Source organism: Arachis hypogaea, chromosome 19 (assembly GCF_003086295.3).
Source record: "Arachis hypogaea cultivar Tifrunner chromosome 19, arahy.Tifrunner.gnm2.J5K5, whole genome shotgun sequence".
NCBI classification, from domain to species: domain Eukaryota; kingdom Viridiplantae; phylum Streptophyta; class Magnoliopsida; order Fabales; family Fabaceae; genus Arachis; species Arachis hypogaea.
This window is the reverse complement of record NC_092054.1, coordinates 33,893,013-33,965,101: the sequence shown is the minus strand read 5'-3', so window position 1 is coordinate 33,965,101 and position 72,089 is coordinate 33,893,013. Positions and strand designations below refer to the sequence as shown.

At 37.6% G+C, this 72,089-nt stretch overlaps 3 protein-coding genes and 2 non-coding genes across 5 annotated transcripts; 3 read left to right on the top strand and 2 right to left on the bottom strand.

The window, feature by feature from the left end:
• Positions 1-4,717: 4,717 nt before the first annotated feature.
• On the bottom strand, positions 4,718-4,825 carry LOC112780317 (small nucleolar RNA R71). Its single transcript, XR_003191162.1, has one exon. It is a non-coding gene; the product is annotated as a small nucleolar RNA R71 (small nucleolar RNA).
• Positions 4,826-12,187: 7,362 nt separating this feature from the next.
• Positions 12,188-12,295, top strand: LOC112780842 (small nucleolar RNA R71). The gene has a single exon (XR_003191653.1). It is a non-coding gene; the product is annotated as a small nucleolar RNA R71 (small nucleolar RNA).
• A 22,795-nt stretch (positions 12,296-35,090) lies between these two features.
• Positions 35,091-53,923, top strand: LOC112775157 (protein TIC236, chloroplastic). The gene is made up of 23 exons (XM_025818636.3): positions 35,091-37,287; positions 39,616-39,814; positions 39,918-39,977; positions 40,639-40,743; positions 41,042-41,182; positions 41,518-41,580; positions 41,977-42,204; positions 42,305-42,388; positions 43,720-43,877; positions 44,089-44,611; positions 45,193-45,363; positions 45,510-45,569; positions 46,726-46,848; positions 47,232-47,507; positions 48,291-48,356; positions 48,456-48,587; positions 48,672-49,493; positions 49,577-49,857; positions 49,988-50,256; positions 51,462-51,703; positions 51,813-52,004; positions 52,739-53,011; positions 53,437-53,923. The coding sequence occupies exons 1-23, from the start codon at positions 35,390-35,392 to the stop codon at positions 53,581-53,583; spliced, it is 6,513 nt and encodes a 2,170-aa protein (XP_025674421.1). The 5' UTR covers positions 35,091-35,389; the 3' UTR covers positions 53,584-53,923.
• Positions 53,924-58,870: 4,947 nt separating this feature from the next.
• Positions 58,871-61,906, bottom strand: LOC112776609 (probable receptor-like protein kinase At5g24010). The gene has a single exon (XM_025820816.3). It carries the CDS (start codon positions 61,605-61,607, stop codon positions 59,124-59,126), a length of 2,484 nt encoding a protein of 827 aa, XP_025676601.1. The 5' UTR covers positions 61,608-61,906; the 3' UTR covers positions 58,871-59,123.
• A 7,748-nt stretch (positions 61,907-69,654) lies between these two features.
• LOC140182237 (uncharacterized) lies at positions 69,655-71,405 on the top strand. Its single transcript, XM_072228378.1, has 2 exons — positions 69,655-69,937; positions 70,369-71,405. Exons 1-2 carry the CDS (start codon positions 69,655-69,657, stop codon positions 71,403-71,405), a joined length of 1,320 nt encoding a protein of 439 aa, XP_072084479.1.
• Positions 71,406-72,089: the final 684 nt, after the last annotated feature.

Sequence of the window (72,089 nt, the reverse complement as noted above, 5' to 3'; positions counted from 1 at the left end):
CCCACAAGCAAAGATATGAAAAGAAATAAAACATAGGTGGGCTAGTGCCAAATAGTAAGGTGCTCAACTATATGGTAGCTACAACATGTAAGTGAGAAAATAATAGAAGCACAGGGTATGTCAACTAAATAGAAAACAAGTCAAGAAGCACCCATTACAATGTAGGAAATATGCAGCAGATGAGTAAGAAAATTTAACACCAATGTGAAAACAAGAGACATAGAGAGAAAAGGAGAGGAAACAACAAAGTTAAAATGCCATGAATGCGAGTATGCAAATGGAATAAACAAAAGAGAGAGAAAGAGAATAAGGAGGAGAAGGGAGGAGAGAAATTTGAAAGCTAGCGGCGCAATCGACGTGCATGCGTACAGTACGTGTACGCGTGCATTAAGAGAAAAGAAAGGGCACAGAGGCGCACAGTGCGCGGACGCGTAGGTGGCCATGTGTGGAAAAGGACACGCACGCGTCATGGACGCGTACGCGTCGGTGAATTTGTGCCTTGAGCACAGTACCAGCCCCAGTCCAGTATAACTCTTGGGTAAAACGAGGTTTTATGCCGATTTTCCTAACCACGTGGATGCGTTAAGGGTGCGGACGCGTGGGTCGCCAAAAGGGGAAAAGGCGCGCACGCGTACAGTATGCTTGCGCGTGGGCGGGATTGTGCCTAAGGCACGTTTCTCGCCCAGCTCCCACGCCACTCTCTGTTTAATCTAACCCATTTCACATCCACAAAGGACGCGAACGCGCACTAGGTGCTGGCGCATTGATCCCCTCTTTCTTTTTTTTTTTATGCATTATGCAGAATTGATGAGCGGATAATTTATACGCTTTTTGGTATTGTTTTTAGTACGTTTTTAGTATATTTTAGTTAGTTTTTATTATATTTTTATTAGTTTTTAAATAAAAATCACATTTCTGGACGTTACTATGAGTTTTTGTGTTTTTCTGTGATTTCAGGTATTTTCTGGCTGAAATTGAGGGACCTGAGCAAAAATCTGATTCAGAGGCTGAAAAAGGACTGCAGATGCTGTTGGATTCTGACCTCCCTGCACTCGAAGTGGATTTTTTGGAGCCATAGAAGCCCAATTAGCGTGGTCTCAATTGCGTTGGAAAGTAGATATCCTGGGCTTTCTAGAAATATATAATAGTCCATACTTTGCCCAAGATTTGATGGCCCAAACCGGCATTCAAAGTCAGCATAAAAATTCTGGCATCAAAATGCCAGAACTGGCATAAAAGCTGGAGTTAAACGTCCAAACTGGCACAAAAGCTGGCGTTTAACTCCAAGAAAAGTCTCTACATGTGAAAGCTTCAATGCTCAGCCCAAGCACACACCAAGTGGGCCCGGAAGTGGATTTATGCATCATTTACTCATTTCTGTAAACCCTAGGTTACTAGTTTTCTATAAATAGGACATTTTGCTATTGTATTTTCATCTTTCAAAAAATCTTTTGATCATGTTTTGATGATTGAACCCCCTTTGGGAGGCTGGCCATTCGGCCATGCCTAGACCTTTTGTTCTTATGTATTTTCAATGGTGGAGTTTCTACACACCATAGATTAAGGTGTGGAGCTATGCTGTTCTTCATGAATTAATGCAAAGTACTACTGTTTTTCTATTCAATTCACGCCTACTTCTTCTCTAAGATATACACTCGTTCTTCAACTTGATGAATGTGATGATCCGTGACACTCATCATCATTCTCACCTATGAACGCGTGCCTGACAACCACTTCCGTTCTACATGCAATCAAGCTTGAATGTGTATCTCTTGGGTTTCTAATCTAAGATTAGAACCTTCGTGGTATAGGCTAGAATTATTGGCGGCCATTCCTGAGGTCCGAAAAGTCTAAACCTTGTCTGTGGTATTTCGAGTAGGATCTGGGAGGGGATGACTGTGACGAGCTTCAAACTCGCGAGTGTTGGGCGTGTGACAGATGCAAAAGGATCAATGGATCCTATTCCAACATGATCGAGAACCGACAGATGATTAGTCGTGCGGTGACAGCGCATTTGGAACATTTTCACTGAGAGGACGGGAAGTAGCCATTGACAACGGTGATGCCCAACATAAAGCTTGCCATGGAAAGGAGTATGAATGATTGGAAGAAGGCAATAGGAAAGCAGAGGTTCAGAAGGAACAAAGCATCTTCATACGCTTATCTGAAATTCCTACCAATGAATTACATAAGTATCTCTATCTTTATTTTATGTTTTATTCATCTTTTAATTATCAACCCTCCATAATCATTTGAATCTGCCTGACCGAGATTTACAAGATGACCATAGCTTGCTTCAAGCCGACAGTTTCCGTGGGATCGACCCTTACTCACGTAAGGTTTATTACTTGAACGACCCAGTGCACTTGCTGGTTAGTTGTGCAGAGTTGTGACAAATAGTTGAGATTACAATTGTGCATACCAAGTTGTTGGCGCCATTGATTATCACAATTTTGTGCACGACGTTTTTGGCGCCGTTGCCGGGGATTGTTCGAGTTTGGACAACTGACGGTTCATCTTGTTGCTTAGATTAGGTAATTTTATTTTATGTTTAAGCTTTTTACCTCTTATTTTTGAAAAAATTTTCAAAAATACAAAAAAAAATTATATTCTGTTCTTCAGAGTTTTTAAGAATGAATTCTAGATTTTCAAGATGATTTGTTGAAGTCTGGCTGGCTGTGAAGCCATGTCTAATCTTTTGGACCGAGGTTTCAACTTATCATCACAAGAGCTTGTTGATTTCTATCAACCTTGTTGTTGAAAGTAATGATCTACTAAAGCTTGGCTGGCCATTGGCCATGTCTAGTATTTTAGACCGAAGCTTTCACTAAAAGCTTGGCTGGCTAGTAAGCCATGTCTAATTCCTGGACCGGAGTTTTAGACTAACATTGCAATGATTCCTGGAATTCTCATTAAAAATTTTGAATCCCTTTATTTTCCTTTCCATATAATTTTCGAAAAATCACAAAAAAAATTTATAAAATCCTAAAATCAAAAATATTTTATGTTTCTTATTTGAGTCTAGTATCTAATTTTAAGTTTAGTGTTAATTGCATGTCTTCATTATTCTAATTTTCGAAAATTACATGCATTATGTTCTTCAGTGATCTTCAAGCTGTTCTTGATGATTCCATAGCTCTGATCTTTAATTTCTCTTATTTTGTGTCTTTTGTTGTTTCTCATATGCATTTTCAATTTGTTATGATCCTTAGTATACAAACTTCTAAGTTTGGTGTCTTGCTTGCATTGTTTATTTGATCTTAGTTACATTTTTTTATTGTTTCTCATCATTAAAAATTCAAAAAAAAATTTTAAAATTGTGTCTTTTCAAGTCAATAACACAGAGAATTGAAGATTCAGAACATTCAGCAGAGGAATCACACAGAAAAAGCTGGGCATTCAAAAACGCCCAGTGAAGAAGGAAAACTGGCGTTTAAACGCCAGCCAGGGTACTTGGCTGGGCGTTTAACGCCAGGAGGACACTAGAGGGAAGATTTTGTTTTTAATTCAAATCTTTTTCAAATATTCATCATTTTTCAAAATCAAATCTTTTTCAAATCATATCTCTTCAATCATATCTTTTCAAAATCAATTTCTTTCCATTTTTTTTAAATTATTATTATTTTCGAAAATCCTTGCTACAATTAATAATTTACTTCAAAATTTTCAAGTTGTTACTTGCCTATTAAGAAAGGATCAAATTTTAAATTCTAGAATCATATCTTCTAATTTCTTGTTAGTCAAGTAATCAACTTTAATTTAAAAAATTTCTCTTTTTAATTTGATTCTCAATCATATCTTTTCAATCACATCTTTTTCAAAATTAATTTTCAATCATATATTTTTTATTGCTAATTTCAAAATCTTTTCCAAAAATCACTTAATTTCTTTCCCAATCTTAGTTTTCGAAAATCATTTACCAAATTTTCAAAATTTCTTTTAATTATTTCAAAATCTTTTACTTTAATTTCGAAAATTCTTCCCCTCTTCCGACATCCTTCTATTTATGGACTAACACTCCTCCTCAATGTACAATTCGAACTCTATCACTCTTGATAAGTTCGAATTCTTTCTTCTCTACCTCCTCCTTCTATTCTTCTTTTCCTCTGACATCTCAAGGAATCTCTATACTGTGACATAGAGGATTCCATATTTTCTTCTCCTCTCTTTTCATATGAGCAGGAGGAAGGACAAGGGCATTCTTGTTGAAGCTGATCCTGAACCTGAAAAGGCCTTGAAGAGAAAGCTAAGAGAAGCTAAAGCACAACTCTCTATAGAGGACCTAACAGAACATTTCAAACAAGAAGAAGCCATGGCAGCTGAAAACAACAACAATGCCAACAATGCAAGGAAGGTGCTTGGTGACTTTACTACACCTACTCCTGACTTCTATGGGAGAATCATCTCAATCCCTACCATTGGAGCAAATAACTTTGAGCTTAAGCCTCAATTAGTTTCTCTAATGCAACAGAATTGCAAATTTCATGGACTTCCATTAGAAGATCCTCATCAGTTCTTAGCTGAATTCTTGCAAATCTGTGACACTGTCAAGACCAATGGGGTTGATCCCGAGGTCTACAAGCTTATGCTTTTTCCCTTTGCTGTAAGAGACAGAGCTAGAACATGGTTGGATTCACAACCTAAAGAGAGCCTGAACTCTTGGGAAAAGCTAGTCAATGCCTTCTTGGCAAAATTTTTTCCACCTCAGAAATTGAGCAAGCTTAGAGTGGAAGTCTAAACCTTCAGACAGAAGGAAGGTGAATCCCTCTATGAAGCTTGGGAAAGATACAAGCAATTGATCAGAAGGTGTCCTTCTGACATGCTTTCAGAATGGAGCATCATAGAAACCTATGATGGTCTATCTGAACTGTCCAAGATGTCATTGGACAGCTCTGCTGGAGGATCTCTTCATCTGAAGAAGACGCCTGCAGAAGCTTAGGAACTTATTGAAATGGTTGAAAATAACCAATTCATGTACACTTCTGAAAGGAATCCTGTGAATAATGGGACAAGTCAGAAGAAAGGAGTTCTTGAGATTGATACTCTGAATGCCATATTGGCTCAGAACAAAATATTCACTCAGGAAGTCAATATGATTTCTCAGAGTCTGTCTGGAATGCAAGCAGCAACAGGCAGTACCAAAGAAGCTTCATCTGAAGAAGAAGCTTATGATCCTGAGAATCCAGCAATGGAAGAGGTAAATTACATGGGAGAATCCTATGGAAACACCTATAATCCTTCATGGAGAAATCATCCAAACCTCTCATGGAAGGATCAACAGAGGCCCCAACAAGGCTTCAACAATAGTAATGGCGGAAGAAATAAGTTTAGCAATAGCAAGCGTTTTCCATCATCTTCTCAGCAACAGACAGAGAATTCTAAGCAGAGCTATTCTGACTTAGCAACCATAGTCTCTGATCTAATTAAAACCACTCAAAGTTTCATGACTGAAACAAGATCCTCCATTAGAAATTTGGAGGCACAAGTGGGTCAGCTGAGTAAGAAAGTTACTGAACTCCCTCCTAGTACTCTTTGGTGCACGAAATTGTGATCTCAGGCAACGGCGCTAGAAACTCTGTACGCACGTCTTAATAAATCGTTTTTTATTCACAACTTCGATAGAACTAACCAGCAAGTGCACTGGGTCATTCAAGTAATAAACCTTACGTGAGTAAGGGTCGATCCCACGGAGATTGTTGGTATGAAGCAAGCTATGGTCACCTTGTAAATCTCAGTCAGGCGGATATAAAATAGTTATGGAGTTTTCGAACATAAATAATAAATAGATAGAAAATACGGATAGAAGCACTTATGTAATTCATTGGTGAGAATTTCAGATAAGCGTATAGAGATGCTTTCGTTCCTCTGAATCTCTGCTTTCCCACTGTCTTCATCCAATCAGTCTTACTCCTTTCCATGGCTGGCTTTATGTAAGGACATCACCGTTGTCAATGGCTACTTTTAATCCTCTCTGGAAAATGGTCCGATGCGCTGTCACTGCATGGCTAATCATCTGGAGGCATCACCTTGTCAATGGCTGCATCCTATCCTCTTGTGAAAATGGTCCAAATGCTCTGTCACAGCACGACTAATCATCTGACGTTCTCGATCATGCTGGAATAGGATTCACCCTCCTTTTGCGTCTGTCACTACGCCCAGCAATCGTGAGTTTGAAGTTCGTTACAGTCATTCAATCCCAGAGTCCTACTCGGAATACCACAGACAAGGTTTAGACTTTCTGGACTCTCATGAATGCCGCCATCAATCTAGCTTATACCACGAAGACTCTGATTAAGAGATCCAAGAGATACTCATTCAATCTAAAGTAGAACGGAAGTGGTTGTCAGGCACGCGTTCATAAGGAATGATGATGATTGTCACGTTCATCGCATTCAGGTTGAAGTGCGAATGAACATCTTAGAAGCGGAACAAGTTGAATTGAATAGAAAAACAGTAGTACTTTGCATTAATCTTTGAGGAACAGCAGAGCTCCACACCTTAATCTATGGAGTGTAGAAACTCTACCGTTGAAAATACATAAGTGAAAGGTCCAGGCATGGCCGAATGACCAGCCCCCATGATCTAAGAACAAAATGTCCTAGGATGTCTAATACAATAGTAAACAGTCCTATTTATACTAAACTAGTTACTAGGGTTTACAGAAGTAAGTAATTGATGCATAAATCCACTTCCGGGGCCCACTTGGTGTGTGCTTGGGCTGAGCTTGAATGTTACACGTACAGAGGCTCTTTCTGGAGTTGAACGCCAGGTTGTAACGTATTTCTGGCGTTCAACTCTGGTTTGTGACGTGTTTCTGGTGTTTAACTCCAGACAGCAGCGTAGAACTAGCGTTCAACGCCCTTTTACGTCGTTTAAACTCGGCCAAAGTATGAACTATTATACATTGCTGGAAAGCCTTGGATGTCTACTTTCCAACGCAATTGGAAGCGCGCCATTTTGAGTTCTGTAGCTCCAGAAAATCCACTTTGAGTGCAGGGAGGTCAGAATCCAACAGCATCAGCAATCCTTCTTCAACCTCTGAATCTGATTTTTGCTCAAGTCCCTCAATTTCAGCCAGAAAATACCTGAAATCATAGAAAAATACACAAACTCATAGTAAAGTCCAGAAATGTGAATTTAACATAAAAACTAATGAAAACATCCCTAAAAGTAACCAGATTCTACTAAAAACATACTAAAAACAGTGCCAAAAAGCGTATAAATTATCCGCTCATCACAACACCAAACTTAAATTGTTGCTTGTCCCCAAGCAACTGAAAATCAAATAGGATAAAAAGAAGAGAATATACTATAAATTCCAAACTATCAATGAAACATAGCTCCAATCAGATGAGCGGGACTTGTAGCTTTTTGCCTCTTGAATAGTTTTGGCATCTCACTTTATCCATTGAGGTTCAGAATGATTGGCATCTATAGGAACTCAGAGTTCAGATAGTGTTATTGATTCTCCTAGTTCAGTATGATGATTCTTAAACACAGCTACTTTATGAGTCTTGGCCGTGGCCTTAAGCACTTTGTTTTCCAGTATTACCACCGGATACATAAATGCCACAGACACATAATTGGGTGAACCTTTTCAGATTGTGACTCAGCTTTGCTAATGTCCCCAATTAGAGGTGTCCAGGGTTCTTAAGCACACTCTTTTTTTGCTTTGGACCTTGACTTTAACCGCTCAGTCTCAAGTTTTCACTTGACACCTTCACGCCACAAGCACATGGTTAGGGATAGCTTGGTTTAGCCGCTTAGGCCAGGATTTTATTCCTTTAGGCCCTCCTATCCACTGATGCTCAAAGCCTTGGGATCCTTTTTATTTTCCCTTGCCTTTTGGTTTTAAGGGTTATTGGCTTTTTGCTCTTGCCTCTTGGTTTTAAGAGCTTTTGGCTTTTTCTGCTTGCTTTTTCTCTTTTTTTTTTCGCCTATATTTTTTTTCTGCAAGCTTTGTTCTTTGCTGCTTTTTCTTGCTTCAAGGATCATTTTTATGATTTTTCAGATTATCAAATAACATGTCTCCTTATCATCATTCTTTCAAGAGCCAACATATTTAACATTCTTAAACAACAACTTCAAAAGACATATGCACTGTTCAAGCATTCATTCAGAAAACAAGAAGCATTGTCACCACATCAATATAATTAAACTAAGTTCAAGGATAAATTCGAAACTCATGTACTTCTTGTTCTTTTGAATTAAAACAGTTTTCATTTAAGAGAGGTGATAGATTCATAGGACATTCATAACTTTAAGACAAAGTTACTAAATACTAATGATCATGTAATGAAGACACAAACATAGATAAGCACTTAACATAGAGAAAATGAAAAACAGAGAATGTAAGAACAAGGAATGAGTCCACCTTAGTGATGGTGGCATTTCCTTCTTGAGGAACCAATGATGTCCTTGAGCTCTTCTATGTCTCTTCCTTGTCTTTGTTGCTCCTCCCTCATTGCTTTTTGATCTTCTCTAATTTCATGAAGGATGATGGAGTGCTCTTGATATTCCACCCTTAATTGTCCCATATTGGAACTTAATTCTCCTAGGGAGGTGTTGATTTGCTCCCAATAGTTTTGTGGAGGAAAATGCATTTGAGGCATCTCCGGGATCTCATGGTGATGAGCTTCATGCGTCTCTTGAGATCCATGAATGGGCTCTCTTGCTTGCTCCATCCTTTTCTTAGTGATGGGCTTCTCTTCCTCAATGGGAATGTCTCCTTCTATGGAAGCTCCAGCTGAGTAGCATAGATGGCAGATAAGATGAGGAAAAGCTAGCCTTGCCCAAGGAGAGGGCTTTTTGGCTATTTTGTAGAGTTCAAGGGAGATGACTTCATGAACTTCTACTTCCTCTCTAATCATGATGCTGTGGATCATGATGGCCCGATCCACAGTAACTTCAGATCGGTTGCTAGTGGGGATGATGGAGCGTTGGATGAACTCCAACCATCCTCTAGCCACGGGCTTGAGGTCCAGTCTTCTTAATTGAACCGGCTTGCCTTTGGCGTCAATCTTCCATTGAGCTCCTTCCACACATATGTCCATGAGGACTTGGTCCAACCTTTGATTAAAGTTGACCCTTCTAGTGTAGGGGCGTGCATCTCCTTGCATCATAGGCAAGTTAAACGCCAACCTCACATTTTCCGGACTAAAATCTAAGTATTTCCCCCGAACCATTGTAATATAATTCTTTGGGTTTGGGTTCTTACTTTGATCATGGTTCCTAGTGATCCATGCATTGGCATAGAACTCTTGAACCATTAGGATGCCGACTTGTTGGATGGGGTTTGTTAGAACTTCCCAACCTCTTCTTTGGATTTCATGTCGGATCTCCGAATACTCATTCTTCTTGAGCTTGAAAGGGACCTCGGGGATCACCTTCTTCTTGGCCACAACATCATAGAAGTGGTCTTGATGAGCTTTGGAGATGAATCTTTCCATCTCCCATGACTCGGAGGTGGAAGCTTTTGTCTTCCCTTTCCCTTTTCTAGAGGATTCTCCGGTCTTAGGTGCCATCAATGGTAATGGAAAAACAAAAAGCTTATGTTTTTACCACACCAAACTTAAAATATTGCTCGCCCTCGAGCAAGAGAAGAAAGAAGAGATGAAGAAGAAGAAGAAATGGAGGAGAGGGAGAGAGAGATGTGTTTCGGCCAAGAAGGGGAAGAGAGGGTTGTGTTGTGTGAAAATGAGGAGGAATGGAGGGCTATATATAGGGAAGGGATGGGGGGTAAGGTTTCGGCCATATAGGGTGGGTTTGGGTGGGAAATTGATTTTGAATTTTGAAGGTAGGTGGTGTTTATGAGGTAGGTTTATGGGGAAGAGTGGATGGATGTGAGTGGTGAAGTGGTGATAGGGAAGAGAGATTGAGGTAATTAGTGAAGAGTTTTGGGGAAGAGTGTTTATGGGATTGTGTGAAAGAGGGGTGAGAAGAAGTGAGTGGAGGTAGGTGGGGATCCTGTGGGGTCCACAGATCCTGAGGTGATCAAGGATTTACAACTTTGCACGAAATTAGGCATGCAAAATGCCCTTGCACACAACTCTGGGCGTTTAGCGCCAGATTGGTGCTTGTTCTGGGCGTTGAACGCCCATTTGTTGCCCATTTCTGGCGTTGAACGCCAGAACCATGCTTGTTCTGGGCGTTCAGCGCCAGCTCTTCTCCAGGGTGCAATTCTGGCGTTCAAACGCCCAGATGCTGCCCATTTTGGGCGTTCAGCGCCAGAACCATGCTCTGTTCTGGTGTTGAACGCCAGCCAGATGCTTCTTACTGGCGTTTAAACGCCAGCAAGGTCTTCCTCCAGGGTGTGATTTTTCTTCTGCTGTTTTTGATTCTGTTTTCAATTTTTATATTTATTTCGTGACTCCACATGATCATGAACCTAATAAAACATGAAAGAACAAGAAAAATAGAATTAGATAAATAAAAGTTGGGTTGCCACCCAACAAGCGCTTTTTTAATGTCAATATCTTGACAGTGGGCTCTCATGGAGCCTCACAGATGTTTAGAGCATTGTTGAGACTTCCCAACACCAAACTTAGAGTTTGGATATGGGAGTTCAACACCAAACTTAGAGTTTGGTTGTGGCCTCCCAACACCAAACTTAGAGTTTGACTGTGGGGGCTCTGGTTGACTCTGTTTTGAGAGAAGCTTTTTATGCTTCCTCTCCGTGTTTATAGAAGGATAACCTTGAGTTGTAAACACAAGGGAGTCCCCATTCAATTGAAGGACTAATTCACTTCTGTCAACATCAATCACAGCTCTTACTGTGGCTAGGAAGGGTCTTCCAAGGATGATGAATTCATCCTCATTCTTCCCAGTATCCAAGACTATGAAATCAGCAGGGATGTAAAGGCCTTCAACCTTTACTAACACATCCTCTACTTGTCCATAAGCCTGTTTTCTTGAATTGTCTGCCATCTCTAATGAGATTTTAGCAGCTTGCACCCCATAGATTCCCAGTTTCTCTATTACAGAGAGGGGCATGAGGTTTATCTCTGAACCAAGGTCACACAGAGCCTTTTCAAAGATCATGTTGCCTATGGTACAAGGTATTACGAACTTTCCAGGATCCTGTTTCTTCTGAGGCAATGTCAGTTGATCCAGATCACTTAGTTCATTGGTGAACAAGGGAGGTTCATCTTCCCAAGTCTCAATACCAAATAATTTGGCATTCAGCTTCATGATTGCACCAAGGAACTTGGCATCTTGCTCTTCAGTGACATCCTCATTCTCTTCAGAAGAGGAATACTCATCAGAGCTCATGAATGGCATAAGGAGGTTCAATGGAATCTCTATGGTCTCTAGATGAGTCTCAGATTCCTTTGGTTCCTCAGAGGGAAACTCCTTATTGATCACTGGACGTCCCAGGAGGTCTTCCTCACTGGGATTTACGTCCTCCCTTCCTCTCCAGGTTCGGCCGTGTTGACTATGTCAACGGCCTTGCACTCTCCTTTTGGATTTTCTTCTGTATTGCTTGGGAGAGTACTAGGAGGGATTTCAGTGATCCTTTTACTCAGCTAGCCCACTTGTGCCTCCAAATTTCTAATGGAGGACCTTGTTTCATTCATGAAACTTACAGTGGCCTTAGATAGATCAGAGACTAAGTTTGCTAAGCTAGATGGATTCTGCTTAGAATTCTCTGTCTGTTGCTGAGTGGATGATGGAAAAGGTTTACTATTGTTAAACCTATTTCTTCCACCATTATTAAAGCCTTGTTGAGGCTTTTGTTGATTCTTCCATGAGAAATTTGGATGATTTCTCCATGATGGATTATATGTGTTTCCATAAGGTTCACCCATATAATTTACCTCTGCTATTGCAGGGTTCTCAGGATCATAGGCCTCTTCTTCAGAAGGCGCCTCTTGAGTACTGTTGGATGCAGCTTGCATTCCATTCAGACTCTGAGAAATCATATTGACTTGCTGAGTCAATATTTTATTCTGAGCCAATATGGCATTCAGAGTATCAATCTCAAAAACTCCCTTCTTCATAGGCGTCCCATTACTCACAGGATTCCTCTCAGAAGTGTACATGAACTGGTTATTAGCAACCATGTCAATGAGTTCTTAAGCTTCTGCAGGCGTTTTCTTTAAGTGAATGGATCCACCTGCAGAAGTATCCAATGACATCTTAGCTAATTCAGACAGACCATCATAGTATCCAGGATGGTCCATTCTGAAAGCATGTCAGAAGGACACTTTTTGGTCAGTCCTTTGTATCTCTCCCAAGCTTCATAGAGGGATTCACCTTCTTTCTGTCTGAAGGTTTGAATATCCACTCTAAGCTTACTCAGCTTTTGAGGAGGAAAGAACTTGGCTAAGAAAGCCTTAACCAGCTTATCCCAAGAGTTCAGGCTATCCTTAGGTTGAGAGTCCAACCATATTCTAGCTCTGTCTCTCACAGCAAAAGGGAAAAGCATGAGCCTGTAGACTTCAGGATCTACTCCATTAGTCTTAACAGTATCACAGATCTGCAAGAATTCAGTTAAGAACTGAAAAGGATCTTCAGATGGAAGTCCATGAAACTTGCAGTTCTACTGCATCAGAGAAACTAATTAAGGTTTCAGCTCAAAATTGTTTGCTCCAATGGCAGGAAAGGAGATGCTTCTTCCATGTAAATTGGAATTAGGTGCAGTAAAGTCACCAAGCATCCTCCTTGCATTATTATTATTTTCGGCTACCATCTCCTCTTCTTGTTCGAAAATTTCTGAAAGGTGCTTGCTAGATTGTTGTAATTTAACTTCTCTTAGTTTCCTCTTCAAAGTCCTTTCAGGTTCTGGATCTGCTTCAACAAGAATATTCTTGTCCTTGCTCCTTCTCATATGAAAAAGAGGGACAGGAAGATAATAATAATAGGGGTCCTTGTGTGAGTAGAAGAAAAGAAGAAGAGAAAATTCGAACACAGATGGAAGAGGGGGTTCGAATTTGGGTGAGATGAAGTGTTAGTAGATGAATAATTAAATAGAAGGAGATGAGAGAGAAGGAGAATTTTCGAAAATTATTTTTGAAAAAGAGTTAGTGATTTTCGAAAATAGTTTTTGAAAAAGGTTAGTAATTTTTCGAAAATTAAAATCAAAAATTAAAATAATTAGTTAATTAAAAAGAAATTTTGAAAAAGAGGGAAGATATTTTCGAAAATTAGAGAGAGAGTTAGTTAGGTAGTTTTGAAAAAGTTAAGAAACAAACAAAAAGTTAGTTAGTTAGTTGAAACAAATTTGAAAATCAATTTTGAAGAGATAAGAGGATAAGAAGTTAGAAAGGATATTTTAAAATCAAATTTTGAAAAAGATAAGATGAAGAGATATTTTTGAAAAGATATGATTGAAATTAGTTTTGAAAAAGATTTGATTTTTAAAATCACAATTAATGACTTGATTCACAAGAAATCACAAGATATGATTCTAGAACTTAAAGTTTGAATCTTTCTTAACAAGTAAGTAACAAACTTGAAATTTTTGAATCAAAACATTAATTGATGGTGTTATTTTCGAAAATTAGGAGATAAAGATAAGAAAAAGATTTTTGAAAAATATTTTTAAAATTTTCGAAAATAACTAAGAAAAAAATGAAAAAGATTTTGAAAAAGATAAGATTTTTAAATTGAAAATTTGATTTGACTCATAAAAACAACTAGATTTTAAAAAGTTTTGAAAAAGTCAACTCAAATTTTCGAAATTTATGAGTGAAAAAGGGAAAGATATTTTTTTGATTTTTGAATTTTTAATGATGAGGGGGAAAAACATGAAAAAGACTCAATGCATGAAAATTTTGGATCAAAACAATGAATGCATGCAAGAATGCTATGAATGTCAAGATGAACACCAAGAACACTTTGAAGATTATGATGAATATCAAGAACATATTTTTGAAAAATTTTTAATGCAAAGAAAATATGCAAGACACCAAACTTAGAAATCTTTCATGTTTAGACTCTATGGATGCAAGAATGCACATGTAAAACAAGAAAAGATGCAAAACAAGAAAATATCAAGATCAAACAAGAAAACTTATCAAGAACAACTTGAAGATCATGAAGAACACCATGAATGCATGAATTTTTCGAAAAATGCAAAGAATTTTTAGAAAAAATGCAATTGACACCAAACTTGAAATTTGACTCAAGACTCAAACAAGAAACACAAAATAATTTTTTATTTTTATGATTTTCTAATTTTTTTTGTATTTTCTTTTATTTTTTTTTTTGAAAATCATTTTGAAAAAGAAAAATAAGGATTCCAAAATTTTTAATATGAATTCCAGGAATCTTATGCTCTTTAGTCTAAAGCTCCAATCAAAGGGTCAGGCATGGCTTAATAGCCAGCCAAGCTTTAGTATGTAACTCAGACATGACACGCCTGACATTCCCTATCCAGAAGAATTGGACATGGCTTTACAGCCAGCCAGGCTTCAACATGCTTCATGAAACACTAGAATTTATTCTTAAAAATTCTGAAGAAAAATATATTTTTGAAAACATTTTTATTTTAAAATTTTTTTCGAAAACAAAGGAGAAATTTTTGAAAATTTTTTTGAAAATAATTTTTTTGTGTGAAAAGAAAACGAAAAGAAAGTTACCTAATCTGAGCAACAAGATGAACCGTCAGTTGTCCAAACTCGAACAATCCCCGGCAATGGTGCCAAAAACTTGGTGCACGAAATTGTGATCTCAGGCAACGGCGCTAGAAACTCTGTACGCACGTCTTAATAAATCGTTTTTCATTCACAACTTCGATACAACTAACCAGCAAGTGCACTGGGTCGTCCAAGTAATAAACCTTACGTGAGTAAGGGTCGATCCCACGGAGATTGTTGGTATGAAGCAAGCTATGGTCACCTTGTAAATCTCAGTCAGGCGGATATAAAATAGTTATGGAGTTTTTGAACATAAATAATAAATAGATAGAAAATAAGGATAGAAGCACTTATGTAATTCATTGGTGAGAATTTCAGATAAGCGTATAGAGATGCTTTCGTTCCTCTGAATCTCTGTTTTCCCGCTGTCTTCATCCAATCAGTCTTACTCCTTTCCATGGCTGGCTTTATGTAAGGACATCACCGTTGTCAATGGCTACTTTTAATCCTCTCTGAAAAATGGTCCGATGCGCTGTCACTGCATGGCTAATCGTCTGGAGGCATTACCCTTGTCAATGGCTGCATCCTATCCTCTTGTGAAAATGGTCCAAATGCTCTGTCACAACACGGCTAATCATCTGAGGTTCTCGATCATGCTGGAATAGGATTCACCCTCCTTTTGCGTCTGTCACTACGCCCAGCAATCGCGAGTTTGAAGTTCGTTACAGTCATTCAATCCCAGAGTCCTACTCGGAATACCACAGACAAGGTTTAGACTTTCCGGACTCTCATGAATGCCGCCATCAATCTAGCTTATACCACGAAGACTCTGATTAAGAGATCCAAGAGATACTCATTCAATCTAAAGTAGAACGGAAGTGGTTGTCAGGCACGCGTTCATAAGGAATGATGATGATTGTCACGTTCATCGCATTCAGGTTGAAGTGCGAATGAACATCTTAGAAGCGGAACAAGTTGAATTGAATAGAAAAACAGTAGTACTTTGCATTAATCTTTGAGGAACAGCAGAGCTCCACACCTTAATCTATGGAGTGTAGAAACTCTACCGTTGAAAATACATAGGTGAAAGGTCCAGGCATGGCCGAATGACCAGCCCCCATGATCTAAGAACAAAACGTCCTAGGATGTCTAATACAATAGTAAACAGTCCTATTTATACTAAACTAGTTACTAGGGTTTACAGAAGTAAGTAATTGATGCATAAATCCACTTCCGGGGCCCACTTGGTGTGTGCTTGGGCTGAGCTTAAATGTTACACGTACAGAGGCTCTTTCTGGAGTTGAACGCCAGGTTGTAACGTATTTCTGGCGTTCAACTCTGGTTTGTGACGTGTTTCTGGTGTTTAACTCCAGACAGCAGTGTAGAACTAGCATTCAACGCCCTTTTACGTCGTTTAAACTCGGCCAAAGTATGAACTATTATACATTTCTGGAAAGCCCTGGATGTCTACTTTCCAACGCAATTGGAAGCGCGCCATTTTGAGTTCTGTAGCTCCAGAAAATCCACTTTGAGTGCAGGGAGGTCAGAATCCAACAGCATCAGCAGTCCTTCTTCAACCTCTGAATCTGATTTTTGCTCAAGTCCCTCAATTTCAGCCAGAAAATACCTGAAATCACAGAAAAACACACAAAATCATAGTAAAGTCCAGAAATGTGAATTTAACATAAAAACTAATGAAAACATCCCTAAAAGTAACTAGATTCTACTAAAAACATACTAAAAACAATGCCAAAAAGCGTATAAATTATCCGCTCATCACTCTTCCAAGCAATACAGAAGAAAATCCAAAAGGAGAGTGCAAGGCTATTAACATGACCCACACGGCCAAACTTGGAGGGGAGGAAGAGGCAGTGATCTCCACTGAGGAAGACCTCAATGGACGTCCACTGGTCTCCCAGGAGTTCCCTAATGAGGAACCATGGGAATTTGAGGCTTACACTGAGACCATAGAGATTCCATTGAATTTACTTTTGCCATTCATGAGCTCTGATGAGTATTCTTCCTCTGAAAAGGATGAAGATGTTACTGAAGAACAAGTTGCTAAGTACCTTGGAGCAATCATAAAGCTAAATGCCAAGCTATTTGGTAATGAGACTTGGGAGAATGAACCCCCCTTGCTCACCAAAGAACTGGATAACTTGACTAGGCAAAAATTACCTCTAAAGAGACAAGATCCTGGAAAGTTCTCAATACCTTGTACCATAGGCACCATGACCTTTGAGAAGGCTCTGTATGACCTAGGGTCAAGCATAAACCTCATGTATCTCTCTGTAATGGAGAAGCTAGGGATCATTGAGGTACAAGCTGCAAGAATCTCACTAGAGATGGCAGACAATTCAAGGAAATAGGCTTATGGACTTGTAGAGGATGTCTTGGTAAAGGTTGAAGACCACTACGTCCCTACTGATTTCATAGTCCTAGACACTAGGAAGTGTATGGATGAATCCATCATCCTTGGCAGACCCTTCCTAGCCACAGTAAAAGCTGTGATTGATGTTGACAGAGGAGAATTGGTCCTTCAAGTGAATGAGGACTCCCTTGTGTTTAAAGCTCAAGGATCTCCCTCTATAACCATGGAGAGGAAGCATGAAAAGCTTCTCTCAATACAGAGTCAAACAAAATCCCCACATTCAAACTCTAAGTTTGGTGTTGGGAGGCCACAACCAAGCTCTAAGTTTGGTGTTGAGAGGCCATCATCATGCTCTGAGTATCTGTGAGGCTCCATGAGAGCCCACTGTCAAGCTACTGACATTAAAGAAGCGCTTGTTGGGAGGCAACCCAATTTTACTTATCTATGTTAAATTTCTATTTTTCATTGTTATTTCATATTTTCTGTAGGTTGATGATCATGTGAAGTCACAAAAACAATTGAAAAAGCAAAAACAAACTGAAAAATAGAATGGAAAACAGCACACCCTGGAGGAGAAGGCTACTGGCGTTTAAACGCCAGTAAGGGCAGCAGAATGGGCGTTAAACGCCCAGTCTGGCACCATTCTGGGCGTTTAACGCCAGAAATGGGCACCAAACTGGCGTTTAACGCCAGAAAAGGGCAAGAAGCTGGCGTTAAACGCTAGAAATGGGCAGCAACCTGGCGTTTAACGCCAAGATTGGCAGCAGAGGACGTTTTGCACGCCTAATTGGTGCAGGGATGAGAAATCCTTGACACCTCAGGATCTATGGACCCCACAGGATCCCCACCAACCTCAACTCACTCTCTCTCTTCTTCACACCTTTTCATAATACTCGTCCCCAAAAATCCCTCACCTATCAAATCTTACCCTCTTCTCCATAAACCCTTCACCAATCCACATTCACCCATCATAAACCCCACCTACTTCACTATTCAAATTCAAAATACTTTCCCTCCCAAACCCACCCATACATGGCCGAACCCAAACCCTCCCTCCACTCCTATATAAACCCATCTTCACTCCTTCATTTTCACACATCTTCAACACTACTTCACCCCCTTGGCCGAAACACTACCCCCTTCATCTCCTCTATTTCTTCTTCCTCTACTCTCTTCTTTCTTCTTTTGCTCGAGGACGAGCAAACCTTCTAAGTTTGGTGTGGTAAAAGCATTGTTTTTTGTTTTTCCATAACCATTTATGGCACCTAAGGCCGGAGAAACCTCTAGAAAGAGGAAAGAGAAGGCAAAAGCTTCCACCTCCGAGTCATGAGAGATGGAGAGATTCATCTCAAAGGTGCATCAAGACCACTTCTATGAAGTCGTGGCCAAGAAGAAAGTGATCCCCGAGGTCCCTTTCAAGCTCAGAAAGGGTGAATATCCGGAGATCCAACATGAGATTTGAAGAAGAGGTTGGGAAATTCTCACCAACCCCATTCAACAAGTCAGAATCTTAATGGTTCAAGAGTTCTATGCCAATGCATGGATCACCAAGAACCATGATCAAAGTGTGAACCCGGACCCTAAAAATTGGCTTACAATGGTTCGGGGGAAATACTTAGATTTCAGTCTGAAAAATGTAAGGTTGGCATTCAACTTGCCCATGATGCAAGGAGATGCACACCCCTACACTAGAAGGGTCAACTTTGATCAAAGGTTGGACCAAGTCCTCATAGACATTTGTGAAGAGGGTGCTCAATAGAAGAGAGATTCAAGAGGAAAGCTGGTTCAACTAAGAAGGCATGACCTCAAGCCCGTGGCTAGGGGATGGTTGGAGTTCATCCAACGCTCAATCATTCCCACGAGCAACCGGTTTGAAGTTACTATAGACCGGGCTATCATGATCCATAGCATCATGATTGGAGAGGAATTAGAAGTTCATGAGGTTATATCTCTAGAACTCTACAAGGTGGCAGACAAGTCCTCTATTTTATCAAGGTTAGCCTTCCCTCATCTCATTTGTCACCTCTGCAATTCAGCTGGAATTGACATAGAGGAAGACAACCTCATTGATGAGGACAAGCCCATCACTAAGAAAAGGATGGAGCAAACAAGAGATCCCACTCATGGACAAGAGCATGAGGAATTTTCTCATCATGAAATCCCTGAGATACCTCAAGAGATGCATTTTCCTCCACAAAACTATTGGGAGCAAATCAACACCTCCCTAGGAGAATTAAGTTCCAACATGGGACAACTAAGGGTGGAGCACCAAGAACATTCTATCCTCCTCCATGAAATTAGAGAAGACCAAAGAGTTATGAGAGAGGAGCAACAAAGGGAAGGAAGAGATATTGAGGAGCTCAAGCACTCCATAAGATCTTCAAGAGGAAGAACAAGCCGCCATCATTAAGGTGGACCTGTTCTTTAATTTTCTTGTTCTTTATTTTCTGTTTTTCAAATTTTTAAGCTTTATGTTTATTTATGTTTGTGTTTTTATTACATAATCACTAGTGTCTAAGTGTCTATGCCTTAAAGCTATGAAAATGAGTCCATCACCTTTCTTAAATGAAAAATGTTTTTAATTGAAAAAGAAAAAAAAGTGCATGAATTTCGAATCTTAAAACAGTTTAATTATTTTGATGTGGTGGCAATGCTTTTTGTCTTTCTAAATGAATGCTTGAACAGTGCATATTTTTTGAATTTGTTGTTCATGAATGTTAAAATTGTTGGCTCTTGAAAGAATGATGGAAAAGGAGAAATGTTATTTGATAATCTGAAAAATTATAAAAATGATTCTTGAAGCAAGAAAAAGCAGTGAAAAGCTTGCAAAGAAAAGAGAGAGAGAAAGAAAGAAAAAGAAAAAGCAAGCAGAAAAAGCCAATAGCCCTTTAAACCAAAAGGCAAGGGTAAAATAAAAAAGGGATCCAAGGCTTTGAGCATCAGTGGATAGGAGGCCCACAGAAATAAAATCCTGGCCTAAGCGGCTGAACCAAGCTATCCCTAACCATGTGCTTATGGCGTGAAGGTGTCAAGTGAAAACTTGAGACTGAGCGGTTAAAGTCGTGGTCCAAAGCAAAAAGAGTGTGCTTAAGAGCTCTAGACACCTCTAGTTGGGGACTCTAGCAAAGCTTAGTCACAATCTGAAAAGGTTCACCCAGTTATGTGTCTGTGGCATTTATGTATCCGGTGGTAATACTGGAAAACAAAATGCTTAGGGTTACGGCCAAGACTAATAAAGTAGCTGTGTTCAAGAATCAACATACTTAACAAGGAGAATCAATAACACTATCTGAATTCTGAGTTCTTATAGATGCCAATCATTCTGAATTTCAAAAGGATAAAGTGAGATGCCAAAATTGTTCAGAAGCAGAAAGCTAATAGCCCCGCTCATCTAATTAAAACTAATCTTCATAGATGTTTTTGGAATTCATTGTATATTCTATTCTTTTTATCCTATTTGATTTTCAGTTGCTTGGGGACAAGCAACAATTTAAGTTTGGTGTTGTGATGAGCGGATAATTTATACGCTTTTTGGCATTGTTTTTAGGTAGTTTTTAATATGTTTTAGTCACTTTTTATTATATTTTTATTAGTTTTTAAATAAAAATCACATTTTTGGACTTTACTATGAGCTTGTGTGTTTTTTTGTGATTTCATATACTTTCTGGCTGAAATTGAGGGACCTGAGCAAAAATCTGATTCAGAGGCTAAAGAAGGACTGCAGATGCTATTGGATTCTGACCTTCCTGCACTCAAAGTGAATTTTCTGGAGTTACAGAAATCCAAATGGTGCTCTCTCAATTGCGTTGGAAAGTAGACATCTAGGACTTTCCATCAATATATAGTAGTCTATACTTTGCCCAAGACTTGATGGCCCAAACCGGCATTCAAAGTCAGCATAAAAATTCTGAAGTCAAAACGCCAGAACTGGCATAAAAGCTGGAGTTAAACGCCCAAACTGGCACAAAAGCTGGCGTTTAACTCCAAGAAAAGTCTCTACACATGAAAGCTTCAATGCTCAGCCCAAGCACACACCAAGTGGGCCCGGAAGTGGATTTATGCATCATTTACTCATTTCTGTAAACCCTATGTTACTAGTTTTCTATAAATAGGACATTTTGCTATTGTATTTTCATCTTTCAAAAAATCTTTTGATCATGTTTTGATGATTGAACCCTCTTTGGGAGGCTGACCATTCGGCCATACCTAGACTTTTTGTTCTTATGTATTTTCAACGGTGAAGTTTCTACACACCATAGATTAAGGTGTGGAGCTCTGCTGTTCTTCATGAATTAATGCAAAGTACTACTGTTTTTCTATTCAATTCACGCTTACTTCTTCTCTAAGATATACACTCGTTCTTCAACTTGATGAATGTGATGATCCGTGACACTCATCATCATTCTCACCTATGAACGCGTGCCTGACAACCACTTCCGTTCTACATGCAATCAAGCTTGAATGTGTATCTCTTGGGTTTCTAATCTAAGATTAGAACCTTCGTGGTATAGGCTAGAATTATTGGCGGCCATTCCTGAGGTCCGGAAAGTCTAAACCTTGTCTGTGGTATTCCGAGTAGGATCTGGGAGGGGATGACTGTGACGAGCTTCAAACTCGCGAGTGTTGGGCGTGTGACAGACGCAAAAGGATCAATGGATCCTATTCCAACATGATCGAGAACCGACAGATGATTAGCCGTGCGGTGACAGCGCATTTGGAACATTTTCACTGAGAGGACGGGAAGTAGCCATTGACAACGGTGATGCCCAACATAAAGCTTGTCATGGAAAGGAGTATGAATGATTGGAAGAAGGCAATAGGAAAGCAGAGGTTCAGAAGGAACAAAGCATCTTCATACGCTTATCTGAAATTCCTACCAATGAATTACATAAGTATCTCTATCTTTATTTTATGTTTTATTCATCTTTTAATTATCAACCCTCCATAACCATTTGAATCTGCCTGACTGAGATTTACAAGATGACCATAGCTTGCTTCAAGCCGACAGTCTCCGTGGGATCGACCCTTACTCACGTAAGGTTTATTACTTGGACGACCCAGTGCACTTGCTGGTTAGTTGTGCGGAGTTGTGACAAATAGTTGAGATTACAATTGTGCGTACCAAGTTGTTGGCGCCATTGATGATCACAATTTCGTGCACCAAGAATGTAGATGCTGATGCAAACATTATGAATGAGCACGAATAAAAAATAGGATAAAATAAAACTAAGAAGAAAACAAAATAAAATAAAACTAAGACTGAAAAAGAACGATCATACCATGGTGGGTTGTCTCTCACCTAGCACTTTTAGTTGAAGTCCTTAAGTTGGACATTTGGGGAGCTCCTTGTCATGGAGGCTTGTGCTTGAACTCATCCAGGAATCCCCACCAGTGTTTGTAATTCTAATATCCTTCGAGATCCCAAACTAGTTACATAAATCCTTCAAGCAATTTAAAGCAAGTGATAAGGCCCCAAGAGTGTTGATTGCTACCATGAATTCCGGGATCCCAAACCTTGCTTTTGTACCCGTCTTCTTATTGATCATCATTGTTCCAACCGGGTGGCAAGCAATCTGAATTCTCATTGAGACATCCAAACAACTTCCTAAACCTATTCAATTGAGAATTATACCAACCTTTATACTTCAATTTGGAGCATGCAACCATATTGAACCTTGCATGTCAATTCCTACCACTAACCATCTCCCGCTTGCTCTTATAGCCACAAAGAGCTCTAAGTTGCCCATCCGTCTCAAGCAAAGCATATTCAAGTGGGCTAATTAAGCTTAGAGATGAAATATTTACCCACTTGAATGAAGGAATGGATGGTGATGGCTTTGGGGGAGAGGTCTCCAACAACTTTGGCAAGGTGATTTCCAGCTCCATTCCCTTGAGCTCTTCCTTGACAACTTCCACCTCTTTGCAAGCTTCTGTAACATTAACCTCTTCCTCTGGTTCAATGGGAGAGAGTTCAATTATAGGTAGAAACTCATTAATTATTGAACCTATCTCATGATCAACCGCTTCCAAGTCTTCAACCATGATATGCCTTGAAGGTTGTACACCCTCCTCAACATCGAATTCAACCATCTTGGAAGGAGGCTTTATGACTTGAGGTTCAAATAGAGGTTCCGCATCTCCTAAATCTTCAACCACTTCCTCTTCTTCAGTAATTTCGGCTTTCTCCAATTGTCCCAATATAAAGTCACGTTTCTCATTGTCCACTGGAGTTTCTAGTGTCTCCTTCATGCTACGTTCTTCATTAGATTCTCCACATGAAGCCATGGGAGTTCCTTGAGTGTCCAACCATTGGGAGGCTAATCGATTTACTACCTCGGTCAAGGCAGTCGTGAATTCCAGTACCTTCTTAGTCATCCTTTCTTGCCCTTGAAGAAGTATACCAAGGATTTCATTCATTGGAGATTGGGGTGGTTGGAAAGGTTCATCGCATGAGAAGAATGGTTCATGATAAGAAGGTGGTTCTTCTTGATAAGGATAAGGAGATGGTGTATATTGAGGTGGTGGTTCTTGGGAGTAATTGTCTTGGAATGGGGGTGTTTGGTGGTAAGGTGCTTGTGAGTATGGTGGTTCAAAGCTATGTTGAGGAGGGGGTTCATAGGTATATTGTGGTGGGTGTTGATTGTCACGGAGAGGTCCACCATAACCATTGTCTTGGTATGCATCATAGAATGGTTGTTGATAATACCTTAGAGGTGGTTGTTGCCAAGAGGGTTGATCAAATCCTTGTGGCTCCTCCCATCTTTAATTGTCCCATCCTTGATCCAAGCTTTCATTGTAATCTCCTCTTCCTACAACATGATTGTAACCAAACTCATAGCGAAAGGGGTGAGAATTCATAGTAGTCAGAGAAATAAAAATTAATAAAAATTAATGAAAATAAACTCCTAAAACTAGAAACACGAACAAAGAGCGAAAAAGCAAAATTATTTACAATAACCAATAATAAGGCACACGTTTGGATTCCTGGCAACGGTGCCATTTTGACAAATGGGTTTCTGTTCGTAAAGAATTTCACAATTAAAACCTTGTTGCTAGTATAGTTTCTAAACCAACATAGAATCCTTTCGTACAAAAACTCGTTTGTCACTAAAGCAAACCCAATAAAATTAATAACCGAAGTATTCAAACCTCGGGTCGTCTCTCAAGGAATTGCAGGGAGGTGTATTTATTATTGGTTATGAAAGATTATCTTTTTATGATTTTTGAATAAGGAACAAGAAAAATAAATTGCAAGAAAGTAAATTAATAATTAATAAAGCTCTTAGCAAGGTATGAGAACTGGACATCCTATCCTAGTTATCCTTATCAATTATGATGAGAATTGTTCATTGCTCCCACTTAGTTAACTCTTACTAAATAAAGGAAAGTCAAGTGAACTAATTAATTTGATTCCTCAAGTCCTAGTCAACTCCTAAGGAAAGACTAGCTTTAGAGGGATCCAAACCAACCAGCAAATTCTAATTATCAATCAACAAAGGAGTTTGATAACTCAAGTGTCTCCAATTAATCAATTCAAGCTAAGAATGTAAAAAGCTAAATTAAAATCATAAATATGAAATACCTCAAATTGCATTAAATAGAAAATCAAATTTAACATGGAGTTCATAAACCAAATTGTCAACATAAAGTAATCAATAAGGAAAAGAAATAAACTAGAAAGCTAGAACAAATAAAAGTAGAAGAGAAATTAAATTAAAGAAATATTAAACCTAGAATTGAGAAGAAATAAACCTAAACTAAGAGAAATCCTAAATCCTAAAATCTAGAGAGAGGAGAGAGCCTCTCTCTCTCTAGAAACTATATCTAAAACCTAAAATTTATGAATTGATGAATGAATGATGTGTCTCCCACTCTGTAGCCTCTAATCTGTATTTTCTGGACTAAAAACTGGGTCAAAATAGCCCAGAAATCGCCCCAGTAATTTCTGCAGTGGTAGTACGTCGCGCATGTCACGCATACGCGGCAGGTGCGCGTGCGCACCGATGGACTTTTTGCCAATGTGCGCGTGCGCGTCAAGCGCGTGTGCGCATCACCTAGCTGCATGGCCACTATGGCAAATTATATATCATTTCGAAGCCCCAGATGTTAGTTTTCCAACACAACTAGAACTGCCTCATTTGGACCTCTGTAGCTCAAGTTATGATCGATTTAATGCGAAGAGGTCAGGGCTGACAGCTTTGCAGTTCCTTCAATTTCTTGTATTCCTTCCACTTTTGCATGCTTCCTTTCCATCCTCTAAGCCATTCCTGCCCTGTAATCTCTGAAAACACTTAACACACATATCATGGCATCAAATGGTAATAAGAGAGGATTAAAATTAGCTAAATTAAGACCAAAGAAACATGTTTTTAATGATAGCACAAAATCAGAAAGGAAAATGTAAAACATGCAATTTACATGAACAAGTGTGAGAATAGTGGATAAAATCCACTCAATTAAGCACAAGATGTACCACGGAATAGTGGTACATCAGTCGCCAGCAACCAGCATTTATACTCATCTGGTGAGACTTCAATGAAAGGAGAGGTCAAGACAATGACCACTGCATCTAGCCCTCCGGAACAAAGTGAATCATTAACCCAGCAGCTGTACTTTCTCACACAACAAGTGCTAAGCTTGCAAGAAAAATTACAGAAGACCTGAGCCTCTAGCAAGAATATGAAAGCACGGTTAAACCAGGCTAAACAGCACTTGTCTGAACAGATAAGAGAAGAGTGCCAAGCTCTTCAATTAAAGAGTACCCTGAACATCCAGCCTCAGAACAGTAAGAGGCAGGGAGAAGAGCTGGCAGAAGATGAACAAGCTGTAGTTCAAGGCACTCATAAGAGTGTTGAACACCCAGAAGGGGGCAGCCAGGGCGTCCAACGCCCAAAAGGGGGGCAGCCAGGGCGTCAAATGCCCAGAAGGGGACAGCCAGGGCATCTAGCGCCCAATAGGGGGCAGCCCAGTCGTCCAACGCCTAAAAGGGGGCAGCCCAGGCATTGAACGCCAATCTAAGGGAAGCCAGACACATGTAAGTGTGGAGAACACCTCTCCTAAGCAAGTTGATAGGCCTTCTATAGGCACTATGGACACTCACCCTGCACCACTCATGGCCCTTGAATACAAGGCCAAATTACCATATCTTCAAGGACTCCAAAAAGCAGCAAAGGATAAGCAATTTGCCAAATCTTAGAAGTTTTCAAGAAGTTGGAGATCAAAATCCCCTTTGCAGAGGCTCTTGAACAAATGATTTCATATGCTAAGTTCATGAAGGAAATACTGAATAACAAGAGGCATTGGAAGGAAATAGAGACAATGGTGCTTACTAAGGAGTGCTGGGCAGTCATTCAGAGGAACCTTCCTTAGAAACTTCAGAGACACCCTAACACTCTTCCCAAAGACACAGAAGTGAATCCAGGAGAAGAGTATAAGGCCCTCATTATGACCAAGGAGGCTAAGCCTAAGGTTGTAGACATTTTTGAGGAACTAAATGAAGAAGAAGCTCAAGAAGAGGCTAGAAGCACACTGTTACACGCCCCTTTTATGGGAAGAAAGCCTGAAGTACCACACCTTCAGATGCCCCAAAAGGAGACCAAGGACGAGCACTGCTCACAATGCTTGGAAGGCTCTAAAAAGATGCAAATCAATATTCCTTTGTAAAGGTTTTGGAGCAATGGTCTCTCTCTACTGGAAGAAACCTATCTGATGCTGAGAGAGGCGAAGTAGTGCTGAGGTTACAGAAGGATTACAAGATTATCAAGGCCCTTAAACCTCCACTACTCCCTGAAAAAGAAGGTACTTCCATACGGAGTACAATACTGAAGCCTCCTCCCTTGGTAAAAACTCATACAGTTTTCCCAGACATCAAACCTAAGTTAGATGTTGGGTAGTCACAACCCACCAAGGAGGAAGGTCCCAAGAGGAAGATGCATACGGGATGGAGACACAATACAACTCCTACCCTAACAAGCAAAATGAATCAAGCTGATAACAATAAAAGAAAGCTTGTTAGGAGAAATTCAAATCTGAGGGCACTAATCTCCTCTTTTTCCCCCTTGGGTCATTTATGCTAACCAACTGGAAGAAGAGGAAGAAAGTCAACAATCGAATATCAAGTTAATGACATTAAAGAAGCGCTTGTTGGGAGGCAACCCAACCATGATACTTAGAACATAGACATTTGGAGATGAAAATATAACACCCTGGGAGAGAGCCCCTTGCTGGCATTGAACGTCGGACAAGGATGAAGATGGGCGTTTAACGCCCATGAAGGAGCATGCACTGGCGTTGAATGCCAGTAATGGAGGGAACTGGGCATTCAACTCCCACCAAGGAGTACTTTTTGGCATTGAACGCCAGAATAGGGAAGAGCTGGGCGTCCAACGCCCAAGCAGGAGCAGCCAGGTCCCTACCTGGCGTTCAACGCCCAAAACTGGCATTGAGCGCCCAGGCAAGGGAAAGGAACTTCGAGTTTCAAAGCCTCTCAGCCCATGGGTCCTACCTAAAACCCCACTCACTTCAAATCCAAATCTCTCCCACCCATTCTTCCCTTCCATATTTTCTTTGCTTAGGGACAAGCAAACTTTTAAGTTTAGTATTGCAGAGCAAGCTCTGGGTTTATGTTATCATCAATAGCACCAAAGGAAGGTGAATCATCTTTATGAAAGATAAGCAGTAGCCGCCGACACTAAGGTGGTCACGTTCTATTACTCCCTTGCTTATGTTAATTTCTGTTTTCCATTTGTATTTTATCTCATTCTCTGTCTTTTTATTTCTAGTGCATGATCATCTTTAGTATTTTGTCCTTTACTTGTTCTGTCTTAAGCTATAAAATATCCTATGTATCTCTCACCATACTTAAAAGAAAAATTTATTTGAAAAAGAAAAGTGAGATACATAAACTCGAGTTATATAATAAGAGTAGTTCAATTAGTTTGATGTGGTGGCCTTGCTTTTACTATCTAAATGCATGAATTAATAGTGCATATTTGATGTTGGAGTTAAGAATGTTAGCTCTTGAAAGAATGATGAAAAAAGAGAAGTATTATTAGTGATTTGAAAAATCCAAAAAATTGATTCTTGAAGTAAGAAAAAGCAGTGAAAAAAAAAGAAAAGAAAACGAAAAAAAAGCCAATAACTCAAAAAGAAAAGGAAAAGGCAAGAGCAAGGATCCAAGGCTTTGAGCATCAATGGTTAGGAGGTCTAAAGAAACAAAATCTTGGCCTAAAAAGTTCAAATGAGCTGGTTCTCCTAATTAAATGCTTGTGGTGTGAAGGTGTCAAGTGAAAAGTTTGAGACTGAGCAGTTAAAGTCATGATCCCAAAAGCAAAAGAGTGTTCCTAAGAACTCTGGACACCACTGTCTGGGACTTTAAGCAAAGCTAAAGTCGAATCCAAGGGTTCCCCCAATTAAGTGTCTGTGGCGTTTATGTATCCGGTGGTAATACGGGAAAACAAAATGCTTAGGGTCACGGCCAGACTAAAAAAGAAGCTGTGTTCAAAAATCAAGAAGAACTAAACTAAGAGAGTTAATAATATCATTCGGATTCTGAGTTCTTAAAGATGTCAATACTTTTAAGCTTCAAAGAAAAGTGAGATGCCAAAACTGTTCAGAAGTAAGTGGCAACTAGCCCCGCTCATCAATTGGAACTGAGCTTCATTGAAAACTCTGAGATTTATTGTCTCCTTCTCTTCTTTTTAATCCTACTCTATTTTTGGTTGCTTGGGAACAAGCAATAGTTTAAGTTTGTTATTCTGATGAGCGGATATTTTATACGCTTTTGGGCATTACTTTCATAGAGTTTTAGTTATGTTTTGTTAAGTTTTATCAAATTTTAGTAGGTTTTAGTGCAAAATTCACATTTTTTGATGCTACTTTGAGTTTTTGTATTTTTCCTATGATTTTAGGTGATTTTTGGGTGATTCTGGCTAGTTCTGGAAAAGTCTGATTTAGAGACAGAGAAAGGACTGCAGATGCTGTCAGATTATGACCTCTGTGTATTCGAACAAGCATTTCTAGAGCTACGGAGGTCCAAATGACAAACTCGTAATGGCGTTGGAAAGCTAACTTCCAGAGCTTTTCATTAATATATAATAGTCTATGCTTATCTTTGGAAACAATGTCCCAAAACGGGCGTTGAACGCTCCAGAAGGATCAAGCTGGCGTTTGGACGCCCAAAAGGGAGCAAGCCTAGCGTCCAACACCCCAAGAGGAGTCCTAGGACGTGGATTCACCCCAAGCTCAGCCCAAACACTCACCAAGTGGGCCCAAGAAGTGGATTTTTGCACTAAGAGTCTAGTCTATCTTATTTCTGTAATCTCTAGTTATTAGATTAGTATTTAAAGGAGAATATCACCCATGTTTAGGATCATCTTCTACCACCTATTTCTGAATTATACACTACTTTTCTGTATAGTATGAGCAGTTAAACTTCCTAAGTTAGGGTTAGGAGCTCTATTGATTCTCATGGATTAATCATATTACTGTTTCTATTTCAATATGTCTGATTCTATTCTCTTATGCGTTCTCGTTCTTCAATCTTAATGAATCGGAGGCAAACCGTGACATTCATCCTTATTCTACATGGGTTCCGTGCGAGTCCTGACCTGGATAGCATTGAACTAAAGCTAGAGAATGTATTGCAGATTCCAAGAGAGTACCTTGGCAACTTTGGATACGTGACATGAAATCCCGTTGACCGTGGGTTACTGAGGTCTCTGTGGCGCTAAGGCTAGAGTCAGAAAAGCAGTATTCTCTTATCCAGAAGATCCGACCTTGTCTGTGGCATTTTGGGTAGGATCGCGAAGGGGAGTGGATTGCTTAGAGCTTCACCTTCTGCTATAGTGAGAAGCCATGAGTTAACTTGATGAGAGAACACGAGTTACTCGAATATGGTAGATTGCTATGGTTTAGAAGAGATTAACTTGATGAGAGGACATGAGTTAATCACTTACGGCTACCATTGAATGAATCATTTGTTATTGAAGTAGACAGTAAGAAAAGTTAATCTGAAAAGATAAAGCATCTCCAAAGCCTTAACTGAATCCTTATCACTGTTTTCACATCAATCTGGTATTTTGTTCTTTACTACTTCATTTATGATTTCAACAAACAACCATATTTTCTAATCACCTGACTAAGATTTACAAGATAACCATTGCTTGTTCAATCCGACAATTTTCGTGGGATTCGACCCTCACTCACCCGAGGTATTACTTGGATGACCTGGTGCACTTGCCGGTTCAGTTGTGCGGAGTTCAATTTTGCGCACCACCCGTGACCGAGGTTAGAGTGTTAATGGTGTGAGAGTTCTACGCCAATGCTTGGTTAACGAGCAAACATGATAGAAGCGTGAACCCGGAGCCGAAGAATTGGCACACCATGGTCAGAGGACGCATCATGGATTTCAGCCCAGAGAGTGTGAGGGTGGCACTACAGTTGCCAGAGCCATGAGAGGACCCTCATTCATACACTCACAGGGTCAATACTGACCAAAGGTTGGATCAAGTCCTTGCTGACATCTGCGTACCTGGAGCTCAATGGAGGAGGGATGCTCAAGGTCGGCCCTACTAGCTGGGTAGGCATGACCTTAAGCCAGTAGCTAGAGGATGGTTGGAGTTCATCCAACGTTCTATCATCCCTACGAGTAACCGCTCTAAGGTTACAGTCGAGCGAGCAGTGATGATTCACTGTATTATGCTCGGCAACGAGGTTGAAGTGCATAAGGTGATCCCTCAGGAGTTTTACAGAGTAGCTGACAAATCCTCCACCACTGCGAGGCTGACATTCCCTCACCTCATCTACCGCTTATGTGCAGCAGCTGGAGCTCACATTGAGGGAGAAGCCCCGATCGATGATGAAAGACCGATCATAAAGAAGGGTATGGAGCACGCTAGGGAACCCGTACAGGGACCGCAGCAGGAGCTATTTCTACTGCCTCCACAGGATATTCCGAAGATGCCTCACGGAGTGTACTTCTCTCCCCGTGACTACTGGGATCAGTTGACCACATCTTTAGGGGAGCTGACATCATCAGTTGATCAGCTGAGACTAGAGCATCAGAATTAGTTTGCTCTCCTCCATCAGATGATGGAGGAGCAGAGGAGGCAATGGCGTGACATTGAGGAGCATAAACGCTCCAGAGTATTCTTCGGAGGGAGCAGCAGCCACCATCCTTGAGGTAGTTGAGTTTCATTCTCCCTTTCTTTTATCTTATGTCTGTTTTGAGTATTTTGTTCTATTTTCTGTTTTCTTGTCTGAGTTTGCATTATCACTCTTAGGATTTCTTTGCTTTCTAGTTTAGTAGTTTATTTTTGAAAATTTTTCAAGATGTTTTATGTATTACGCATCAAGCTTAAAAAAAATCTATTGAAAAAGAAGTAGTAAAGTGCATGAGATCTTGAGTTATATTATGAGTTATTATAGTTGCTCTAATGTGGTGGCCTTATCTCTATTTCTGAATATATGAAATAACTGTGCATATTTGATATTGGAGTTGAGTATATTAGTTCTTGAGGAATAGGAATTTAGAGAAATATTATTGATTCTCTGAAATAAGAAAAGATTGATTCTTGAGGCAAAATAAACAGCAAAAAGAATTAAAAAGAAAGGAAAAAAAACAAGAAAAGGTCCAAGGCTTTGAGCATCAATGGTTAGGAGGATCAAAAATGATCTAAGGCTCAAAAGAGTGGTTTTTCTTAACCATATGCTTGTGGTGTGATAGTGTCAAAGAACTCTTGAGACTGAACACTTAAAGTCGTGACCAATTATTGTTATAGAGTATGCCTAAGGCTCTGAGCACCACTATCTGGGAGAAAAAGAGAGAAAAATTTGAACCCAAGAAATTCTCCAGTTAAGTGCTTGTGGTGTTCTTGTTTCAAGTTAAACTTGAAGACAAAACACTTAGAGTCACGGTTAGGCTCAAAGGTGCAAAGCACCAAGGAAAAACAAAAGTGTTCAAGAATAAATTAGAACCTAAAGAAGAGAATCTATAATATCATCCGAGTTCTAGTTCTTGAGGACATCAACACTTTTGAGCTTCAAAGGACAATGAGGTGCCAAAACTATTCAGAATAGAGTGTCATAAGCCCCATTCAGTAACTAGACCTGAGCTTCATTGGCAACTCAAGGTCTTAAGTCTTCTTTAGTCCTGTATTATTTTGGTTGCTTGAGGACAAGCAACAGTTTAAGTTTGGTATTGTGATGCGTAAGCATCTTATACCATTTTTTGCATCATTTCTAGTTATTTTTAGTTAGATTTTATTTATTTTTACTTGATTTTAGTGCAAAAATTACATTTGGATGCTACTTTGAGTTTTTCTTGTATTTTTATGATTTTAGGTGAAGTTCGGAGCAGTTTGGCGGAGTATGGAGCTGAATAGGAAAATGCTATCAGCATCCCCCCTGGGCGCTAAACGCCCACCCAACGTTTCACGCCAGCAGGGGGCACAGGCCAGCAACGTTGCACTCCTCCTCCCCTGGCGTTTAACGTCCATCTCTAGAGTTAAACGCCAGCAGTAGCCCGTTTCACACCTCTTTGGGCCTCCAAGTGGATTTAGCACTTCTTAGTTTTTTTTTGTAATTTTTATTTACAAAATAATATCTTTTGGGTCTAGCATTTATTATTAGATTAGTATTTAAAGGAAAAGATCACTTAGGTTTAGGTTCTTCTTCCTTCTGACTTTTCAAAACCATGTTTTCTCTATAAGTTATGAGCAACTAAACCTCTTGAATAAGGTTAGGAGCTCTGTTTATTTCTATGGATTAAGATTATTATTCTTCTATTTTAATTTATGTTTGATTCAATTCTAAGGATTGTTTTCATTCGTAATCTTATGAACTGGGTGGAACGAGAGTATGACCCTTTTCTACACGAGTTCTTGTGATTCTCGAGAGAGTTATCTCGCTTGAACTATAGCTTGAAAACATTCCTCTTAAATGGCTAATTACACAAATCGATGGGGGTAAGCGACATCTATTCAGCCGGTTTGGGGTAATTAGGGCCTTCGTGGTATAAACTAGTTTTTCTGAAGTTCACCCTCTAATCTGAATTGAGTGACCATGGGAGTGGCGGTTGATGAAGGTTAGAGGAGGCTAAATCGCTAAGAGATTAGGGTTTAAACACTTATGGTTTGCTATAGAATGAATCATTCATTGTTAAAATAGTTGGTAAGACATTTTAATCCGGAAAAGTAAACATCTCCGAGACCTTAACTGTTTTCTTATATTGTCTCTACACCAAACCTTTAATTGCTTTCTTTATTTTCTTGTTATTTATTTTATGCGTTACAACAACAACAACTCTCTTTTACTGTTTGCCTGACTAAGTCCAACAGGATAACCATTGCTTGCTCAATCCAACAATCCTCATGGAATCGACCCTCACTCACCTGAGGTATTACTTGGATGATCCGGTACACTTGTCGGTTAAGTTGCGAATATTCCAAAAATCCGCACCAATTGGGTTGGTCGAGTATGATTGTGGGTTGTTTTGAATATGGAGTTGGTTGTTTGTTTTTGTTCATAGATTTTGGCTAAAAAATCTGCACGAACATATGAAGTTGGTTTGGCTAATAGTAGTTCACATTTTAGGTAGTCTTGAAGACCTGCAGTGAATTGAGAAATTACCCAATCCTCACCAAGTCCAATCACTTGGTTCGTGAGTTTCTCAAATTGGGTTTGTATTTAGTCACCAGATTGTTTAAGCTCCTTAAGAGCTGTTCTCAGGTCAAAATACTGATTCTGGCTGAAACGGACCTACAATGCATCCAGAAAAGTTTCCCATGTAAAGGTAATATTATTGTTCACTCACCAATAGTACGAGGAGTAGACAGATCCAGCTAGGTGAAAATGAAATCATTCTAATTCTCATTTCAACAGGTATAGAAAATCACTTAAAAAATTCTTTGACTTTGAAAACCCATTCATCAATATTACTTCCATCGTCAAACAAACTCACAACATTATAATGATCTAAAAATTGAAAACACACAAAAAATACAACAAAAAAGAAAAGCAAAACAAGAAAATGAAAACACCTCAAAACGAGAGAAGAAAAAACAAAAATAGAGAAAGAAGACAAAAAAGAAGAAAAAAAAAAGGCTCTCACAACGAATTAGACTCATAAACTCTATATAGGAAAGAAATACACAAAATCGTTACTAACGTTTCTAATTAAAAAAATTAGAAATTGTACAAAAAAAAATTAGTAGTACCGATTTATGTGTGTCAGGTATTTCCACTACAAATCGAAAATACTGATTTTTTCATGGACAAAGTTTTATCAGTTCTAAAATAATTAGTTATGCTTTCAATATATATTTGTCACTTTTTCAAATTGTTAGTGACAATTTTATCAGTTAGTAAGCTAATTTTCATATCAATATATTATACTAAATTTACATAACAATGTCCTATTACACAATTAACTTTACAATATTAAAAAATTGAGCCGTTGGCTTGCTAAGTATTTTGGTTTGTTCTTTATTTTCCATGCACCACTTTATTCAATTAAACTCATTTTTTTTAAAATTCTGAGTTTAACCATATTATGTTATGGCTAATGAAAAAACCTTATATTTAATGAGAAGCTATGAAGTACGGACATTTTGCTGAGTTGTTGTATTCGCATGTCGGACATATTTTGGACACAATACTCACCGACACTCGTCCGACACGCGTATTTACCGTGTCTAACCGTGTCTTAATAAAAAATAAATTTTTTTTTCTGGATACGCCTGGATATATCTAAATACTAACATATATTCTTAAAATAAATTTAGATATAGTACATATTATTAATTATTAAAATAAAAAATATTTTAAATACTTGATATAATTAAAATAAGATATTAAAAATAATTAAAAAATTTAATTTATATTTTAATATCAATAAAATATTAAATTATCATTATAATTTATCAAAAAAATATTTTATATTTTATATGTATACGTGTTTCTGTATCATGTAGGATTTTGAAATTCGCGTATCGGTGTGTCTATCGTGTCCCGTGTCCGAGTCGGTGTCCATGATAAATGAGAAGGTAAGCCAAGTCTTACCGACAATCATACAGTTAAAAGTTTAAAAAAGATTTTTTTTTTCTCTTTTTATTAATCCAACTGCCACAAGCAACTAAATATTCCTGTAAACTTTATTAAAAGTAAAAAAATACAAAAGGAGTCCCACAGACTCCTTCACATGCTTATACACTTATTATCCCTTTACACAAATTGAAACCCCAATTTCCTAAATTTTCCATTTCGTGCCAAAAAAAGAAAATTGGTTTCATTCATTGAAATTCACGCAACAGAGAACAATCTGCTCTTGCATAATTCCGAATTGGAATGCCTTGCAAATTCTGAATCGAATCAAGGGACTAAGAAGACGAACTTCTTGGTCCCTCTCAGTAGGGTTTTTTATGAGAACAGAAAAACGATAATGAGCGTGAGGAATCACACCCCATTCTTCGGGACTGAAATTCATGCTTCTTTTGAAGGTAACAACAGCAGCTTCAGAAAAAGCCAAAGGAACCTCTTTCATTTGGACAGAAGGAACTTCCCAAAAAAGGGTTTCCTTCGTAGGAGTGTATTCCCGGTAAGCCAAGCATTTAGGTTTCCTCAATTTTGTCGCCAAAATGTGAACTTGTTGAGTAGGAACCTCGGTTCCACAAGTGGGTCGAGGTTGAATTGCACCAGGGAACCCTTTTTTAGGAGCAAGGTTTTGGTGAATTTTGATTTGAGCAATTTATGGAGTGAGGGGTTAATGTTGTTTAGGGCTTCTGTTTACACTGCAGTTGTATCTGGTGTGTGCATTTTGGCTTGGTATGGTAGGAATAAGGCCAAGGCTTATGTTGAAGCAAACCTCTTGCCTTCGGTTTGTTTGGCGGTTAGTGAGTACATTGAACGTGACCTTCAGTTTGGCAAGGTTAGAAGGATCTCGCCGTTGAGCATTACGTTGGAGTCGTGCTCGTTTGGGCCGCATAAGGAGGAGTTTTCATGTGGTGAGGCCCCCACGGTGAAGCTTCGGCTTCATCCCTTTGCGAGCTTGAGGAGTGGGAAGTTTGTGGTTGATGCGGTCCTGTCGCAGCCGAGTGTCTTGGTGGTGCAGAAGAAGGACTATACTTGGCTGGGGATCCCTCCACCATCTGAAGATGGCTTGCAGAGACACCTTTCTACTGAAGAAGGGATTGATTATAGAACTAGGACCAGGAGGATTGCACGAGAAGGAGCGGTTGCTCGGTGGACACAAGAGAGGGATGATGCGGCTAGGGAAGCTGCACAGATAGGTTATTTTGTTTCGGAGCCAAATTGTGATGATGTGAAGGAGATTCCTAATAATTTGTTGGAGGCAACAGACTCTAAGTCCTTTTTCTGTACGAATGAGGGGAAGCATGACCATCATTGCATGGACACAGGTGTTGATTATAATACAAAACATGCAGCATTGGAAAAATCATTTGGGGTGAGATCATTTGGATTTTTTTCCAGAATCATAAAGGGGCATCGGAAACAGAAATTTAAGAGGAAGCCTAACAAGAAGGATATCTGTGCATCCGGTGTTGCTGTCAAAAGAAGAATTCTTGAACGCAGTGGGTTAGCAGCGCACAAATTCTTCCAAGATCAATCACCTGGGAAGTTTGGGGAGCCTCCATCATCTTCTGGGTGTTTACCTTATACAAACCATGATATGCAGTTAGTTAAAACCGTGGTTGGAAAAAATGAAGAATCTGTTGTTGGTGGAACTGATAACCAAAATGGAACACAGTTCAGAGATTTGGGAATCTGGTCTCCTTCGGCAAATGAAAACATAAATGGTGATTCAGATTATTTAAAATTTGTCCGCGCTCTGAATTTACAGACAAGAGAGAGTAAACATGAAAATTTGCAATCTAGTGAAGACATTGTGGCACCTGTTGATACTGATAATATTACAGAGAAACATGAAGAGTTCCGACCCCATGCTGCAGACAGTCAAATCAATGATAATGTCACTGGGGTAAAAAAAAGCTTGGTACCTGAGGATTTGGATTCTCTGATGCCCAGGCCTGAATTGGCAACACATTTTCAAGTTCCATTTGAGGCATTGATTGGGAAACTTGGATTGCACTCATTCTTAAGAAATACACAGGAGTCGATGTTTGGTTTCCTTTCTGGTCCCATCGAAAAGTTGAAGTCTGATGTAGGAGTAAAAGTTGAAGATATCGTTGCAGAGCATGTAGATGACATTGATGCTTTGCAATCTGAGGGCCTCAGTAAGATGCTTCCTGTTACCTTGGATTCTGTTCATTTTAGAGGTGCTACTGTGATGCTGCTTGCATATGGCGATAGGGAAGCTAGGTGAGGCCTGTTCTTATCCATTAGTTATTACTTCACACTTCTTGATCACGCATGATTTTAATATTATGTAATGCTTAATGGAATAAGGCTTTGCTGCCATAATAGTAGTGTTGTCTGTTAGATCATTGTATAAATGGTATGACTTTTAACGATCTAAGTGTAAATAATAGCTCTGTTCATTTGGTAGTGAGATAAGTAATTGGTCTTTAAAAATTGTGATCATGCAGTTGAAAACTTTGGAGCACTCGTTATTGGAGTTTAATTCAGGTGTTAGAAGAGGGCTAGAAATATGAAGAATTGATGTTTCATTTTATCCAATTTTAAACCCTTTGAATTTCTGCTTAAGATGCCCAATTTCCCTCTATCTATCTGTTTTAGATCTTCACTTCTGCTTGCTCCTAAGTGACTCTATAAGATCCTGGTACCAATGTTATTTTTTTCCCCTAACCCAATTATGGTTACATAGAAGACTCCTTCAAGCTTTATTAATTCATCTATATGGAATTTCCTTTCCTTTCCCTACATCTGATGTTCACTTTGTATTTGTCTTTTCTCTGATAAAACTCCTTGTATACATATTTGTACATGGGTTATGCTTCTGCCAAATCTGGAGATGCACATGAATATAATTACACATGTAATGTAGTTTATATATATAAACAAGATTTTCATTAATATTATTATAATTTAGCAGCTTAAATATTATTGAATGAATATCTTAACTCTCATTTTTAATATTGAAATGGGGAGTGTAGCTGATGTTTCTGCTTGTTTACTGCAGAATATTGTACTTGTCTCGGTTATAACTTTCGCAACTGTTTGAATATTAAACACTGACTTCTATGTTATAATATATAGCCAACTATAATCATGCTGATTAACTATATATTAGGCTAAAAGTTAACTACTTACTAATAGTCAGTAAGTGCTTCTAATCTAACTCCTAATATCACCCTGATTACTCCATTGTTGACTGCAAGTTAGCAGCTACTATTTTTTTATTGCTTGATAAAACAATAAGTATTAGGATAATAAGCCTGGTCCTAAGAGGGTTATAAGTATATCAGACAAGGAAGTATGATGAGAGTAAGGAGAGGAGAGCACAGGTGGGCCCGTTACTGCTGATGGCATAACTAGCTAACTATGGGTGTGAGGTGAGGTGAGGTTGTTATATGAGAATGGGATGTGATACACTTCTATATTTAGATGAATTACTGCTCATTGCTACTACTGCTCATCCTTTCTGTCATTTAATCCATATTTCCTTCCCTTGATTTAATTCAAGCGGTTTAATTAAAGTATTTCCCTGTTTTATTGGTCAGCTGTTACATGTGTATACCAATTCTAATTCTAATATCAACTATATATCAACTATATATAATGAGAATTGAGGAAGGAGTTTGGTGCACAAGGTTTTTTCCTCAAAAATTCCCTTTATCATATATCATATATGTATTGCTATTTCTACGACTTGAACCAAAAATCTTTTAGTTAAAAACTTAGAATATAAGGTACTTATCATTTTAACCAATTGCACATTTGTTAGTATTACACATAATAAATAAAATGACGAATTAATAAGCATGTTAATACCTATTAATATACTAGTATCGTTAACAATGACAAAGAGATCCTTACCAAAAATACTGAATTTCTAGCTGTTTTATCAAGCTATGCTACTTGTAAAGACACCAAAAAAAAAGTTATGTTACTTGTATGTTGATCTGGATTCTGGGAACTGGTGTGGAAATTTAAAATTGCTTTTGAATGGTAATTAATCGTTGTGCTATAAGATATTAGCACGGAGATATAAATCTTATCTGTGTATATTCTTTTTAATAATAAGTTAATATAAACTTGAGGCTAGGAGATGAAGTCTGATAAGACGGGTTCTAATAAGAAAGTATTTGTTAGGAAGAAGGCAAAGGCTGAGGGACAAGAAGGGTAAATCGTAAATTTGGAAGGGACTTAGGCTCGCAAAAGTTGGTTAATTGGGATGGGGAAAAGGGAATAAGTATCTCTTTGTAAGATCAGCTAGCCAGCTAGGGTTGTCAATATTGTTGAGCCAGTTAGTACTTGGATGAATTTGAGAATCCACTCTCAATTTAGCGTTCTTACCAATTCTACACACATTTTCTGTATTGAACCCCTTGGCCAAGTTTCTTTATTACAATCATACACTATTACTACTTTATCTTTTCTTTCATCTCTGCTTGTTTCATCAAAGTTTTGGTGATTGTAAATAATAAAAAGATGCCTTTTTATTGCGAATTGCAGTCTTATTTCAAAAAAGTGATGGTGTGCATGAATATACACTTCTACTTTCAGGGAGATGGAGAATGTCAATGGCCATGTGAAGCTTAATAACCACTACAGCCGTGTAAATGTACAGCTTAGTGGAAATTGTAAGACTTGGAGGTCTGATGTCATATCTGAAGATGGTGGCTGGTTGTCTGCTGATGTTTATGTTGACATTATTGAGCAGAAATGGCATGCTAATTTGAAAATTGACAATTTCTTTGTCCCGGTAAGGTATATAGTGACTTGAAGTTCCAGTATCTTCACGTCATCCTTCTTTATCATTCAAGTTTTGTGGGTTTCTTATTCAAGCCTGGATTGAGTTCATGCAGCTGTTTGAAAGGATCCTAGAAATTCCAGTTGGATGGTCTGAAGGGAGGGCCAGTGGGGAGGTGCTTCTCTAACCTAAATCCAGTTACCTTTGAATTATATTTGGTGTTGTTACATTGTTTTCAGTTTGAGTTTGATTAGGGGAAAGATTAGTAATGGAATTTGGATTAAAATTGTGTTTCTGCATTATAGTATTATAATCTTAATGGAAGGCACATTTACTGATTTTTTTCTGGTTAAAGAAAATAGTACTTGTGACTGGTTTTTAGCAGTGCTATTAACCTAATACATGCCTCCTGTAGACATGTACTGAATGCTGTGGCTAAGTGGCTGTCATTTTTCATCCATTCTTTGCAAAGAACAAATCAAGTAAAACTTATTGGTAGCAATGGTGTATAGACCATATTCAACTGTAGAATATATGTTGCATCACTCTAGTCTCTAGATTGGAGTTCTGAATCAGCATGGATCATATGGGAGTTTGAGTGTGCATGATTGTTACTCTGTTTCTTTTGGTAATTAAATCTAATGTTTGTTGTCTTTCATATTTATTAACTGTTTTTGTTTGTAGTGCGATATGTCAGTCAAAGCTCTCGATGCTTATCTTTTTTCATGGATTCATCTACATAGTAGATTATTCAAAATTGTACATTACTACATTGCCTATTGTTCATCAGATTTGACATAACTTCACCTGTTTGATGTATTATTTGCTATGTTTAGGTTCACTTGTGTATGTCAAAGGGTGAGAATTTTCCAAATCTTCATGGACAGCTTGATGTGACGGGGTTGAACTTCCAACTATTGGATGCTCCATCGTGTTTTTCTGTATGTCTTTCTTTCACCTGCATTAATATGCAAAGCTACTATTTTTCTAACACTGCAGGCTCTGCTTGCAACATATTTGCTACTCTTTTGAATGGGAACTGACCACTGCACTCGCAAAAGTACTCTATATTCAACAACATAGAAATAATATTTGACTGTATATCTTTAAGCACATAAAAACTGTTCTTGGGCATTGATCTGCATCCACCCATTTTAAATATTGCTGGTGTTCATGAATTTGAAATTAAATTATTGAATTTTTCGTTTCCCTTTTTATTTGTATTTTGTGTTGTTGCAGAACATATCAGCAAGTTTGTGTTTTCGTGGTCAAAGAATATTTTTGCACAATGCAAATGGCTGGTTTGGTAGTGTTCCTCTAGAAGCATCAGGAGATTTTGGCATCCATCCCGAAGAAGGAGAATTTCATCTTATGTGTCAGGTATTGAGTGTATTAACTTTCTTTTTTTATAAATAAATTCTGTGTGTTTGGTCAAATATCCTTGAAATGTTTAGTACTGAAGGACACAGTTGAAGTGTACTTAACTGAGCCATAATTTGGAAAATAAAGTAAACATGTTCAACCTGTATCCTGTGTCGAAAACTGCAGTTGATATTTACTCTGGTAGTTGTCTAACGAGAAAATGTGGTAAACTCTCATTCCAATGTTATTATCTACAGTTCATTTCACGGATTCCTTACATTGTTGGATTTATTCATGGTAGATAGTTTTGGAATTGTTCTCACGTGCCCTAATTCATTTGATCAAAATTCCAGGTTCCTGGTGTTGAAGTAAATGCGTTAATGAGAACTTTCAAGATGAGACCTCTTTTGTTCCCGGTATGCTTTCTTGTGTTTATTGCATTAGTTTAATACTTGAAGTTGAGTAAACTGATTATTCTATGATGGTCAATTTTCTTTCTGGAGCTTGAGTTTAAATGTGAAATGGTAGCATTGAAGCTCTATGCAAGTTCACCTTTGATTAATTCCTATGATAGTTGTTGAAAACTGAACTTCAATAAAGTTTACTTCAGATTTTTCAGAAATCAAAACTACAAAAAGGCTGTCTACTCATTATGAAAGGGATTTTGGAATTTGAGAATTTACAGCACATGACAAACCTACTCTGATTAGTTTCAACTTCATTTCGTGAAAACAAAAATGATATTTATTTGTGTGATCTTGGTCCTTGAAGTACTCATTTTGTTCTCCATTATTGTGATTTACTGATTACAGCTAGCTGGATCTGTCACTGCTCTATTTAATTGTCAAGGCCCACTGGATACTCCTGTATTTGTTGGCACTGGAATGGTTTCTAGGACATTCTCTACTTTACATGATACTCCTGAATCTTTAGCGTCTGAGGCACTTGCTAAAAGTAAAGAGGCCGGTGCGCTGGCAGCATTTGATCGTATTCCATTTTCGTATGCATCTGCCAATTTTACTTTCAACACTGATAACTGTGTAAGTTGAAGGGGGTAATAATTCTACACAGGTGGTTGGAGTAGTCTCATTTTTTAAGTGTTATGTTATATTATGGTAAGACTTGCAATGCGCATTGCAGGTTGCTGATTTATATGGAATTAGGGCAACCCTTGTGGATGGAGGTGAAATTCGAGGGGCTGGGAATGCATGGTTATGTCCAGAGGTATATAAATACTTTCTAGGAGAACCTGTTTTGTTCTTTTTTTTTTTCTTCCTCTTTCTGCCATGGGGTATGCTTTCATTAAGCAAGTACTGATCTTTTTTTTTTTTACTTTTTTTAACTTCTTGAAATGCTTGAATGCTTTTGCCATGGTTGTTGGATCCCCAATATACAAACCCACTTTGTGACACATAGCTTTTTGGTATTTATTTATTTCTTTGTTTTTTTTTTCCCTTTTTTTTTGTTTTTTTTGGGGGGGGGGGGGGGGCTGAAAATGAAATACTTGAAAGCATTTACACAGTCGTGTAATTTTGGAAATCCACTATATACACTCACTTTGCGACCTTTTCCCCTTTTCATGGGTAGGGAAAGAAATGTGATGTCGCTAAGGGTGTCAATTTATTCCTTTTCATGGACTTAAAGGGGTGTCTGAGAGTTTTGATTTTGAAGAAGGGGGAGAGGGATAGCAGGGCAGCGTAGAGTAAAAACTTGAAGTGCATTTTGAAGTCCTTTTTACTCTACAAACTGTTCCCTTCTCCAAAACTCCAACTTCCAGCCACAACCTAAATCTAATCCATTTTGACATAGGAAAATTATAATTATGTACTCACAATCAGGAAATAGTAGGTTTGATAATGTGAATATGATGCAAGAATCAAATTGGGTAAGGGTAAGGTTTACTCTAGCAATTATAGGGACCATGAGCTGCCACTCTGGCCCATTAATAGAGTAAGGGCAACAGGGAAGGTTGTTATTCTGAGTTGGATGAGAGAGGAATGGGAGGATGAGTAGCGATTTGCTGTCGTCGGTAGAAGTTATTACATGGTTAGAAGATGGTGATATTTTGGAGAGTGAAGCTTAGGGCCGAAGGGTTTCTCTACGCCAAGGACTTGCTTTTTTGTTTTTGCATTTCCATTGTGAATATTGAGGAATCACAGAGAAGTCCTGGGCAAGTTTTGTCCTAAGACCCCAGTCTAAGGCATACAGCATGCTTACTTTCATCTTCTCTATTGTTAGATACCGTTTCTAACAAAATATCTTTTCCCTTTTTTTTTAGTTCTAGGAAACCAATTATTTTCAGCCAATATTAGCTAACTTTTTTGAAGTTACTCTTTTATCTTAAATTTTAAACCCGAAATCTTAGATTCTAAACTAAATACTAACCATAAACCCTCCAAAAAGTGAGTGTTAAAAAAGTAATTTTATAATAAAGAAAAAAGTTTAACTAATGTTGGCTATTTAAAAGTTGGTTCCCTATATTTTTTCTTTGTGTTATTATTCCTGCAATTTCTGTCTAGAGTTTGTGCCCATACATTCCATTGTTTTGTTGTCAGGGAGAGGAGGATGAGACAGCCATAGATGTTAACTTATCTGGAAGTTTGGCCTTCGAAAAAATCTTGCTTCGTTACCTTCCCAATTATCACCATCAGATGCCACTCAAATTTGGGGTTTTAAATGGAGAGACAAAACTTTCGGGAGCTCTGTTAAGACCGTAAGTTTACACTTTTTCAGTTTCAATAATTTGTTTTTGTTAACTTATTATATATTTATTTTATTGTTTTTGATTTGGCGTTTTTTCCCCTTCCTTACTGGAGGCATTATACTTGGCTTCTACCAATATGTTTTGTTGATACTTCTTTCCCATTTCTAATGTTATTTCTTCGGTCAGTAGTTTTTTGTAATTTTAGTTTATTTTATTTCAGGAGATTTGATATTAAATGGACTGCACCTAAAGCAGTAGGGTCTTTTAGTGACGCTAGAGGAGATATCATAATCTCACATGATTTCATTACTGTTAATTCTGCTTCTGCTGCATTTGATTTGTATATGAAAGTCCTTACATCCTATTCTGATGATTTTGCCCTTAAGAGAGATGAATTTAATGCATCAAGAGACATTCCATTTACTGTTGATGGAATTGAGCTAGATTTGCGTATGCGTGGGTTTGAATTCTTCAGTTTGGTTTCCACTTATACTTTGGATTTTCCAAGACCTTTGGTTCTGAAATCAACAGGAAGAATCAAGTTTCATGGAAAGGTTTTAAAGCCTAATAGCAATGTTATTGGGCAGAATTTTGAAAATAACAGGCATGATGTGCCGATGTTGGAGAAAGGAAGTGCAGATAGCCTTGTTGGTGACATTTCAATATCTGATCTCAAACTGAATCAATTGATGCTTGCACCTCAACTGTCTGGACAGTTGAGAGTTTCGTCGGACTGTATCAAGGTGATGAATAAAACTTCCTTTCTAAAATTTGTTTCATTGAGTTATTACTCATGGACATGGATTTCTTTTCCTTTGGTTAAATTGGCATTAGTAAAGATTCAACCAAATATAATCTTTGGGGGAAAAGTTGAAAAATTCTATGTTAAACTATCCACATTGGTTAAGTAATGAGTGACCACTTGTTTAGCATTGACAGTGTGAAAAAGTTTGACACTCATATAATCAAGTCTTTCCATTTAAGTGATCATTCAGTTAGTAGGTAAGAGTGTCAATTATAGTGGCAGATGTGGCATTGTTTGATTTTATATCAGTTTAGTAGAAGTTTAGCCACAGTGAATTCAAAGTAGATCCAGATGTATTTATTTCATGATGGCTAAAGCAGTGAAATATTTTCCTTCCCCATATTTCATCTAAGTTTTCATGTAACAGTTTTTATTTTTGTCATTTTGTGATAGGTAGAGATCCTTATGTTGTCCATTTTGGTCTGTTATGGGGAGACTATTTCCTATTGTCTGGCTTTATACAATACCTAGATATTTCCTAACGCCCCATTTTTTCATATTGGCAAATTTTTCATACAGTTGGATGCATCTGGAAGGCCTGATGAAAGTCTTGCAGTGGAGTTTGTAGGGCCACTACAGCCCAGTAGCGAAGATGGTCTCATAAATGGAAAACTATTGTCCATTTCTCTTCAGAAAGGGCAGTTGAGGGTTAACGCAGGTTTTCAGCCATTTCATTCTGCTAACTTGGAGGTAGCTATATTTTTTAATTTTAGGTTCAGTGTTTGGATCTATGTTCATTTCTGCGCTGTCCTATTTTGGGTCACTATAAGTTTGAGAAAATATTAATTGAAATTTATTATGTTCCTTTTCCTTGCTTATTTGGGGCACACTTCTAGGTACGGCAATTTCCACTTGATGAGTTGGAGCTTGCTTCTCTCCGGGGAACTATACAAAGAGTAAGACATCATATTACCTATTGACCATTTTGTTTCCTAACGTCGCCCTCTCTTGTGCCTCCTATGTATATCTGAATCTTAATAGAGTTTGCAATTCGATTGTGAGAAATTCAAGAGGTTTGACCTCGAATTGTTTATAGGGAGTTCATGTAAGAGATGATCTGGTAAACAAGCAAAGATTATTATTAGTTAATACACATCTCTAAATCTTAAGCTGCTAGGTGGAGGCCAAGCTAAGGCTATTATTAGTTTGCAGGTATCTGTTGTAGCTTAGAGAAAGTAATTCTTTATAATGTGTTTGGTTTTTTAAAGAATTGTTCATTGAAGGCTTACTTTCTTTATTTCTAGCTTATAGAAAGCTAATGAACTAAAGGGAAGACTTGGAATAACAATTTAGTTGTCTCCATTTACCCTGAAGGTCACGGATTAAAGTCATGAAATTGGTGATTGATGCTGCATTAGGTTGGGTGGGACCTTCTCCGGGTCATGCATAACAAAAAAGATATATCTTTTATTGAAAAAGGCTGAAACAATTCAAACATGTTCCCTTATGCAAAAGCCCTAGAAATTTTTAATTAATGTTAGTAGAGCTATTAGGGATGTGAAGGGGAGCCTTGGAGCAACGGTTAAGTTGTCTGTGTGTGACCTCAAGGTCATGGGTTCAAGCCGTGGAAACAGTCATTGATGTAATTGTTAGGTTAGGCTGTGTACATTACACCTTTTGGCAGCGTTAATGCAGGATGCTTTTGCACCGGACTGTCATTTTTTTAGAGCTATTAGGGATGTGGGTGTAAAATATATATAATGACATAAAAATTTTGCCATACAAATCAAACTGTGGCTTTCTTTTAGAGAAAGAAGGTCGGCAGAATATAAGGGAACATAGTAGTATAGATGTCTCTAACATGAAGCATTGCAAGATGTGCATAGAGGAGAGATGCACAGGCATCATGAAAGCTTGAATAAATAATTTTGATGCATCAAAAATTGTTTACCATCAGTCTTTTACCGCCTCACTTTTCTTGATTTCACCTCTCCCTCTTCTGTTTGGTTCTGTTTGAGTGATAACCTGCTCAAGGGCTTATTGAATGGTTATGTCATAAAAGGAGTATATGATGTTTTACTGTTTTTCAGCTGGTACCTTATTTGCTTTCAGGCAGAAATCCAGCTTAATCTTCAAAAGAGAAGAGGACATGGCCTTCTCTCTGTACTTCGGCCAAAATTCAGTGGTGTACTTGGTGAAGCCCTAGATGTGGCAGCTAGGTGGAGTGGAGATGTTGTAAGTGTCTAATTTCATCTTATTTCCTGCACCTGAAGAGTTAAGATTTGTCTTGAATATATGCAGGTGTCAGCATGTGTGTGTGTTTACTATTTGTGAAATGATCAATATTTATCTTTGCAACTTTCTAGTCTAGTTGATTACCTTTTTGTGTATTCAGGTTGTAATAACCTCAAGAAATTGCAATTTTGTTTCCTTTAAATAATCAAAACTTTATGATTGCCGTATAAAATTTCCCAAAAAGAGGTGTACATGGTTGATTTTCTATACTGTTCAGTGACTTTCACTGTAATGACTAATGAGCCCAAAGCTTGTCAGATCTAGGGTGTCAATTTTTTTTATTATGTTTAATACTGATCGTAAATGGATGCACTGTTGTTCAGATCACCATTGAAAAAGCTGCTTTGGAACAAAGCTACAGTCATTATGAACTTCAAGGTGAATATGTGTTACCTGGCTCCCGAGATCGTAACCCTGTTGACATAAAAGGGGATCGCTTTATAAAAAAGCTCATGTCTGGCCATCTTGGTAGCTTTATATCCTCAATGGGCAGGTGGAGAATGAAACTTGAAGTTCCAAGAGCTGAGGTTGCTGAGATGCTTCCTCTTGCGAGGCTTCTTTCTAGAAGTACTGACCCTGCCGTTCTTTCGAGATCAAAGGTATTAAACCTTATGTTGTGAGGTTCCTTACAGTCATAAGTAGCTATTGCGGTGTATTTTAGTTGATTGAGATATTTTCTCCAAGAGCAATTTTCTCTAAAATCAGGGAGGAATTAATAATAGGAATAATAATCTAGTAACTAGGTAAGATAAGACAAATTAGGTAATTCATACATGGTTTGTTTTTCTCCTTTTGGATTGCGCTTGAATTAACTAGAACAATTGAGAGAATGCACAAAAAGGTGGCCAATTGCATGGGGCTCCCACCTTTTGTAGGATCTAAGGAAGAGAGATGAATGCTGTCTTATCTCCACAAGTGAAGGTAGCAACATATACTGTAAATGAGAGAATTTGATAATTCATGTATCTAGTTCATGTTTATCAAGTTAAGTTTTTGAAATAAGTGGTTTCAAGACATAATATTAGAACTTCTTTGACCAAAAGGTTGAGTTTGATTCTTGTTGACTCCCAAAAGAAAATAGTTTCATCATAAGATAAAAGGCCTATGCAAAATTCACGCAAATCTAAAAGAGGCTCTTGTGTGAAAGGACGTCTTATAGATATAACCATTCACGTGCCTCCTCCTATCAAGTTAAGCTTTTGGGACTAGTGATTTTCATAACAAAATGACTAACTCTTGTTTGACTTAAAGACTAGTGTCTGCTAAAAGAAAAAAGGATCCCAGTATGTGGGGTGTCTTCATCTGAAAACCTGTACTTCATCCTATATAGTTTATTTTTTAAAAAAGATTACTGATTTCCATGTCATGCTACATCTATGCAGGATTTTTTTATTCAAGGTTTGCAGACGGTGGGATTATATTCTGCGAATCTTCAACAGTTGCTCGAGGTAATGCCAATGGATCATTATATTTATCTTCGTTCCAAAATATTATGTTTATTTCTTTAATTCAAAATATTAATCTTTGTAATAAACTATGACTTGCAGCTAATAAGGGGGCATCATGTTCCATCACAAGATGTGGTTCTTGAAGATTTAAGCCTGCCAGGTTTATCAGAACTCAAAGGTCGATGGCGTGGCTCTCTTGACGCAAGTGGTGGAGGGAATGGAGACACCCTGGTAAAAATTACTATTGTCTGTATTCCTGGAGTTTGGCGTAAATCATCTTATTTTAAAGATCCGCTTTCTTTTATTTCATTTCAGGCAGAATTTGACTTTCATGGGGAGGATTGGGAGTGGGGAGAGTACAAAACTCAGCGTGTTTTAGCCATTGGTGCATACAGTAATGATGATGGTCTGCACCTGGAAAAAATTTTCATCCAAAAGGACAATGCCACCGTTCATGCTGATGGAACTTTGTTAGGGCCCAAAACAAACCTTCATTTTGCTGTTTTAAATTTTCCTGTTAGTCTGGTCCCAACTGTAGTTCAGGTAATTGAATCTACAGCAACGGATCTTGTTCATTCTCTGCGGCAACTGCTAGCCCCAATTAGGGGTATATTGCATATGGAAGGAGATCTTAGAGGAAGTTTAGCAAAACCAGAATGTGATGTGCAAGTAAGACTCCTGGATGGTGCTGTTGGTGGAATTGATCTTGGAAGGGCTGAAATTGTTGCTTCTCTAACCTCGACAAGTCGTTTTGTATTCAATGCAAAACTTGAACCTATAATCCAAAATGGTCATGTTCTAGTTCAAGGAAGTATTCCTGTTGCTTTTGTGCAAAATAACACGTTACAGCAAGATGCAGACCTAGATAAAAGTGGGTTTAATTGGGTTCCTGAATGGGTGAAGGAGAGGAATAGAGGAACTGGTGATGATGCCAACGACAAAAAAGCTTCCAGAGACCGAAATGAAGAAGATTGGAATAGTCAAATAACAGAAAGCCTAAAAGGTTTAAATTGGCAAATCTTAGATGCTGGAGAAGTTAGGGTTGATGCTGATATAAAAGATGGTGGAATGATGTTGGTAACTGCTTTATCTCCTTATGCCAATTGGCTTCATGGCAATGCTGATGTGATGCTTGAGGTTGGTGGTATCAATATAACTCTCAGTTGTTTTCTTTCTTCTCTCTTCTTCTCTAATTTTTCCCATATGAATTGAATTAATAGGTCCGAGGAACAGTTGATCAACCGGTGCTTAATGGATATGCATCATTCCACAGGGCATCTATTTCTTCACCAGTGTTGCGGAAGCCACTTACGAACTTTGGTGGCACAGTTAATGTGAGATCAAACAGATTATCCATTGCTTCACTGGAGAGTAGGGTAAGCAGAAAAGGGAAGCTGTTTGTAAAAGGGAACCTTCCTCTCAGAACTAGTGAAGCAGCCCTCAATGACAAGATCGAGTTGAAGTGTGAAGCTCTGGAAGTGCGTGCAAAAAATATCTTAAGGTTGCTTTCTTCTCCTGGCATAAGGGTTCTTAAGATATATCTTGGCTTATTGATGGGTTTATACAGCTTTATGTGACTGTTAAATCTTGGTATATATCATGATTCTTATCAAAACATCTACTTCTGTTAGTGGTCAGGTTGATTCCCAGGTGCAAATAACTGGCTCTATGTTGCAACCAAACATATCTGGGAATATTAAACTTAGTCAGGGAGAAGCATATTTGCCACATGATAAGGGTGATAAGGGTGGTGGTGCTGCTTCGAATAGATTTCCATCAAATCAGCCTCCTCTACCTGCTGGTGGTGTTAGTCGAGCATTTGCTTCAAGATATGTTTCACGGTTTTTCAGCTCAAAACCTGCTACTTTGACAACCCAAATTTCACAATCTGGTAGCTCTGGTAGTAATTTACTTGTGCATCTGTTCATGAACTTGATCTTCTTTTTCCTTATAAATCTACTGTTGAATGTTTTACATGAGAAGCTACTCCCTTTTTACTGTAAATGTAACCCTTTCCAGATAATTAGAGTTGCCTCTTCGATATCTATATTGATACAAATAGGATCTAATGTCTTCATGCATGAGAAACACACCTTAGTATTATTCTAAATCATGCTTGTGCAATCCACTTTTCCTTAAATAATGATTTTGAAGGTTTAATATTTTCTCTTCAAAGTCATTATAAATTAGGATTATCAGGTGCAACTAGCATACAACAGTATAAATGTAATATAGTTCTTCTTATTAGAGAAACTATACCCTATTCCAAAGATAGATAAAGATCGGTGTTTGAAATTCTCCTTGTACCACAATTCAGAAAAAAGGAGGACAACTCATCAACAGCTTGTGCTCCTAGGTCCTAACTTCTGCTAAAACCTCAAACCCTATTTGATGAAAATTCCATCTCGAGTGATAAAACCTAAATTGCAAAAACAACCTACTCCATAATATCCTAGCAAACTTAAAGTGCACAAAAGGTTGCCGGCTCATTGTAAATTACAAAACTCTAGTAGCATAACACAATTATCAAGTGATATAAGGCCTTCTGAGGCACATACATTTGCAATAAAATATTTCTGGTTTTGTAATGGAAAAATATTCATTCGCGTATATGTTACAGATTTTTTCTTTTTAGGAAGGAATATGAAGCTAAGCCGCTTTGTTGTATTATAGAAAGCAATCAGTCAATTGAGAAAAAACACATGCTAATTCTCTTCAAATCTGGTAATGTAACCCTTCTGAATTTAAAAATAGCTACTAGCCAAGCATATACTCAAGTCACTTTATAGCAGATAACCAGTGTCAGCACAAAACTGCCCTTGAAATTCCTGGCATTTTTAGTCAGGCAAAGTCGCCAAAATTTCTCTGTACATAGTTCATTTGCAATGAATCATTGTGTTAGTTCTTTCAATTATTGTAGTATAACCCTCCAAAAGATGTTAGTAAACTGGTTTTTTTTTCCCTGTTATCATGATACTTATACTGCTTCAGGGATGGCAGGATCAAACCTTTTTTTTTTGTTAATTAGTGGGCTCATGATGTTATATTTTTTCAGAATGACTACCATTGTACATATTATGATATTTTTATTTTGGGAAATGGCAGTTAAGAAGACAAGTCAAGTAGAAAAGGACATGGAGCAGGTGCAGATAAATCCAAATATAGAAGTCTATCTTAGTGATTTGAAGCTTGTGCTTGGACCAGAGTTGAAGATAGTTTACCCGTTAATCCTGAGTTTTGCTGTAAGTGGAGAGCTCGAGTTGAATGGTCTTGCCCATCCCAAATGTATAAAACCTAGAGGCATACTCGCCTTTGAGAATGGTGAAGTTGATCTAGTTGCAACACAGGTTAGTGTAATCAAATATTTTATGCCACTGCCCTATTTCTTGTAGATCAGATTTTATTTATAACTTTGTTAAACCATTGTTCATGCTCATAACGTCTATTACAAATCAGGTGAGGTTGAAAAGGGAACACCTGAACGTCGCAAAGTTTGAGCCTGAGTACGGACTTGATCCTATGCTAGATTTAGCCTTGGTTGGATCTGAGTGGCAATTTAGAATTCAAGGTCGAGCTAGCCATTGGCAGGACAAGCTAGTGGTGACCTCAACGCATTCTGTGGAACAGGATGCACTGTCGCCTACTGAGGTAAAAAAGCCATTGCTGCACCCAATGTAACTTGTGATGAATTTGGAGCTGAACTGTAACTTGTATTGCTACTTTCAAAATCAACACATAAAGGGTCCCCATGTACACTGGTGTTTTTCAAGAATTTCATTTTGATATGCAAAACAAGACATTTCTAAGTTTTTACTCTGATTTAGCTGCTCTCTGTTTGGACTTTGGACTTAATTTTTCAAGCTTTCAAACTTAGTAATCATTTGGTTTCCTTGTTCTTTCATCTCTGACTAAAATTTGATTATTTTTCCTCCTGGCTTTGTAAGTTCACTTCAGTCTGTCCCAGCAACATAATTTATTAATCAAATACAAGAAAGCCTCAAGGGTAAGAAAATAGTTAAGCTAGTTTCAAACGATTACTGAAAGAATGAAATCTCATAAAAGTATTGGGTTAGCATGTTATTTTGTTATGCAAACTGAAGTACAAAATCACTTATTTAATACCTTATGCCTCATTCAATGGACTTTCATTAAGTGGTCTTGTCCTGTTAGTGTTGGAGAAGCATCTTAAACCAATTGAACTCTCAAATCCCCAGTTGAAACAACGCAGGGATCTTATATAATCATGGTCTTTTCTGTCTCTTTTCAACAGTCACATTCTTTTGATTACATAAATTCTCTATGGAATCAGTTAATAGCTTCGATGAATTTAAATACCTGATTTGATTATTAGGGAACATGATCTTACTAACTGTTTCATGCAGGCTGCCAGAAGATTCGAGAGTCAGTTAGCAGAATCAATTTTGGAAGGCAACGGCCAACTTGCATTTGAAAAACTTGCAACTGCTACTCTTGAAAAGTTGATGCCACGAATAGAAGGGAAGGGAGAGTTTGGCCAGGCTAGGTGGAGGGTAGTTTATGCGCCTCAGATCCCTAGCTTGGTTTCCGCTGATACTGCAGTTGATCCTCTTTCGTTACTTACGAGCAATATATCGTTCGGTACAGAAGTCGAAGTCCAGCTAGGGAAACGCCTTCAGGTAGTCATGATAAAACTAGTTTTCTTTTGAAAATTTACTTCCGATGAAATTGGTTGCTAACTCGCTATTACTTTCAACGATTTCTCTCATCAGTCTGTTTACATATGGAGGGAAGATATGAGATGTATATTTGTAATACTTGATAAATAAATCAGCAGATGAAAATGGTCTCTTCTGATCATGGTCATGAAAGTTTTCATAATAAGAATTCTTTGATAAAAATAGTTGAAAGTTTAGGGATTAGGTTTGAGCATTGTTGTCTGGCTCAGTAATCAACTACTAAACTTCATAATTTATTTATTTACATCACGTTATTTATTCTGTGGGATACATCACGTTATTCAAAATCTTTTCAATATTAGAAACTGAATATTCTTGTTTGGTTGCTCCGATAATTCCTGCACTGAAGTCTACTTTGGTTTCAGGCTTCAATCGTTAGGCAGATGAAGGAATCCGAGATGGCAATGCAGTGGACCTTGAGCTATCAGCTAACGAGTCGCTTGCGCGTGCTCCTACAATCTGCGCCATCAAAACGTCTCCTTTTTGAGTATTCTGCCACTTCCCAGGATTAACTGCAACAAGATCTATGGAAGAATTGATCTTGCAGTTTGTGAATACAATTCAAATAAAATTCACACGTTTCAAACGGGTTGAGAAAGAGGAGGGAAGGGGTTTAGAGTGACTATTTGTATGTGTAACAAAAAAAGAAGGGGGGGGGGGGATTCTAAGTGTACATCCATATTTATTCTTTTGCTCAGATTGAGCTTTGTTAATAGGTAGGTGCTGAATTCTAGACTAATTCCAGTCTTGTTTTTGTACAGAAATTCGAAAGGTAATGGAAGAAAATGATTAAAATGTAGATGACTGATGAATTATGAAATTCAATAGGTATCAGTAGCACTTCTCTGCGAATATTGTTTTTCTTCTCAACTTGTGCTCTACTAGATGATACTTTAGTACTACTGGTATTGCTAATGGGATGCTTCAACCAAGCTGTTAAGAAGAATTATATTCATTTAGAAGCTTTTAATAATATAATGATAAAATTTGAGAATTAATTATATTAATGCGTGTAAAACTGAAAACATTATGTAAAAACGAAAAATTGTGTATATCTATAAATAAATAAACGTGAAAGAATAATTTTTATTTATTTTTTCATTATTTAAGTATTATGGATATATATTGTTTTTCTCTTGTACTAAAGATGTCATAAAATGCAAAAAATAAATTCATATATTTGTGATTATTTTCTAAGTAAATATTTAAAAACAAAACAAAGACAAACATATTATATTGTAAGTTTATATATAATATAGTATTTATTATATATTTAATTTCATTTAATAAGATAAGATTTTTTTGTTGTTATTTTTGTATAGTATTTATTGTATATTTTAAAATTAACCTAAATAATTATGTCAAAGAAATTTTATTAAACAATTTAAAATTACTCTATTTTTTTATACTAAATAATTTTGTTTATATTGTTTTTTTTTCCCGTCACGCAAGTTTAAATCTAGTTAACTATAATTTCACTAACAAGCTCACTAAGGAGTAAGGACAACAAAAGGTCAGTCAACTTCAGTCAATAAGTGCCACAGGCCACAGCCAAATAAGCTCACTTACTATCTTTTTTTTTTTTTTTAATGATCTTTTACATTCTCTCACGGTTTCTCCTTCTTTTCAACAACATAATTTCATCCACTACTACGTCTACCAGCCATCCACCATCTCCAGCAACCGCTTTCTCGTTGTCAAGTGTCAACTCAGCCATCTTAAATTCTAAATATTAAATAGTAAAACCTAAAATTATTAATTTTGGATTTTAAATTGATTTTTATTTTGTTTCACCCTAAAATATTCTTTTTACTTGAGTTTTTAAATGTTTTTAGTTTCAAATATTTCTTTCTAATTGTTGGACAATTTTTAAATTAATTTAATTAATTAATAGAATTAATCTTTACATACAAATGTTTTGCGCTTACAAGCTTTACAAGCCGGAAGAGAACGAAACCCCCTAAACGCGCTGCTTATGTTACGTGCCTCTTTAACAGACTTTTAAATCAATCCAAATCAATCAACGCGTGAATATATAACTTCCATTTTTCAAAAGATTTCGTTTCCTTTTTCGAGTTTCTTGCCAAATTTGTTCGATCTCCTTCGTGCGTTTTCTCTTTACCTTCGATCTCCTTCGATTTTTTTCGATTTTCATGGTTTCTGAAACCAAGTTTTGAAATTGTTTTGAAGATAATGGAACTTTAGAAATACACCCAAACGGTTACAGAAGTACATCCAAAGGATTTCAGAAATACACCCAAAGGATTTAAGAAATACATCCAATATTAGATGGGAGACAGTATATTTCTTCTTAAAATCTTTTAATATTTTGCTGGTTAAGAGTGAGGCACATGGCAGAGACAATCTAGAAAAAAAACCTAGAAGAACACTAAAACAGTGCCTTGAATAATGTTTCTTCGTTTTTTCTGGTGATTTTTAATAGAGATTTGTATCTTTTCTTCTTGATTTTCTTCTACTCTTTGCGAGGAGCTGAACGTTTCTTCATTTGTTTCGAATGTCGCTTGAATCTTAACTGTTTGCGTTTTGATTGAGGAAGAAGAGGAAGAGTGCAGCATAATGAATGTGTTGTGGAAAAACGCAATGGGTGAACGCAATGGGTGATTAAGGCGCGTGCGTTGGACGCTAGATTCTAAAGAAGTGGTGCACATGTTTTTTTCTTGGACTTGGCCAACTTGTATAGCTTGTAAGCTAAAAAAGTTTGTATGTGTAGCAGACTTCTAATTAATATTAGTTTCTTAAACTTCTTTCCATAAATATTAATTTAAAGAGTAATACTATTCGACAAAAAAAAAAGTAATACTATACATTCAAATTTTTTTATCAATTAAATCTAATCAAATTAAATAATCAAAACTTGAAATAATATTAATTATAATTAATTTTATTGTTAAACCAATTTGATTAAATTTGGTTAACAAAAAAACTTGATGTATAGCATTATTCTAATTTAAAATTCCCACCAGTAAATAGTAATATATTAAAATATGTAAGATACACTTCACCGAATTAGTATCTAAAATATACACTTCCCCACTATCCCCTCAAGGCCTCAACCATTTGGTGAGCTATTTGGGGGGGCCTTGTTGATTTGATTGATCAATTGTCACATATTCATCAAATCACATTATACAGAGTAGCAAGAAAGTTCTTAATCATATTCTATCATCTTTGCCGTAACTATCATTTACTATATAGCTAAAGAAAAAAAGAGAATGGATGGCATCATGGCAGCTTCCATAAGTTTTTATTTATTTATTTTTTTTTCTTTTTCCGTTGGACCACAAGTATTTGTTTGAGTGGAGTGGAGAGCACACGCTTCCACTGTCCAGTAGCTGGAATCCAATCCAATCCAATCCTATTGCTACGAAATTCAAAATAGAGAAAATAATTGTCAATTAAAAAACTGTTGAGAGTGGTGGCCAGACTTGTGCACTACAACTTGATAATCAGGAATCTGCTTTCTAAGAGATTGCACATAATAACTACTCCCACTATAAAATACTATACGCAAAAATTTATGTATGTGATTTTTTTTGTTAGATCTTCAAATATTTGTTGACTTTGGACTAATTAGTTTTTGAAGAAAAAAATGTATTAATTAGGTCTTTTAAAATAGTAAATGGTAGATATGTGTCTTTCTGTCAATAAATAGTGCAAAACGAAATCGAATTGTCTATGTATTTCGTTATTTACAGTGGTACATATCTCGTTATTATCACGTTAGCAGGAAACGATGTAATTTTGGACAGTAAATCATTTATTATCTTGAGTTTTCATATACTTTTTATTAACTGCTCCCTATTTATCACAAATCCTATTAAAAAAGTGAAGTTTCGTTTCAAAAATTATCTACATGACTATCTTTCATAGATAGACATGTCAGAGTAATTAACAGTACATATAAACATGGCACAGGATTCAGTGGCCAGGAACCTTTGGACCACTTAGTGTCCAAGTAAAAAACACATTTTTGGAGTTTTTTTATCAATTACTACGTAGTCCTTGAACTAATTTTAATTATAAATTAACCCCATATATTTTATTTGATTATAAAAATAATTTTTTATTTTATAAATTATTATTTTATCAATTATCTATTATATTTATTAACAATCAAATACAAAAATAACAACCAATTATATCCTCCATTCATCCTAATAATTCCAATTGATTAAAAAATTAACTTTGATCTCGTTACGTTCGTCTATGACTTCCAAATCGTGTTTTCTTGAAATTCAATCGATTGGTTTACACTATATCACAAAACAATCGATTGAAAGTTGTAAGGTAGAATGGTAAAAAGCTTAAACCAATCGATTGTTTATACTTTCCAATCGAATGAATGCCTCAAAACAATCGATTGTTGTTGTTACTCAATCGATTGAATTCACGAAAACAACATGGATTTGCCAAATACAATCGATTGGAAAGTGATGACATTGAAGTTTTAGCCAAATTCAATCGATTGGTAATGTAATCCAATCGATTGGAAGGTGATGAAGTTGAATGTTTTGCCAATTTCAATCGATTGGTAATGGTACCCATCTACTCAATCAATTGTTTTTTATTATACCAATAAGCTATTGAACCAACTTGGTTAAATTTGGTTACCAAAATAATTTCGTCATGTAGTATCACGGATTTAATTAATACTAGTAGAAATACATTTCCTTCGTCCAAATTAGACCAAACTACAGGATTAATGATTTAAGTTAAGTGATAAAAATTGTTCTTATGTTAATACATTGATATTGGTGCAAGAAGATAATAAGATCCTGATCATGGTGATTGAAAAAAAAAATTAGATTAATGAGAATTTGTACAACCTATTTGTGATTTATGAAAGTAGAATAGAATAAATTGTGCAAAATCCTACAGAATTCTGAAAAATGAGAACATTACCAATTGATTGAGTAGATGGATATTCCATTACCAATAGATTGAATTTGGCTAAAATTTCAATGTCATCACTTTCCAATCGATTGTATTTGACAAATCCATGTTGTTTTCGTGAATTCAATCAATTGAATAACAACAACAATCGATTGTTTTGAGGCATTCATTCGATTGAAAAGTATAAACAATCGATTGGTTTAAGCTTTTTACCATTCTACCTTACAACTTTCAATCGATTGTTTTGTGATATAGTGTAAACCAATCGATTGAATTTCAAGGAAATACGATTTGGAAGCCATGGACGAACGTAACGAGATCAAAGTTAATTTTTTAATCAATTAGAATTATTAGGATGAATGGAGGGTATAATTAGTTGTTATTTTTGTATTTGATTGTTAATAAATATAATAGATAATTGATAAAATAATAATTTATAAAATAAAAAACTATTTTTATAATTAAATAAAATATATATGGTTGATTTGTAATTAAAATTAGTTCAAAGACTACGTACCAATTGATAAAAAAACTCCAAAAACATGTTTTTTATTTGGACCACTAAGTGGTCCAAAGGTTCCTGGACCACCGAATCCTAAGCCTATAAACATCACTGTTAAGTTTTACTTGATGAATTGATAGAAAGACATCATATATCCACTGTTTGCTCTTTTGGAGGACCAAAATAGTACTTTTTTTTTTCCTTTAGGGATTAATTAGTTTGAAGTCGAAATCTTCAATGACTTAATTGTCATTTTACTCAATAAAATAATATTCAGTCATGCAAATGTGAAAGATTGGAAGACTGGTTTGGGATTAGGTTCCAGTTCAATTTGCATATGGAATTATGGATGCCAAGAAATAAAACCTTGTTAAAATAGCGTATGACTAGAAATATTGTATTTTTTAAGATTTATTAAAATAATAATAATAAAAAAACATATGTATGTGTGTCCCTGTAACCTTATACTTTAAACCTCTATGAAGCATTACACACTCAGTTTCATCTACCATAACACTAAGCATTGCCATTGAAATGAGAACTCTGGACTAGAATTCCATTTATATCATTTAATAATTGATAAATAAAGTTTTTGATGCAAAAATGTTAACTTATACATGCAGCATGAAACTATCTCTATCTGCCTTCATTGGTCATTAGCTGGGAAAACACTTGACTACTACTTACATCTGAATAATCTCTCACAACTGTTCTGTTGCTGGAAGAATTTCCAGGAGCAATTGTTGTAGTCACATTCACTGATTCGTCGGCGCTGATACCGGCTCGCGGCTCCCTTTGTTGTCCACTTTCTTGAAGCTGAAGTGCATATTCCAAATTCCATAAGACATCACCCATAGTTGGCCTATCAACACCATATTCTGCCAAACATTTTTCGGCCGTTTCGCCAAATTTCTTCAACGACCTTGGTTCAATCTGCCCTGCAATGCGAGGGTCAACAATATGCTCTAGCATACCCTTCTCAAGATACTCTAAGGCCCATTCTGCTAAATTCACTTGTTCCCGGGTCAATTGCGGATCAACTGCTGGTCTAGCACAAAGAACCTCAAATAGTACAACCCCAAACGAATAAACATCCGATTTATCGGTTAGCTGCTGCCTCCGGAAGTACTCAGGATCAAGATAACCAAAACTACCTTTCACACCAGTACTCACATGTGTTTCATTGATACAAGGTCCAGATCTTGAAAGGCCAAAGTCAGCAACCTTGGCCACATAGTTTTCATCAAGCAAAATGTTGGTCGATTTAATGTCGCGGTGGATGATTCCTTGAGCAAACCCAGTATGAAGATAGTGGAGGCCTCTCGCAGCGCCAATGCATATCTCTAGACGCTGCTTCCACGAGAGAGGTGGCAAGCCGGACGAGCCGTATAAATGCCTTTTAAGGGGACCTTTCTCAACATACTCATAGACAAGTATCATCTCCGAATTCTCTTCGCAAAAACCAACCAGCGAAACGAGGTGGTGATGGCGAATTTTGGACAAAACAGTTATCTCAGTATGAAATTCCGGAAGGCCCTGTCTTGACCCAGGCATGCCTCTCTTAACAGCAACCTTAACATTGTCTCTGAGTACGCCTTTGTAAACCATACCAAACCCACCAGACCCTATCACCAAACTTTTATCGAAATCATTCGTCGCGAATTGTATATCTGCAAAGGGGATCTTCAAGCCAATGTATCCATTAGAACCAGGCTCAGACATTCTACTGTTGGAACTCCCTCCATACATTTGTAAAGGTGTCCATCCAACGCTTTCGACGGTTCCTCGCTTTTGTTTCTTCTTCCTGCATCTGATAGCAAGTAGAAAAGCAGCTACAACTAAACACAAGACAACAATTCCTCCAGCAACTGAACCAATCCAAATCCACAATCTTTTCTTCCAATGTGTAGCACTGGAATCGATAACATTGACCATCTTCAGTATCTCTGCTCCATTCAATATGGCATTCATCCTTATAGAACTGCTAAGATCAGAAGGACCAACACTTATTTGAATAATACCGGAATCATCCGAGTGAGTGACAAAATCCACATAGTATGGAGAAGCAAGCGTGTGGAACGTAAGGGACGACAAATCAAGATCCTTAATTGCAGTGTAGCCGTTGATATACACATCAAAGTAGAGCAAATTAAGCGCAGGGCTAACGAAATCACAGAAATGCAACCTCACAAGGTGAGGAACACCACCAGTATCCACAGAAAAATTCCAAGTTATGTTGAACCTCGAAGCTAAACTCGAGTTCTCCCTATTCATCTGCTGAGCAGTCATGTAAACATTATCAGGGGCAATCTCTGGTGTTGCCCCTCCCTTCTGGTAATTTGGTGTGTGATCAGTAAATGCAGACTTTGCTGCATGCTTGAAAACAAGAAAACCCTCATCAGGGATCCAAGTCCTCCAAAGGGTATCATTAAATGGTGTTATTTTCAAACCACCAACATTGATCCTATGAACAGTTTCTAAAACCTGAGATGAAAGGTTCTTGAACTCTTCCACCCCAGAAGCACCAACAAACCTAGCTCCATAATCTGTAACAAAATCTTCAGGAGCAGAAAAAACCTCTAAACCATTCACAAATCCAAATCCTGAGTTGCTACCACCACCAGTAGCAACAGGCCTAAACAAAATTTCAACAGATTCTGATTCTATCTTCAAGATAAACTCTTTAACCATGACACTATTATTAACTTGCTGGAAATACCTTAAAAGTGAGACCCCATTAACAAAGACACTGAATTTAGCATGCTTGAGGTCAACACTCGGAGCTTTAAAAGCGTAGAAATGGAAACGCACAAAGTTGGTGCCGTTTCTCTTCATGTTGAACCTGTACCTTGCGTTGGTGGTGAAGACTCTTGCTGTGTGATACAAAAGAGGCAAATTTGGAGGTGGGTTTTGGAGTTTGAGTGGGATAGAGTTTTCTGAAGAGAGAAAGGTGGAACCTTGTTCTTCAGCAATGAAGGGTCTGTTGAAGAGTGAAGCATTGGTGTTTGAGCCACAGTTGATAAGGTAGTTATCTATGGGAGTAAAGGTAGAAACTGAGAAGGAAGGGATGAAAAGAAGAAGAAGAAGAAGAAGAAGGATGAAAGGCTTTGGTATTTCCATTGGAAGAAGAAAGGTTTGGATTATTGGAGTGCATTGAAGAGTGTGTGAGGGTAATAATATGGCTAAGGAAGAAAGAGTGATGCCATGTGGAGAAAGAGGATTCAAAAAGAGTGAGAAAACAAAAACTTTGCCAAGTAGAAGACAACTATGGAGGAAAGAGTGATTGTGACTTCAGTTGTAGTGAAAGATTTGGTAATGAAGAAAAAAATGTGATAGATACTTAGAATAGTACATAAATTGAATTTCTGTCACTCAAGTCAAAGGGATTGGCAGATTGTCCCTCCTCAACCGTTTTCATCGCCTTGTGTGAATTTTCTCACATATCTTATAGGAAAGTTTTTAAATATACCGATGTTCCAATCATCTTGATTTTAATTAATAGGATAAACTATATTTTTTTTTTATCAAAAGTTGGATAAAAATTTTAAAAATATTTTTAAATTTTATTTTATTTTAATTTTGTCTAAAAATTTTTTTATTTATATCAAATATATTTTAACGATTAATTTTTAAAAAAATTTAAGACTAATTCAATAACAATTTCATAAAAACAACCCTCAATACAAGTAAATTAAGCATAATTTTTATACATTATTGTTAAATCGATCTTAAATATTTTGAAAATTTAGTGGTCAATGGTATATTTGATGCAAATTGAAAACTTATGAGATAAAATTGAAACAAAATAAAACTTAAGAATATTTTTAGAATTTTTATCAAACTTCAAGAACAAAAAATATACTTTACCCTAATCAATATATATTATATATATATTTTTATTTTACATGTACATACTCATGGCTAATTATAATAAACATAATATTTAATATTATACATTATTATTATTATGTGATATAAATTATAGAAGTATTATAAAATTAACAAAATTTATTTAAATTTATTTTTTTGAGGTTTTAAAAAGGTGAATTATAATTTAGAATTAGATAGAATGTGATATTTTTAAAGAGAAAAATAACATGAAAAATGTGGATACAGAAATATAAAGATACAATAAAAAAATTTAATTGGAATAAATTTACTATCACTTTGAAATTTTAAAAGTAATTTTAGTATTTGTATTACTTTGTGCAATACGTGATTGTATCATTTTTCTACCTATATATTTTATTTATTATAACTATATTATGAATCTAAAATTTAAGTTTTACTTTATAAAATATAAAAAGTAGTACAAACAAGAAAAAACAAATAGTTGCAATAACATGAATTAAATGCGATTTAAGATACATATGAAAAGATTATCTTCTCAATTTTTAAAAAATATATTTCACTCGCTTTTCTTTTATCTTTTATTTTAAGTAAATGCACATTTATTAGAAAATGTGAAACAAAGAGTAATCATAAACAATATTAATAAATGATAGTTAATTTAATTAACAATGAGGAGAAAGAGATTAGTTGAAAAATTCTAAAGGGATTTATTAACTAAAAATATAATTGATAATTTAACGACAAATAGTGCATAAAAAAATCTGAGTGAAAGAAATTATGGAACAAACATAAGGGGGAAAAGACTAAAGTGATGGATAAAAATGAACCAATCAAATATACACTGCACATATATGATATGATTTAATCTCTTTATAAATAACCCAGAAACAAAAAGTACACTAATTAATATAAAAGTGTTGCAATAAGGATGAAATGGATGACCATGAGGGGATCATCTTTTTCATGTTGAATGGCTAGATTATCAAAGTTCTTACATTTAATAATAGTGAAAAATAGTAGCCTTCTTATATGTATAAATAGACAACTTCACTACATAATATGGACACAGCAATAAAAACATTTTTCACTCTCTCTTTCTTATACTATTCTCTCTCTTATATTCTTTACTATAATATTAATATATTAATTATATTGTTATAGTAATTGTGGTGAATAGTAATTCTAAAGTTATCTAATTATATTTTCATATTTTATATTTATTACTTCTTCCTTATTTATTTAGTTATTTTACAACACGTTATCAGCACGAAGCTCTAACGAAATTTTAGGAAGATTCCAGTAACAAATTTTCATTATGTCGAAACTCTCTCATCTTGAATATAATGCTTTTGATATATTTGGAAACAATTATTTATCATGGATACTAGATGCTAAAATCCATCTTGATTTAATGGATCTTGGAGATACCATTAAGGTTTAAAATAATACATCCCAAAAGGATAAAACCAAATCCATGATTTTTCTTGGTCGTCATCTTGAAGTATGATTGAAAATGAATATCCCACATTAAAAGATCCTGCAAATCTGTGGAAAGACCTTGAAGATAGGTACAATCATCAAATACTTCTTTAAGCCCGATATGTTAGAGAAAAATTTCTCAACCTTCCATGCCTCGAATGTGCTCCTACAGTAGCAATCGAGAAAAAGGTTTTAAAAAATATTTTGAGCTAATTTCTTGCTTTCTTGTTGCTGAACGCAACAATGAGTTGCTCTTAAGAAATCATACAGCGCGCCCAACTGGCGCCACCCCATTTCTTGAAGCAAATGCGGCAAATTATAACCCTAGAAGAGGTAAATGGCAAGATTTTGATAACGAGAAAAATTATGGAAGGAAAAGAAATTATGTTCACAAGAAAGAATCTCACCAGAAGTGGGATAAAGAAAGAAACAATGGGTAAAGTAAATCAATTGAGGATAAATGCTTCTATTGTGGTGGAAAGGGCTATTGGTCATGTACCTGTCGTACCCCAAGGCACCTAGTTGATCTTTATCAAGCATCCTTGAAAAAGGATGACAAAGAAAAGGAAACAATTTTTGTTTCAAATGATGAAAATTCCACCATTCATTATGATGTATCTAATTTCTTTAAGGATTCTGAAGGAAATATTGGCTATTTGATCAATGATGGAATAGTTTGATATGTGTATGTGTTTGTTAAATATTCATGTGAATAATTTTACTGTGCATGTATTTCTACTCATTTTATTATTATTATTATCATTTGTCTTTCAAGAAAAATGGGAAGGACATATTCTAAAGATATTTGCCTTGCAGATAGTGCAAGTTCGCACACTATTCTTAAAAATGATATATATTTTACCCATCTTGTGCCAAAAGAAGAGTATGTTAATACTATTATTGGCTCGGGCAATGTGATAGAAGGCTCCAGAAGAGCTATAATTTTGTTTCCCGGAGGAACAAAATTCATAATAAATAATGTACTGTTGTCTACCAAGTCTCGAAGAAACTTGCTGAGTTTCAAAGATATTCGCCGAAATGGATATCATACTGAAACAATGAATGAGAGAAATCATGAGTATTTATGTATCACAACTCATGATTTAAATAAAAAGGTTATATTAGAAAAGTTACCCTCACTTTCATCTGGGTTGTATTATACCAAGATTAGTGCAATTGAATCACATGCCATTGTAAACCAGAAGTTTACTAGCCTAAATGAATTCATAACTTGGCATGATAGATTGGATCATCCGGGAACAACCATGATGAGGAGAATTATTGAAAACTCCCATGGACATTCACTAAAGAACCAGAAGATTCTTAAATCTAGTGAATTTTGTTGTGATGCATGTTCTCAAGGAAAGTTAATTTTAAGGTCATCACCAGTAAAGATTGGATTTGAGTCCCCTGAATTCCTAGAAATGATTCAAGGTGATATATGTGGACCTATTCATCCACCATGTGAATCTTTTAGATATTTTATGGTCCTAATAGACGCATATTCGAGATGGTCTCATGTGTGCTTATTGTCTTCTCGCAACCTGGCGTTTGCGAGATTACTGGCTCAAATTATTCGATTAAAAGCACAATTTTCAGAAAATCCAATCAAAGTAATTCGTCTTGATAATGCTAGTGAATTTTCTTCCCAAGCCTTTGATGCATATTGTATGGCTAACGGAATAAGTGTTGAACATCCAGTAACTCATGTTCACACACAAAATGGGTTAGCAGAATCACTTATTAAGTGCCTCCAATTAATTTCTAGACCCTTACTTATGAGAACAAATCTCCCAACCTCGGTTTAGGGGCATACTATTTTGCATGCCGCAGCACTTATCCGTTTGAGGCCAACGAATTACCATCAGTTCTCTCCTATGAAATTAGCATTTGGCCAGCAGCCAAATATTTTCCATTTAAGAATATTCGGATGTGCGATATATGTTCCCATTGCACCACCTAATCGCACCAAAATGGGACCCCAAAAAAAATTGGGGATATATGTTGGATATGATTCTCCCTCTATAATGAGGTATCTTGAGATACAAACTGGAGATGTATTCAAAGCTCGGTTTGCGGATTGTCATTTTGATGAATCAAAATTTCCAACATTAGGGGGAGAGAATAAGCTTCCTGAAAAGGAACTTAATTGGAATGCATCATCCTTGATGCATTTAGATCCTCGATCAGGACAATGTGAACTAGAAGTTCAAAAGATTATACATTTGCAAAGAATAGCAAATGAATTGCCTGATGCATTTTTCGATACAAAGAGGATAACCAAATCTTATATACCTGCGAAAAATGCCCCAATTCGAATTGATGTCCCAGTAGGACAAGTAGCCACTGAAGCAAATTCACGCCAGAAGCGTGGCAAGCCTGTCGGTTCCAAAGATAAAAATCCTCGAAAATGAAAAGAGGTAAATACTATTCTTGTTGAAAAAGACATAGTAGAGACAACTGCAGTTGTCCAAAATTCTGATATAATGTTAACGCCAGAAGACGTTCAGGTACCTGAAAATTGTGAAAATGACGAGATCTCGATAAATTATGTCTTTACAGGAAAAAAATGGAACCGAAATAAGACAATTGTCAATGAAATATTTGTATATAATGTGGCATTAAATATCATGCATAAAAGTAAGGATCTTGAGCCAAGATCAGTTGAAGAATATCGACAAAGAAATGATTGGCCAAAATGGGAAGCAGCGATGAAGGCTGAATTAGACTCACTTGCAAAACGTGAAGTCTTTGGACCTGTAGTCCATACACCAGAAGATGTAAAACTTGTTGGATATCGATGGGTATTTGTGAGAAAACGAAATGAGAAAAATGAAGTTGTGTGCTATAAAGCCCGACTTGTGGCACAAGGTTTTTCACAAAGGCCTGATATAGATTATGAAGAAACGTATTCTCCTGTAGTGGATGCGATAACATTGCGTTATTTGGTCAGTTTATCTGCATATCATAAACTGCATATGCATTTAATGGATGTGGTAACAGCCTACTTATACGGCTCATTAGATCGGGATATCTATATGAAAGTCCCTGAAGGACTAAAGATATCTAAACCATCCAATGAATATTCGCAAGGGTTATACTCAGTCAAATTGTAAAGATCTTTATATGGTCTGAAGCAACCTGGACGAATGTGGTATAATCGTCTTACTGAGTATCTGGCCAAAAACGGATTCAAGAATGATGATATCTGCCCCTGTGTTTTCATAAAGAAAACTGCATCTGGATTCATTATTATTGCTGTGTACGTTGATGATTTAAATATCATTGGGACTCCTGAAGAGATTCCAACAATTATAAAAACTCTAAAAGAAGAGTTTGAGATGAAAGATATTGGAAAGACTAAGTTTTGTCTCAGCCTGCAGATCGAGCATATAAAAAGTGGGATCTTTATTCATCAAACAACATACACAGAAAAGATCTTGAAGAGATTTTATCTGGATAAGTCACATTCATTAAGTACCCCAATGATCGTAATGTCTTTGGATGTGAAAAAGGATCAATTCCGTCCTAAGGAAGAAAATGAAGATAACCTTGGTCCTGAAGTACCATATCTTAGTGCCATTGGAGCGCTAATGTATCTTGCTAATAATACACGACCCGATATATCATTTGCTGTGAACTTAGTAGCAAGGTATAGTTCCTCTCCAACCAAAAGACATTGGAGCGGAATCAAGCAAATCTTTCGATATCTTCATGGGACAGTTGATATGGGATTGTTTTATCCCTATGGATCCAAGTCACAACTAGTTGGCTATGCAGATGCTGGCTACTTGTCTGATCCACATAAAGGGAGATCTCAAACAGGATACCTGTTTATATATGGTGGAACAACTATATCATGGAGGTCCACGAAATAGACGATTGCTGCAACATCCTCTAATCATGCCGAAATACTAGCGATTCATGAAGCAAGTCGCAAGTGTTTTTGGCTTCGGAGTTTGATCCAATATATTCTGTCATCATGTGGACTGATTGATCAGAAGATAGCTCCAACTGTCATGTTTGAAGATAATACAGCATGTATTGCTCAACTTAAAGGCGGATATATCAAAGGTGATAGAACAAAGCATTTTTCTCCCAAATTCTTCTTCACTCATGATCTTCAAAATCAAGGGACAATTGATGTCCAACAGATCCGCTCAAGTGACAATCTGGCAGATTTATTCACAAAGTCACTCCCAAAATCCTCCTTTGAAAGATTGGTACATAAGATTGGGATGCGCCGATTTCGAGACATTAAATGATGTCGACAAGAGGGAGAGACTGTACTCTTTTTCCCTTGGTCAGGTTTTTTTCCCATTGGGTTTTTCTTGACAAGGTTTTTAATGAGGTAGTCTCCATCACAAAGGATATTGTACTCTTTTTCCTTCACTAAAGTTTTTTTCCCATTGGGTTTTCTTTAGTAAGGTTTTAACGAGGCAATAATCCTTAATGGTCATCCAAGGGGGAGTGTTGCGATAAGGATGAAATGGATGACCATGAGCGGATCATCTTTTCCATGCTGAATGGCTACATTATCAAAGTCCTTACATTTAATGATAGTGGAAAATAGTAGCCTCCTTGTATGTATAAATAGACAACCTCACTACATGATATGGACACAGCAATAAAAACATTCTTCACTCTCTTTTTCTTATACTATTCTCTCTCTCTCTTATATTCTTTACTACAATATTAATATATTGATTATATTGTTATAGTAATTGTGGTGAATAGTAATCCTAGAGTTATCTAATTATATTTTTATATTTTATATTTGTTACTTCTTCCTTATTTATTTAGTTATTTTACAACAAAAAGTGAATTATAGTAATGTTAATATTGTTATGAGTAGATAAAACTATTCTTAATAAATTATTGGAACCAATATTGGTGTTGAAAGAATGAATTCTGGATCCTTTTATTTTCAATTTTGGTACAAATATATACATACTGATACGGCCCAGCCGGGGTTGTGTCTTGACCAATCCGGCCCGAGCGGCTCAATCTCTAAAGACCAAACCTGGGCCGAGAAACCGACCCGGACAGCTACCCCCAACTCATCACGCGCACAGCTGTGCAGAGAAATTTCGAAGAAGGTGGGTCTGATCTTGCGGGACCCACCTCTGACAGGGTATATATGCGGAGGGTTCTACCCCTCCCCAAGGTACGTCACTACCCCCTTTGCTCTCATAACTGCCTGTTCACACCCTGACTTGGGCGTTGGAGTGTCATTGCAGGTGGCTCCCCCCATACTTCATGAAGAGCTCGGGAGGTCGTTGGCCCACATCCAGACTCAAATCTAAGCTAGTCCCCGTTACCTCACCCGGAGCACCTCTCCAACCAGTCCGAAATCTCGAGCAACCAAACATTGGCGCCGTCTGTGGAGATTGACAGATGGATTTTCTGTTGGGTCCTATAGAGGCAGACGACAGAGGCACACCACGCGGGGAGGAAGTGGTACCCAGAAGCGGTAGGGTAGCCTCCATGGCTTCCTCTCGTGAACGTACCAGACCCCTCTTGCGGCAGCTTGAGCTCCCTTCGCGCTCCCACGAGAGGCGACCCTTTGGGGGAGCAGGTATTGATAGTGCTAGAATAATACAGGAGTTGTGCCACAGAGTGCAGAACCTGGAGCGGGTGGTGGCTAGCCCCGAAGGAGCCGCTCCAAACGTACCCCGAGCCCCCGATCGGAGTCAGAGAGCCAAGGAGAAAGCAGGGAAGTGTCGAGGAGATGGCGATATCCCATAATTTACACCCGACCTCCGACAGGGAATACTGTCAGGACAACCGCGAAAATAGTAGAGAAAGACCAAGGAGAAAGCGACCGCCCGTGATCATGGAGGCAACCCCTTTTTACCATTCAATCCTCGAGGTCCGGCTACCGAAACACTTCGATAAGCCAACAAACATGAGGTACGATGGGACCCAAGACCCCCAGGAACATCTAACGGCCTTTGAGGCCAGGATGAACCTAGAAGGGGTGGGTGATGAAGTAAGGTGTCGCGCTTTCTTCGTAACCTTAACGGGACCGGCAATTCGCTGGTTCAATGCTCTCCTCCAGGGCTTTGTAACCACCTTTGCCGACATTAGTTGTGCCTTCCTGGCAAAATTCACCACACGTATTGCTAAAGTGAAACACCCGATTAACTTGCTTGGGGTGACATAGAGAGCCGGTGAACCGACCAGGAAATACCTGGATATGTTCAATGACGAGTGCTTGGAGATCGACTTCCTAATCGACTCGGTGGCCAGTTTGTGCCTGACGAACGGGTTGTTGAACGAGGATTTCAGAAAACACCTTACCACCAAGCCCGTGTGGACGAAGCAATAAATTCAAAACGTGGCCAGCGAGTATATCAATGATGAAGAGGTCAGCCAGGTCGTGGCAGCCAACAAACGGCAGTCCGCCTACAACCATGCCCATCAAACCGGTAGCAGGGAAGGGCCCAAGGAACACTCCAAGGACGGAGGCCCGGCTAAAACCTTCAAGAAGTTTCCTCGGGTAGGAAAGTTTACCAACTATACCCCCTGGCGGCCCTAATTGTTGAAGTCTATCAGCAGATTACCAACAAAGGCATCCTGTCGAAGCCCCGACAACTCAAGGACAGGACGGAAGGAAACAAAAACCTCTATTGTGACTACCACAAGGGCTACGGCCACAAGACCCAAGATTTTTTCGACTTGAAAGATGCTCTGGAGCAGGCAATTCGGGAAGGGAAGTTGGCCGAATTCTCCCACCTTATAAGGCAGCCAAAGAGGCGGGAGCATGACCGATCCGGCGAGGACAAGAGCCGCGCTGTAAGGCAAAGACGTGAGCCTGAAGAGGATAACGAGTGCGGCCTCACTATCGTAAACGTCGTGATCGGGAGAGATGTTCCCCCCAGGTCGAAGTCGGCAAGCAGAAAAGATGTCAAAGTCTTAGCTGTATCCTCGGGCTCCGCGCCTCCCTCCCGGAAGGTACCGTCAATATCGTTCGGCCCCGAGGACCAATGGTTTGACGACTTGCCAGAAAACCATCCCATGGTGATCACGGCTAGAGTTGGAACTGGCCTAGTAAAGCAAATTCTAGTAGACACTGGAGCTGATTCGAACATCATGTTCCGCAACGTATTTGATGCTTTGGGCCTTCGAGACACCGATTTAAGGACCCACCAACACGGCGTGGTTGGCTTAGGTGAAAACTTCATCAAACCTGATGGGGTAGTTTCCCTCCCGGTCTTTATAGGCGGAGGTCGGTGGAAGAGGTCGCTAATGGCGGAGTTCGTTGTCTTAATGGACTCCACGACCTACAACCTCATCTTAGGGAGGAAAACCATCAATGAGTTTGGAGCGGTGATTTGCACCAAGCTATTGTTAATGAAATTTGTCACTGATGATGGATCAGTGGGTTCCATCAGGGGAGATTCAGAAACGGTGGTCACGTGCCACAACGCCAGTCTTTCTCTGAGGAAAAAGTCCAAAGAAGTAGCTGGGGTCTTCTTAGCCGACCTGGACACGAGGGTTGACGATAAACTAAGGCCAGAATCTGAGGGGGACCTCGAGAAATTCAGGGTCGGTGACTCTCGGATGAGAAGTTCACTTTTGTGAACAAAAACCTCCCACATGATTTGAAAGAACCCTTGGTGGAAATGATCAGAGCTAACAGCGACCTATTCGCCTGGACGTCGGCCGACATGCCGGGGATAGACTCACAGTTCATGTCGCACCAGAGCAGAAGCCAAGCCGGTGGCACAAAGAAGAAGGAAAATGTCCCAGGAAAGGGAAGAAGAGGTGGCCAGGCAAACGGTCAGCTTGCTAGAAGCAGGGTTCATTCGGGAACTCGACTACTCGACTTGGCTGTCGAATGTAATTCTGGTTAAAAAACCCAGTGGGAAATGGAGAATGTGCGTGTACTATTCTGATCTTAACAAAGCATGTCCCAAGGATTCCTTCCCCTCCCTAACATTGATGCTCTTGTTGACGCGGCTGCGGGATACTGGTATCTGAGTTTCATGGATGCTTATTCTGGTTACAACGAGATACCAATGCATCGGCCAGACGAAGAGAAAACGGCGTTTATAATGCCAGGGGGATCATACTGCTACAAGGTGATGCCGTTCGGGCTGAAGAATGCAGGAGCTACGTACCAAAGGCAGATGAACAAGATATTCAATTATCTTATCGGCAAGACGGTGGAAGTATATGGTGCACGAAATTGTGATCTCTGGTAATGGCTCCAAAAACTTGGTGCTCTAATCTCAATTCATAATTTGTCACAACTTCGATACAACT

Coding starts and splice junctions, on each gene's coding strand:
- LOC112775157 (XM_025818636.3), top strand. CDS start 35,390: ATGAGCGTGAGGAATCACACCCCATTCTTCGGGACTGAAATTCATGCT. Junction 45,364..45,509: donor TTCATTCTGCTAACTTGGAG/GTAGCTATATTT, acceptor GCACACTTCTAG/GTACGGCAATTTCCACTTGA. Junction 47,508..48,290: donor CCGTTCTTTCGAGATCAAAG/GTATTAAACCTT, acceptor ACATCTATGCAG/GATTTTTTTATTCAAGGTTT.
- LOC140182237 (XM_072228378.1), top strand. CDS start 69,655: ATGGAGGCAACCCCTTTTTACCATTCAATCCTCGAGGTCCGGCTACCG. Junction 69,938..70,368: donor CCTGGCAAAATTCACCACAC/GTATTGCTAAAG, acceptor TAATTGTTGAAG/TCTATCAGCAGATTACCAAC.
- LOC112776609 (XM_025820816.3), bottom strand. CDS start 61,607: ATGGAAATACCAAAGCCTTTCATCCTTCTTCTTCTTCTTCTTCTTCTT.